General features: G+C 39.3%; 1 protein-coding gene across 4 annotated transcripts; it reads left to right on the forward strand.

Moving 5' to 3' along the window:
• The first annotated feature begins 3,477 nt into the window (after positions 1 to 3,477).
• WDR11 (WD repeat domain 11) lies at positions 3,478 to 52,284 on the forward strand. Of its 4 annotated transcripts, none has more exons than XM_075423843.1 (29): positions 3,478 to 3,660; positions 4,716 to 4,827; positions 10,680 to 10,833; positions 14,378 to 14,551; positions 15,664 to 15,850; positions 17,771 to 17,936; positions 18,814 to 18,928; positions 19,831 to 20,026; positions 24,129 to 24,232; positions 25,402 to 25,581; positions 27,156 to 27,240; positions 32,370 to 32,476; positions 34,610 to 34,685; positions 36,193 to 36,301; positions 36,616 to 36,740; positions 37,157 to 37,304; positions 38,149 to 38,255; positions 38,709 to 38,823; positions 40,557 to 40,728; positions 42,308 to 42,416; positions 43,201 to 43,263; positions 44,487 to 44,552; positions 45,320 to 45,491; positions 45,760 to 45,855; positions 47,237 to 47,402; positions 48,315 to 48,412; positions 49,396 to 49,541; positions 50,364 to 50,443; positions 51,492 to 52,284. In XM_075423843.1, the coding sequence occupies exons 1-29, from the start codon at positions 3,575 to 3,577 to the stop codon at positions 51,647 to 51,649; spliced, it is 3,672 nt and encodes a 1,223-aa protein (XP_075279958.1). In that variant the 5' UTR covers positions 3,478 to 3,574; the 3' UTR covers positions 51,650 to 52,284. The 4 variants fall into 4 exon arrangements, with proteins under 4 accessions (XP_075279958.1, XP_075279959.1, XP_075279960.1 ...); XM_075423844.1 differs by having other exon boundaries at positions 25,405 to 25,581; XM_075423845.1 differs by having other exon boundaries at positions 24,132 to 24,232.
• The last annotated feature ends 19,805 nt before the right edge of the window (positions 52,285 to 72,089 follow it).

Below are 72,089 nucleotides of genomic sequence, written 5' to 3' on the forward strand. Positions count from 1 at the left end.
CAGTGTCATGTCAGGTCAAGTGATGGGGCCAGTGTCTTCTCAAGGGAATTACCTTCCTGTATTGCCTTCTTGAACACAGAGCCTGCGATGTGGCATGGCTGTCCCGCATCTGCCTGCGCACTTGGCGATCTCAAAGTGCAGGTGCAGAGGGGCAGCTTCTTTCTGACGAGCTGTCTGCCACTTGAGGCTCCAGTCGTGGGGGCAGAGGACACGGCGCGGAACTAGGGATGTGTATGGTACGCACACAGCTGTGAGGCTGTACAAGGCAAAGGACTACTGTGCAATGCTCACACCCTGTGCATGAGTCCTGACAGAGAGAACGGCATCCATTCTGTGCATAGTTTTCACTGCCAGCCCCCATTCAACAAGGGACACTTAATTAGGAGACAACTTAAGAAGCCTGAAATGCATGGAGTAGAACTGGTAACATTAAGGCAATCACAATGTAATTTGTAAGGCAAATATATCTCTGCCCAATAGCATGCATGAATTAGTTACATATCCCGATTTCAGACTGGGTTTTGTATAATCGAATGCAGCAGCACACATTCTTGAATCGTGGAGGTTCACTGGTGGACCCCAGGAGCTCTACCTTAAGGCCATGGAAATTAAAGAAGTCCCAGAAGTTTTCACAGGATTATTTCTGCAGTAATTATCATATAAAAGACAAACCTAAAAGAGGGAGGCTGTGCACATATCTCTACCTTGGTCCCACTTTTTCTTGTTCAAACCCACAGAAAAATTATTTAGACTTGTGAGATGAAAGCTATGTAAAACCTTCATTATTAATGTGAAGTTTTTTGCTTTACTGTTTTTTACGATCACCTACAACCTCATTCTCCATATGTACTTTGTAAGGACAATTGGAGCTCAAGCTGTTTGGAATCAAGTCTCTCCCACTGAGTATCATATCTTGGACATTTGGTAGTCCCAGTGGTTTTAGTAGGTCTAATAGAACTACTGACTATGCAGTTAAACAGCTTAAAGTCTGATATTTATTGTTTGTATAGCAATCAAAAATGTATCACTGTATTGACAGATGAATGAGAAGACTAAGTGCCTTCATGTGAATATTTTGCATTCTTGCTTAGCAATGATTTAAATGAAAAATAAGATATCAAAGAGCAGATACTCTTAACCACCTCAAAGACAAAGTTAGCATCTCTGGTTTTAGTTCACCTCCATTCGCTGTGCATCTGCCTCTGTGTTGGTGAGTAGCTACATATGGGTCCCAGGAAGTTCATCCAGCACACATCCCATCTTTCCCTCTGACATCTCACAACATTCCTGTTCCTTTCAGCTCTTCCAGTAATCCTTATTATTGTTCACAAACCTCATCTCCATCTCCTCTCTATCCCTCTGACAAACCTTCAGTACGTATTCATCTGGCTGAAGCAGCCTGATTTTCACCCCGCTATCTGACCCTGAAAACCACTCTTAGAATCTTACTTTTTCATCTTATCATTTGGTGACGCAGCCCTCACTTCCTCCTTTTTTTCCCTTCTTCTGGTACGTTTGTCCTTATCTTCACCTACCCTGAAGCATCTATTTCTTTTACGCATTTAATTTATCCCTTGGCTTTCTGACATCAAGAAAATGGACGGAAAACTGTCAAGAAGAGCCACTGTCTCTGTTGTGCAAAAAAAATTCCAAAGCACCCTTCTCACAAAACCCCAATCCAACAAGCCAAACAACCAAAGCCCTCTGAAAACATGGGTAGCAGCACGATGTCCAAGGACACAGAGGAAAAAAAATGAACTGGGAAAAAATAATTAAAATTAATGAGGCTAGTGGCAGCTCAGACTCCCGCAAAATTTATCTCTGGAGGTGTAGATCATGCTGTCCCCAAATGGTAGCAACAAAAAAGGAACAAAAAACTCCTCTACTTCTTGAAAAAAAAAAAAATCAGTTTTTAAGGGTAACGGGAGAGATTTTGGGAGAAGGAGGTTTTGAGAAATAAATTCCAACATTAAAGTGACCTGAAAATGGTATTGAGCAACGTACTTTGATTCACAAGCAGATTTCTTTAGAAAAGAGTTGGAAAGACACCAGCTGCAGGTTGTTTCTTGAGTTCCCAGTCGCACAAACACAATTGTGATTTAAACAAAAAGAAAAGAAAATTAGAACAACTGCACTTCTTGCACCTTCTGTGACAAAGTCACACTGTGGCGCTGCAAAAACGGGTGGCTGGCATTACGATTTTGCTAAACCCGGCCATCTAGTGGCACCTCTTTCACTATGAACAGTAGCAAACAAACAATTGCCGGCCATCTCTATTCTGAAGAGGAACAAACCCCCAAACACTGCACGTGTGTCGAGAAATGTGCCAGGAGCTATGTGATCCTGGCCATCTTATTAATCACATAATCACAGCATGGTCGCGGTTGGAAGGGACCTCTGTGGGTCATCTTGTCCAACCCCCTTGCCGAAGCAGGGTCACCCACAGCAGGCTGCACAGGACCTTGTCCAGGCGGGTCTTGAATATCTCCAGAGGAGACTCCACAACCTCCCTGGGCAGCCTGTGCCAGTGCTCTGCCACCCTCAGAGGGAAGAAGTTCTTCCTCATGTTCAGACGGAACTTCCTCTGCTTCAGTTTGTGCCCATTGCCCCTTGTCCTGTTGCTGGGCACCACTGAAAAGAGTGTGGCCGCATCCTCCTGACACCCACCCTTCAGATATTTACAGGCATTTCTAAGGTCCCCCCTCAGCCTTCTCTTCTTCAGGCTGAACAAGCCCAGCTCCCTCAGCCTTTCCTCGTAGGAGAGATGTTCCAGTCCCCTCACCATCCTCGTAGCCCTCCGCTATCATTAAGGTTGGAAAAGACCTCTAAGATCATCAAGTTCCTGCACGCAGATGTGTCTGCCTGGGTGGCTTTGTCAAGCACAAGTGACAGCTTGGGGACGGGCCGGTGGACAGGCTGCGCTGCGCAGGGCTTGGTACTTCATGGCACAAGTGCTTTGTGCTGCTGTCGAGGGACGCCGCAGCGGCACGGCGGTCACCTCCAGCGGGCTGTCACCGTTGCGTTGCGCCATGTAAGTGGTAACTTTGGAGCAGAAATGACCATGGTGGAAGAAACTCGCCAGGCCCTGCAGCACTGAGCTCTGAGAGGGGGCCCTTCCCATGGCGAGGTGACCTCAGGCACCCCAGCCGCACGCTGGCAACAGGCACAAGTGTCCCTGCCTGGAGCTCCGAGGCCAGCGCGGCCTCCGGCACCCCCGGGGCGTGTTCTCTTTCCACGCTGAGTGATTTAAAGCCAGCGAGGCAGAACCCGTGTCCCCAGGCCCCGGGGGCTGTTCTGGGGTTGCCCGGAGGCACCCCGGGCCCGGGCCCGAGATGGCGTGCAGCCAGCGGCCTCCTCCCCGAGGGGCCCCGCCTGGGGCAGCGCGACCCAGCGCCGGCGGGCGGGGCCGGCCCCGGAACCGCCGTTCCCGAGCCGCGGGGCCCCGGCGGACCCCGGCGGCACGGACCGGCTGCACCGCCGAGGCGGCGCTTCCTGGGCAGGGCCGCGGAGCGCTCGGCTACCGGTTGCCGGGGCTCGGGCAGCCCCGCCGGGCCCGGCGCTCGCCAGCCTCGCCATGCAGCGCTTCACGGTGAACATTAAGCTGCCGGCGCGGACCCTGACGGGAGCCCTCAGCGCGCCGAACAGGGGGGCGGCGGACTGGTGAGGGGCCGGGCCGCGGGCGGGGGCATTCTGCCGGGCTCGGTCTGAGGGGAGAGGGGAGGAGAGGAGAGGGGCGGCTGAGGCGGCTGAGGCGGCAGGCATCCCCGTCCGCTCCCCTGCCCTCCAGGGCTGTGGAGCTGCTGCTGTCCGGCTCTTGAGCAAGAGCAAAGCCGCGGTCGTGAAAAAGCGCGGGGCAGTGGCTGATGGCGATGGCCTGTGCTCCGCTGGGCAGAGGTCTCGCTGGTGCCACGGGCCGCAGCGGTCACAGCAGCTTCTGCTGGTGGCTGTTTCTCTCGTTTTTGAGACCTGATGTACGAAGCCAGTACATATATTGGTTTTTGGTACTCGCTGCTCTGAACAATGAGTTCGCCCAGCTGAGCTGTAAAGCATTATGCTAATACCGCGGAGTCTTAGGGAGAGGAAATTAATGAGCTGGATCAAGTCATTTTTAAGAACTGTGGCCTTTATGTTTGCCAGCTTGCAAAGCAGTGAACACTGAAGTTCTCTGGAGTTCTTAGTCTGAAACCCTGTTTTTCTCCTGTGAGTGTTCCCACTTGCTGTGAACACCGTTGCTTTGTATCTGTTGTCAGCGGCTGCATCAGCCTCTCCTGAAGTCAGGAGATTTTCACTCCTCTAGCAGGCCTCAGCAGATTTTCACAGTTCCTTTAATCTTTATTCACATGCTCCTTTTTTGTCTCAAAAAAAAAGAGAGACACAATTAATTATATAATGGCAAATATATTGCTGGCCTGCATGCTTATATATAAAATTTGGGAATGCTCTTCGTTAATGTGATGTCTTAAATCTACAGAAGAGGATTTTTGTAGAGGGACCCGAAGAAATGCTTTGCGGTGGCCTGGAGTTCCATCAGCAGGCGGTGCAGCAAAGGCATTTTATAATGTTTTTGAGTTTTATGTTCCTAAATAATTTTTACTGTTTGATGTTTGTATCTAGTAGCATGCATTCAACTTACCAAAAAAAAAAAAGCCTCATTCCTGATGTGACGTGCTTATTGTACTTTTCTGCTTGTTTGATGATGATATGTGTTTTTCTAGGGGCTGGCAAGGTTTGATTGCGTATGGATGTCATTCTCTTGTGCTGATAGTTGATGCCAATACTGCTCAGACTTTACAGGTTTTGGAAAGACACAAAGCTAGTGTTGTCAAGGTGAGATGTACAGGTTTTAAAGTATATTACTTGATTCTGGTGTGTTATTTTTCTAAATCACTATAAATACTTGACATTATACTGCACGTGATTTTTACATAAAACCTGTGGTAAGATATCTGTATTTTACATGGTCTCTTTTACAGCTAAATCGAACCATACATGCTGAAATTTGAGCTGAGGTTGATGGTATGCTTTTATAGAAGGTACAGAATATGTAGGAGGTATAGAATGTATAGAAACAGAATCACAGAATCACAGAATAGTAGGGGTTGGAAGGGACCTCTGTGGGTCATCTAGTCCAACCCCCTGCCGAAGCAGGGTCACCCAGAGCAGGCTGCACAGGATCTTGTCCAGGCGGGTCTTGAATATCTCCAGAGAAGGAGACTCCACAACCTCCCTGGGCAGCCTGTTCCAGTGCTCCGTCACCCTCAGAGGGAAGAAGTTCTTCCTCATGTTCAGACGGAACTTCCTGTGCCTCAGTTTGTGCCCATTGCCCCTTGTCCTGTCACTGGGCACCACTGAAAAGAGCTTGGCCCCATCCTCCTGACACCCACCCTTCAGATATTTGTAGGCATTTATAAGGTCCCCTCGCAGCCTTCTCTTCTTCAGGCTGAACAAGCCCAGTTCCCTCAGCCTCTCCTCCTAGTGGAGATGCTCCAGTCCCCTCACCATCCTTGTAGCCCTCCGCTGGACTCTCTCCAGTAGCTCCTCATCTTTCTTGAACTGGGGAGCCCAGAACTGGACACAGTACTCCAGATGAGGCCTCACCAGGGCAGTGTAGAGGGGAAGGAGAACCTCCCTCGTCCTGCTGGCCACACTCTTCTTGATGCACCCCAGGATCCCATTGGCTTTCTTGGCAGCCAGGGCACACTGCTGGCTCATGGTTAACCTGTCGTCCACCAGGACGCCCAGGTCCCTCTCCGCAGAGCTGCTCTCCAGCAGGTCCACCCCAAGCCTGTACTGGTGCATGAGGTTGTTCCTCCCCAGGTGCAGGACCCTGCACTTGCCCTTGTTGAACCTCATCAGGTTCCTCTCTGCCCAGCTTTCCAGCCTATCCAGGTCACGCTGAATGGCAGCACAGCCTTCCGGTGTGTCTACCACACCTCCCAGTTTGGTGTCATCAGCAAACTTGCTGCGGGTACATTCTAACTCTTCATCCAGGTCGTTGATGAAGAAGTTAAACAAGACTGGGCCCAGTACTGACCCCTGAGGGACACCACTTGTCACCAGCCTCCAACTAGACTCAGCGCCGCTGATGACAACCCTCTGAGTTCTGCCATTCAGCCAGTTCTCTATCCACTTCACCGACCACTCATCCAGCCCACACTTCCTCAGCTTCCCTAGGAGGACATCATGGGAGACTGTGTCGAAAGCCTTGCTGAAGTCAAGGTAGACAACATCCACGGCTCTCCTTTTGTCTACCCAGCCAGTCATGTCATCGTAGAAAGCTATCAGATTGGTCAGGCATGATTTCCCCTTGGTGAATCCATGCTGACTACTCCTGATAACCTTCTTTTCTTCCACTTGCTTGATGATGGCCTCCAGGATAAGCTGCTCCATCACCTTACCCGGGATGGAGGTGAGGCTGACCAGCCTGTAGTTCCCTGGGTCCTCCTTCTTGCCCTTTTTGAAGATTGGAGTGACATTCGGTAGTGTTACAGAACAGCCAGGAATGTTTCTAAGCAAGCTCTTAATGTGACAGAATTTCATATGAACGTTACAAAATATTATATGAATCTCTTTGTTGATGCCGTTGCTGAGCTTTCCTGTTGTGGGGGTAACCAGTGCACCTTTCGACTAGAAAGTTACTTTTGAATTTTTACTTCTGTTCTTACCTATAGAAAAGGAACAATAGCAGACAAAACTGAGCATTTATTTTAGAGATAAAAGGTGGCTAGAATTTAAGCTTAAGTGTAGGGTAGTTGTACTTTCCTTTGAAGGTCCGTGACTTGAAATTGCAGAGCGTTTGACTTTGGGTTGGGTGTGGAACAGGATGTGTTTCTTTGATACATCATTGTTTTTACTGTGGAGAACGACATATTCAGTCAGGGATTAGAGGAGTGTTTGGCTCGCAGAAATGATATTTAGTAGCCCTTAGCCCAAATGCTACATTAAAAGGCAGTCAGTAAAAAGGCAGTTTTTTAAGGTAGGGGGATTTTAGTGGTTTTTTGTAGTAAAAGAAGAAATTTGAATGTGCCTTCTGGAAATTGCACACTGTTTTTTCCCATATGTAATTTTCTTTAAATAGACCATCTTCATATAGATACACTAATACTATATCACATAACACAATGGTTTTGCCTTTGGGTTTGATAATTTACTGAATTCTGAGCCATCCTGTTCTGATGTTGTCTTTCTGCAAACTAAAGAGCTTCAGTTTATTGGTGAGTGGTTTTGAAATTTCAGTACATTCAGTAGTTGCACAGGTGGTGGTGTCTGTGTATCTATATAGTATAATGTATCTTTATATAGTATAATGTATTTCTTTCCTACAGAGTCCAAGAAAGTGTACTTTTTTATAATAATAATAAATAAAGTGTTTAAATCCTGGGTGAAAATATTGGGTAGGGCAAAACTGATACAGATCCATACAAGATATTCGCCAAGAGCCTTAAAGATAATTGTAGCTCTTAAAAATGGTTGTAAGGTTTAGGAGTTAATTTTGTTTGATTAGAGAGAATTTTGAAACTGACTGCAGAAAGGAAGATAGAAGAGTTAGGGTTCAAAACAGGTACTTTTTGTCCTTCTTTGAGACTTGTGTGCTGTGACATCTGTGACATGTTTAAAAATAGTGCTCAAATGTCACAAAGGACCAGAACCTGATTTCTTCCAATGTGTTTGTGTACGTGTCCAAATCTTTCACTGAATTTTGAGGATTGTAAGGGTTGCCCAAACGTTGCTGTCAGCTTAGAGCTTGTGCCACTGATAGGAATAATCTTTCTGGTGACAAATGTGAGGCAATTTACTGACTCTCAGTAAGGAGAGGTTATTTCTCGGTTATCTTGGAGCAAAGGTATGTACATGACCGCAGTCGCAGAGTAAGTGACACTGTGGATCGATACCTTTGCGTGCCTTTTGGCAACTTGTTTGGGTAAGCGCACCCTTAGCCTTAGTTGTCTTTAGGCTACCCTTTAAAACAAACAAATAAATTCCAATGTCTATAACTGTGTGAAAAATAGAAAATGTAAGTGATATGGAGGTAGCAGCTGTAACAATGACTCTGCTTTATAATTCCTGCTTAGCTTAGATAATAGGTTGTAGCAAAATTAGTTTTTGATCTATGTAGTGGTAGGATTTTAATGTGCTTCAGTTACATTCCCTGGCTTTGAGAAGTAAGGTTATTTCAATAGGAAATTAGATGCTGAAGTCCAAATAGTTTTTATATAATTTATGAGATAATTTTTCAAAACCACTAGCTGGCGCTTTGTTAGTGAAATAGGGTGTAAACAAATGACTAATTTATGAGGAGGAAGAATGAAGAGAATTTCTATTCTGCCTTAAGAACTAGACGTTGTATGAGAAATTATTATAAAGCTGTGATCATTGAACATACTTTTACATGCATTTATAAGAGATTTTCTTAAATTCCTGACTTCTTTTTTTGTTTGTAAATGCTAAGAGCGTAAATAAACTGGAGAGGATCTGTAAGAAGTCTGTTGTGTATGTCTGACTTAAACTCTTTGTAGTAGAGGTTCACACTGGCGAACTCAGTCTACAGGGGGTCTTCTCCCCCAAAACCCAGGCTTCAGATGTGAAAAATTTCGAAACAGACCACTATCTGCTGTAAAAAAGCAAAGAGAAGAGCAATTGTTTCATAATCGTTCTGCAGTCTGTTTAACTGTTTTTCTTTAAATACTTGCTGGCCTTTGGCTGTCATAACTGTGTCTGGAATAGTAATGGTTTCAGTGAAAATGGATCCCTGTTAGTTGTCCGTGTGTGCATATGCTGTTTGTGGGATACTGGTAACTTTGTACCGAGTGGATTAGATCTGGCTTTGGGTTTTTTTGTACCTTCATGAACAGTACTTGAAAGATTACTTTACAAAAGAAAATGTAATTACAGGAATGATTTTTTTATTGAGGATTGAAATTTCATTTGTGCCTGTTCTGATATGTTAATAAAAAGTTATAGGAAGGCTCTTTAAATCAGATAGATCGTGAAAATTAAAAAAACTTCACCTCTGGTGCCTGTTTCTGACACGTGGTGCTGTGTTTTGAAGTCAAAGTACAGAAGCAGTGGCTGGTACAGTAAGAATACAATTTCTTTTAGCAGAGGGATCGGGTCATGTGTGGGGACTTTGTTGGAGCAGTGCAACTACGGTGAGAAACGAGGGCTTACGCTGTTAGAGCCACATTAGCTCTGGTTGAGACTGATCGCGTTAAAGGTCCCCTTTTTGTTGTTCATAACTTGGTGACAGCTCCTCCCTTGGGGAAGGATGCTTTCCAGACTTGGAATTTGCTTCAAAATAATACATACTTAACTGAGGAAGAAACAGCTTTGCAGGTTTCTATAATTACTTTTTTTAATAGATACACAGCTACATGCAGGTATCCTCGTGGGTAATTTTTTTTGAACAGTGGGGAAGCAGGAGTTGCAATGCTGAAATTTGGAGGTAGAGGAGAGTCTCCCAAGAATTCTTTGTTATTCTGGTAGAAGCACACTTTGGGTTTATAGCTAGACCTCTTTGAAGATTACGTGCTGTGCATGTGCAATGTTTGTTTAGTTTATTCAGCTAGTTTTTTGAGATTCATCCTGGTCACACCTCTGAGAGGGATAGCACAAAGGTGGCTACAGTCCTCTGAATGCTGTTAGAAATCAAATTCAAGTTGCAAAGTTAGTGGTGTCTAATGGTAATTCTATTTCTAATTTTTTAATGTCTTGCTTTCAATATCTGCAAGAAGTGTTGTGTTTGGCCTCACCCTTTCTCTGTCAAGTGTTGTGACAGGACACAGCTAGCTAGCTACAGCGTTGTTTTTGTGGTAGGTACATTCCGATTAGCTTAGCATTAAGGTTTCTTTATTCTGTTAGCGTCTTCAGTCTCTCTTAGGGAAAGAAGTTCACCTTTAATGCAGATAGCAAAACAAGTCCATATTGAATAGATAAGAAAGAAGTCAGTGTTACCTCCTTATAATATCAGGAGGCTTGTAGACAGAATCTTTCAAATTTCAAGACACATAGTTTTCATAAGTATTGCCAATGTGCAAGCCCATGCAGCTTGAAATCCTAGACCAGAAAGTGGTATGTGGAAATTGGTGGTGATGACGTGCTGAAAAGGACCAAAAAGATAGCAAATGTTAGCAACAGCTTGACATGAGGCAACATAGAGAGGAAAGACTAACCTTCCTTCCTCTCAATACCATAATATATTTGACAGATTTGGAAAATGACATGTTTTAGGATGTACATGAAAGTTGGATCGTAAATTTTCAACTTCGATTTCTTTGGAAGTCAGGGGGTATGGGTTTGTAGATGCCCACAGAACATTAAACATTGCCATTTAGTATCTTCTAAGTATTTAAAACTTTTTGTAGACATAGCATAGATTTATGGATTGTGGTAACATAGCATAGATTTATGGATTGTAGTAGTCACCTTCGGGAACAAGGGTTGTTGATCTATGTAATTTGAAAATACCAGCCATGCAGTCATGCATAACATTTGCAACATACCTTAAATTTGCACAACTGATGGTAGCTTAAAGGTATGCTAACACAGATGCTATTAACTGTTAATTATTACTATGCTTTTTTGTTAATTATTATTTGTTTATCCATCTGAACAATATGAAGTATGGTTTTTTTTATTATATGTATTTGCTTCCTTTGACCAATTTTCGTCTGTATCTTCAGGTTAAATGGGCTAAAGAAAATTACCATCACAATATTGGCTCTCCATATTCATTACGTTTAGCTTCTGCTGATGTTACTGGAAAAATAATTGTATGGGATGTGGCAACAGGAACAGCTCGTTGTGAAATACAAGAACATGCGAAACCAATTCAAGGTAATGATAGTGCATGATGTTTGTATGGAAGTTACTTTGTGGAGCATCATTACAAATCCATCACCTAGGTTTTGCAAACTGTGCTCAGTTCTGACATTGGATTTTACCGTTGGGGTTACTAGCCTTCTCTATGTTTGTCTGCTCATTTTCTGTGTAAACAGAAGACTTCCTATCTCCCAGAAGGATGCTGTGAGATTTAATTTGTTATGGTAATATCTTCCAAGATCTTCTGACAAAAAGTTACAATCTATTTTTATTAACGTTGACTGAAATAATAATATTTACAGTGTCAAGTACATCTTCCTGCTTTTGAATTGGGGATATAGTGCAGTTTGTGTTGCACCTTAACGATAACGTCATCTGATGCAGTGTTTTAACAGTATTACATTGCTATAAGTGAAGGGTTTTGATTGTGCACATATACTTTGACAAATATTTAGATAGTTCATTATATAGCTACTTCTGATCAAATATACTGGCATGATAACATACATTTGCAATGTAAATAGAGAAGGTTTTTTCTGAGTATCTGTGTGGTTGATTCATAGGAGCAGGGAGGCTTTTCTGTGCATAGCAATATTAAGATGTGAAAAGTTACTGTAAATTTTAGTGTAGAAGAGAGCTGTAAATAAGATAGGTTTTGCATTTCATTAGAGTTAGCAGTAGGAAGTCTTGAAACTGAGTATGCATGTTTGAATTAGGTTTCAAGTGTAATTAATTGGACATAAATGGTAAGGATTAACACAAACGGTCAAGAGAGAGGAAATTAAGATGTTATAAATAACTGGTTTTGGCTTTCATTTGAGAAGACAGTTTAGCAGTGGTATTTGCCTCTTTTGATTCTGTTCTGTGGGTGGTAGCCCAGGGAAGGTCTGAAAAATACCCAGTAAACTCTACTTGAACAGTTCTGGGCAGCTGGATGTTTGAAGATTCTTTATACCATTACCAGAAAAAACATCTTGCTCAGGGATTTCACAAGTCTTTGGGGGAAGTGAAAAATGAAAGCAAAACCCAAACAAAATCCTACAGAAAACCCCAAACAAACAAGAAAAAAAGAACCTGGAGAAAGAAGCTATGCATTTATGATGTTGTAAGCTATGGAAGATTTATTTTTGCATGTGTTAGAGGCAGATATGTCTAGAAGGCTGTCTAGACAGGCTGATTCTCATGTCTAGAATTACTATCTTAATTGGTCTGATGAAGGACAGAGAACGGAAAATGTAGCCACTGGCCAGGTATAACACAATGAAGAAAATATATTGGAAAGGAAGAATTAGTGTCTTTTTCCTTGCTTCTTTTTTGTGCTCATGTATTGGTAAAGAGTAATCAAATGGTCTCTTTCATTAGTTATCATCTTGTACTGCATCAATTAAAAAGTAAAGGTAGTGGTTAGACCTCAGAAAAGGGAATCAAAAGACTTCATTCCTTGTCGCATCACACACTCAATATTTTTAGTGTGGCTTTAATTGACGCAGTTTGTAGTTGATAGTAGTACTCTCCTACTATTGTAAAACTTGATTTTTTGATTCTTATTGCTTGTGGTAGGCACTTTTCTGTCTATTGGAACCACTCCTAACAGAGCTGACCAGGAGCTGGCTGGAGCACTGGAATTTGGTTACCTTTGTGGCTGCGCTACTGTGGGTGGTCTGCTTCCAGTACCTGAGCTGGTGCTGCCAGTGAACTGCTTCCAGCATCGGACTGGCTCTTTCAGAATTAGCTGGAAGGGATAACTCTGCAAGTACAGCAGCATCTACATGCTCTGCTGCGTGTTCTGGATTTCTTCTTATTACTACTACTGTCCATGCTAGCAAGATGTCTACAGATTATTTCTGAAGTAAAATTTAGAACACTTTTGTGGGTTCCCCCTGCCCCGCCCCCCTCCGCCCGAAACTACCTTAAGGAGTTTCTAAGAATAATTTAGAGTTTATTTGGACCATTTTAAAAACTTGTGATGGTGCTTTATAACTGTGTTTTATTTTGAATTCTGTTGTATGAAAGCCCACCTATGAAATTAGGTTGTTTGTCTTTTGTTATTATTCTGTTTTTATAAGTCCTGTGGAAGTAGATACAATATTGTGAGTCTCTAAGTCTGATAGTAAGACACTAAATTTTCATTTATTCTGGTCACTGCAGTTATTTTTATTAGTTTTATTTCTTTTTTCATGTGTGCTTATAAGCTGCTTTTTATTAACTTCTGACGCCTATTTACTGAATGTTTGGTGATGTTTTGACCGTCCCGTTTGAAGATTTCTCCAGGTTTTCAGAACAAATGAAGGCTTTCCAATCTGCTGGGTGAGAAAAAAATGTAATAAGCAACAGAATTAAATTTCTCTTTCCTCAGTCCTTGATTTGATTCAGCAATTACCTCTATCAGAAACAGCTTCTTTTCCTTTCCTTCCTTTTTAGAAGCCTGTAGAAAATGGTGCAAATAGAGAGATCGAGCACCAGAGTGATCTGCTGGTTCTCTGCGTGTTATCTGCAAGAGCTCTGCCCACTGTTTTAGTAAGGAGAAAAGTGGTGCATCAGTGTAAGGCACTCTGCTTTGTTTGATCCAAACTGCTTTCAGCTGAGGAGTTAACCGTTTGTTAACTTGCAGTGTAACTGATCAGGACATACATGGCTGGATTTTTTTTTTTTCCCCCCTCTGAAACCCAGTGAGAAGCACATACCAGCTCTGAAAAAAATGAATTGAACAGGAGAACAGCTGAGGAAGGACGTTTGATAGATATGCGCATGCTGTAGAGAAGCTGTGACTTGGTGAGGTCATGCAGTGAGTGGTAGGAGCTGGACTGGGGGGACTTCATCCATTGCCTGCCTGACCCATTCTGCTGTCTAAAACACTGCCCCATGGAGCATGGAGGTAGCTCTCACACAGCTCCTTTCAAATAACAGGGGTGTGTCTCTGTTCTTATTGACAGAAAACATAGTCTTTGAATGTTTAAATGATGCCCAGCCGTGATGACTGGCGACCATACCGCTTCAGAGTGACCCTAGCATTTAAGCACTGTGTTTGTATTCTTGATTGTGTGTTATGGCCGGTTTCATTTTACTCTTAAACTGAAGACTCTCTGTTTACAAAGTATTTGAAGTGAAGAAGACATTTTTTCTTTCCAGGTCCAATACTGATACCATCTCAAATATTAATTTGGGATGGTGTTATGGTTCATGATGTCATCCCAAATGTTAAATGGGATGGTGTATGGTTCTTTTCATTTTGACTCCACAGTGGTTCTACACGATGCGGTATGTTGTTTCAGGTAGGAATTCACTGGCTGAAAAGATCTGACTTCTTCAGATAAGATGTGGGTTGTGTGCATGTGTATGTAGACATGTGTAACCCAGTTTATTGCTGCATGTTAAAAACAGAAATTCAAGCCATAAAAGGAACTTATTTTTTAGAATTGTGAACAAGAAGCATTTTGTTACCAGCAAGTCACTATTCATTTCTTGAAAGGTGAGGTGATATAGAAGAAAAATAGTTTTAAAATAGAACAAGCTTTTTTGAAATTAATTTCACTGTTGTTGTTTTTTTTTTTTTTGACAGACATGCAGTGGTTGTGGAATCAAGATGCTTCTAGAGATTTACTGCTTGCAGTTCATCCGCCTAACTATATTGTGCTGTGGAATGCAGACACAGGCACCAAACTTTGGAAGAAAAGTTACGCTGAAAACATCTTGTCTTTTTCGTTTGACCCCTTTGATCCATCACACTTAGCTTGTAAGTTTATATGTATAAAATACTGTGACCTGAATATGTGTGACCGGGAAAAGTGTTAAACTAAAATGTTAATATTGAGGTTAAAAGTAGTAGAGAAAGTAATGTCAGAAATGCCAAGAAGAAGGCTCGAAAGAAAGATGGGGAGTCTTTGGCCAGTGTGGAACCTTCTAAAATAAGATGCCATTGTGTGAGGGGAGGGGAAAAGTAGGCATGAGTAGAGAAGTTAGAGATCTGAAATGTCTGAGACTTTACAAAAGAAGATGTAAAGCGCCTAGGGAGCTAGAGCAGACCAAATATGGAGAGCCCTGTGAAACTGACATAAAAAGCTAGAAAAGAATGGATGCTGAGGGAGAATCCAGTGGGACGACTAGACCCAGAATAAATGGTATTTTCATCAGAAAGGGTTTTGTTTAAAGGAATACAGTGTGAGCATCAGTTTCAGATGGAATTCAGACGTTAGGGGAGATGTAGTGCAGATTTATCCACATTTTAGCAGGAAGAAATTAAGAGAAATAAGAGTCACCCTTTTGTTCTTTAATTTAGCTTCATCACTCCTTATCTGTAATGAGACAGTGCAGTTTCCAGGCTTTGTAGTTGTTTCTTTCTTTTTTATGTGCCGTACCATTCAACATTCTATAAGCATGTAGTAAAATCTTAGCTACATCTTTCAACCTTAGTGGAATCTTTATGCTGCAGCATAAATAATGTGAGTTAATGATTCTTTGAGCCATGCTCTGCATGAGAAGAAAAAATGGGGATACAGTCAATGTGGGCAACCCTGCCTTCTGTTTGCATTGTGAAGCTTAAAAAGAGTAGTTGATGAGAAAGAATAACTGTTCCGGAAAACCATGAGTTTTGCTAGTAATCCTCACAGTATTTTTTTTAGCATAGGCTTAATTTTGAAAAATTGAATTTTGTGGATATTAATTTTAATGGACCATCTGCTGCTCTTTCAGTAGAAGCTGGTTGTCTAGAACTAAGAGTTTTCTACCTAATACAGTATTATTAAAGTTATTACCATTTCCCCCCACCAAAATTTTATTAAAATGGAATGCCACAATCAAATTGCAGTTTGTATTTTGCTATAATAAAAATTGTTTTTCTTGGTACAGTGCTCACCAGTGAAGGAATAGTGTTCATTTCTGACTTCTCTCCTTCCAAAGCTCCTGCCAGCTCAGGGAAAAAAGTTTACATCTCTAGTCCCCATTCCAGTCCTTCTCACAACAAGCTGGCTGCTGCTACGGGGGCCAAAAAGGCCCTTGATAAAGTAAAAATCTTAATCAGTAATGAAAAACCAAGGTAGGTTGCAAATATTGCTTCTCTGATAATGCTTTTTATACCTGTATATTTTATAGATATAATTAGATTAAAGCCTGTAAGATAATCAGTTTTACAAAAGAAATTTCATTAGGGTGGGCAGATGATTGGATGTCCTATATGAGGGCATTATATAAGGTTATAGCATTGACAGTCATCCATCCAGTTCTGTTCATAAAATCAGCCATATCATCCCTGCATGTTTTACATAAGTGACATGATGTTCTCCCTTCGCTAACAGATTTTCGTGCAGGTGTAAATTCAGAAATATCTTTCTTAGGGGAAAAATAAAATGGATACAAATGGGCTAACATAATTCATTTCAGTTGTGGAATGAGAAGGGATATAGTAAGAGAATAAAAATTCTGTAAGTACTGATACCTGAGAAGAGTTATCATTCTGATGTTGTACAAGATACTGCAGTAGGAGGCGTTTTTTAAGTTAATTCAAATTTGTGTGTGCCTATCTGTTTTCTGACCTTTTAAAACTAAAGTTGTTGCAATTTGAGTTTGTTTTTTTTGTCAGAAATTCTCTAGACCGCTTTTTTTTGTGTGGTGTAATTCTTTTCTTCCTCTTACACTTTCTCTTTGTGTAGTAAAAATATTTCTCAGATGTCTAGCGAAGTTGAGAACAAACTAATCAGGCTGTGTTATCAGTTAGCACTTGACACCAAAATTTAGTGCAGATACGAAATTTATACTCTGTTTTAATAGGTGTTTAAATTGTAAACTGGGAGCAGATTTGATGATACTTCCTCTGGTAATCACTTAAGAAATTGCAATTTTTATGTGAAGTTAAAGGGCATGATGTTGTTATTTTGTGTTCTATAATGCCTGATTTGCGCTGTATCGGACAGGACACCTGATTAGCAAATACTGAAGACAGTACATGTGCTGCTGCAGCCTTGTGTGTGCTCTGTAATAACTGCAGATTAGCAAAGATACTATTTTTTTGCATTCTCCTGATTGAATTTGAAGTTGTGTGTGAATATTGCCAAGGGTAATTCTTCACTTTTCTGCCTCCTTTTCCGTCTAGAATGCCTGAAAAGAGCAGAGTAGGAAAAGGGGAAGAAAAAATTGTGGCAGCAGTGGTTTATCTGGTTTTATATTCGCTTAGGGAAACTTTGGGGAAAGAGGAGCAGAAGATTGTCAGGAAAGTGACTGCAGAGAAAAGGTGAATACTACTTCCGAAGCAAGGAGTGAGATGCAAGAAGAGTGTAAGGCGGGTTTAGTGTGTGGTAGAAGGAGGAGATCAAAACCAAACAAAACCCCTTGTAGGGATGAGACATTAAATCAGTTCAGAGACCTGCAAACCTGAGCACAGCATGAACATGATTTTCTTCAGTGTGACTTAAATACAGTTCATCGGATTGCACGTTCCTAATGAAGCTCTTCATGATGCAGCCAATCTCCTGGTAACAACCAAGAAAACAATGAACGTTCCTGCTCTTTGCTACTTTCTTTGAGTTTGAAGAGTGGTATTCTAGATAGGCTAGTTGTATTCATGTCAAAATAAAGTAATATGCGTAATAATATAAAAATCGAAGTAAGCAGTGTGTTTAAGGGTAATTTCCCATGAATACCAGTAATTGTCATGGCAGCTAGCACTGTTCGTAATTGAATTGCTTTGTATTTGAGATGTGCAAGAACTGCACTTGTTCCATTTGAATTACATATTATTTAAAAAATTACTCTATAATCTTATTTAGACAAAAGTCAACAGACTGTGTGTCTTTTAAAGGTCAGTGATGCTTCGCACTTCATCTGCAGTTCCCTAGTGATGAAAATAGAGGATACTTGAAAAAATGCAGCTGTGGGAGAATTTATACTGTTAATTCTATTTTGTACTTGAAGTATTTGTTGATACTGAACATGATTAAAGTTTATGTCTGGTGTTTTGCAGTGCTGAATCTGTAACACTCAATGACTGTCTTCAGTTGTCATATTTGCCTTCCAAAAGAAACTACATGCTGTTATTGTATCCCAGAGAAATTTTGATTCTTGACTTGGAAGTGAATCAGACAGTGGGTGTGATTGCAATTGAAAGAACAGGTGTGCCTTTTCTACAGGTAATGAAAATTTGATTGCTTACTGTCATTGTAATAGTTTACTAACATCATATGTCAGTTCATGACCCACTAACAGTTCTGTTTTGATTAGCTCTGGAGGGTGAAGAGAAGTTAGCTCACCAGGGGGAGAAATGTCCTTTGAACCAAGCACTGTTTAATTTAGTTTTCTGAACTCTGGATCAAACCCATTTGATTTTGTGGCGTTACAAAAGTTACTGGTGTGGAAACAGTGCTGTGAGAAAAGGACATCTTCTGTGGCGATGAAGCTGCCTGCACACAAGTTAATACTAGTTCTCTGAGCATCTGCCTTTGCTTAATTAGACAGTTCAGTCTAGTCTGAGGTCTTATTGAAGCATCGTTGCTCTCTTGGAATCATGAATTCTGAAACCGAAAACGAAAGGGTAGTTTTAATTTTTAAATAGTGATAGCTAAAAGGAATGTATCAAAGCGATATATGAATTTTTGTGGCACACAAAGAGTGTGTCAATGTTTAAAAAAACTCCCAACGTCAAATCAGCAAACAGTTCTAACAAACTTTAAACGAATTTCTCAAATTAATTGGATTCCTTAGACACAATTACTGTAGCTAAATAAATTCATTGAAGTGTTGCACTAGTGGTAACATTTTTAGTGGCTTGCTTATACATCAGAAATTGTATGTTCATTTGTAAATGTACTTTGCAAAGGATAAAACTTTGGTCGAAACATTAAGGTTGAAAAAGACCTTTAAGATCATCGAGTCTGACCGTCAACCCATCACCATCATGTCTGCTAAACCACGTCCTGAAGTGCCACATCTACACATTTTTTGAACACCTTTTGGGGGGGGGGGGGGGCGTTTTGATAACCCAGTATAATGTCCTATCTCTTTACCTAGGTAATTCCTTGTTTTCAGCGTGATGGCTTATTTTGCCTACATGAAAATGGTTGTATAACTTTAAGAGTTCGTAGATCTAACTGCAGTATAACTGGAACTCCAAATGAAGAGCCAGGTAAGTTTTGTCTCAGAAATGAACTTTGTGGCATTTTAATTAACAAACGCAAGTATTACCCATCGTGCCTCATACAGGATGGTGAATTACAGCCCTTCTAGGATTTTTTTCTTATGCATTAAATTTAAGTTTATGCTGCATTCTCCCCAAATTGGTTTTGACTTCCCTGAAATTTAGTGCAAAATAAGATATTAATATCCTGAAAATCCTTTTATCACTAAATAATACTTAAATTATGAAGTGGCTTAATAGGCACATATACAAGAAAGTTTAGATAAAAGATGATTAGTTTGTTCTTTTTATCTTTAATAAAAACCGTATCTTTCAGGTAAACACAGGGTTTTGGAAGTCATTTGGTCATTTGGAAGAATTGATTTTAGAACTAAGACATGGGCTTAAATTTAGATTAAAATCTAAATTTAAACCTTCGTCTCTTTTATGAAATATTACTAAGAATGGCCTTTTAAATATAATGGAGAAGACTGGAAAATGAAGGGAAAATGTAGTTCTGTAACTGTAGCTAAGTTATTTTTTTGGATAGAGTTTGTTTGGTTTGGTTTTTGCAGTTTGGTAATTTCTAGTGAGCTACGTTACTTGCTTCCAGGTTTACCAGTAAACCAAATGAGTTTTGGATTGTGGGGAGCAGATGCACTTTCCGCACAGATACGAAACAGTAATTTTTTTAGATTTTGGTTACATTTTGGAGAATTCTTGAGAGTTGTGTTGTGTACAGCAAGGTCAACGGTATATAGTTTTTGATTATTTTTCCTAATCGTTGCACAGGAAGCATGTGGATTTCAACCAAACAGCTCAGTCATGCTGCAAATTTACCTCTGTTGATTGATCACATCGTATGTTTTCCATTCTAATTGTTTGTCCTCTGTGGGACATTGATGTTACAGATCCAGACCCAGTTCAGGAGCTGATTTATGATTTAAGAAGTCAGTGTGATGCAATCAGGGTAACAAAAACAGTTCGACCCTTCAGTATGGTGTGTTGCCCAGTGAATGAGAATTCTGCAGCTCTCATAGTCAGTGATGGCAGGGTAATGATCTGGGAATTAAAATCCAGTATTTCTGGCAGAAATATGCGTAACAGGTAATGGAATTTATTTTTCTTATCAAAGCTTCCATCTGTTACATTTACAAGTGGTGTGTAGTATTTAGTTATATTCTAAAAGCAACAGTGATGTCCTGTGTGTATGGTAGTATGACAGGTGCTATATGTGTGTATATATGAAAGGAAGAGGAGCAAAATATATCATCCACATAGATTAGTTCTCTTGCTTTGGGAAAGTGAAGGAACTGTATTTACTCTTCTTTCTTTAAAAAATAATTCCATACTAAGTGGTTGGAATAAGGAAACAAAAGATAGGATTGAATATTCACATTATTTTGAAGGAACTTTTTATTCTCATTTGGCTTTTTTCAGACTACATATTTTTCCTCAGGAACGAATCCCTTACTTTCAATCACATGAGAGGATTGCGAAGTGAGTCGGGAAAGGACTACATTTCATAAAATCATAGAACGGTTTGTGTTGGAAGGGACCTTATAGATCATCTTGTTCAAACCCCCTGCCATGGGCAGGGACACCTGGCCTTGAACACTGCCAGGGAGGGGGCAGCCACAGCTTCTCTGGGCAACCTGTGCCAGTACCTCACCACCCTCAGAGTAAAGAATTTCTTCCTTATATCTAGTCTAAATCTCCCCTCTTTCAGTGTAAAGCGCTTACTCCTTATCCTGTCACTCCATGCCCTTGTAAAAAGTCCCTCTCCAGCTTTCTTGTAGGTCCTTTCAGTTATTGGCAGGCTGCTGTAAGGTCTCCCTGGAGCCTTCTCTTCTCCAGGCTGAACAGCCCCAATTCTTGCAGCCTTTCCTCACAGCAGAGGGGTTCCAGCCCTCGGATCATGGCTGTGGCCTCCTCTGGCCCCTCAAACAGGTCCATGTCTGCCCTGTGCTGAGGGCTCCAGAGCTGGATGCAGGACTCCAGGGGGGGTCGCAGCAAAGTGGGGCAGAGGGGCAGAATCCCCTCCCTTGCTCTGCTGGCCACGCTGCTGGGGATGCAGCCCAGGGCATCATTATCCTTCTGGGCTGCCAGCACACACTGCCGGGTTGTGTTGAGCTTCTCATCAGCTCGCATCCCCAAGTCCTTTTCAGCAGGGCTGCTCTCAATCCCTTCATTCTCGGGCCTGTATTGATACTGGGGATTGCCCTGACCCAGGTGCAGGACCTTGCACTTGGCCTTGTTGTCATGAACTTCACACAGGCCCACCTCTCAGGCCTGTGAATGTCCCTCTGGATGGCATCCCGTCCCTCCAGCGTGTCAGCTGCACCACACAGCTTAATGTCATTGGCAAACTTGCTGAGGGTGCACTTAATCCCACTGTCTGTGTTGCTAACAAAGGTATTAAACAGTGCCGGTCCCAATACCGACCCCTGAGGAACGCCACTTGTCACTGGTCTCTGCTTGGACATCGAGCTGTTGACTGCAACTCTTCCAGTGTGACCATACAGCCAATTCCTTATCCCCACTGAGTGGTCCGTCTGTCAAGTCCACGTCTCTGCAATTTAGAGACAAGGATGTCAAGTGGGACAGTGTCAAATGCTTTGCTCAAGTCCAGGTAGATGACATCAGTTGCTCTTCGTTATCCACCAATGCAGTAACCCTGTCATAGAAGGCCGCCAAATTTGCCAGGCACAGTTTGCCCTTAGTGAAGCCATGTTGGCTGTAACCAATCTCCTCCTTATTTTCCATGTGCCTTAGCATAGTTTCCAGGAGGATCTGCTCTGTGATCTTGTTAGGCACAGAGGTGAAGCTGACTGGTCTGTGGTTCCCTGGGTCTTTCTTCCCTTTTTAAAAATGAGGATTATGTTTCCTCTGTTCTAGTCAGTGGGAACTTCGCCAGACTGCCACGATTTCTCAAATGTGATGGATAGTGGCCTAGCAACCACCTAGCATCCACCAGTTCCCTCAGGACCTGCGAATACATCTCATCAGGTCCTGTGGACTTGTGCACCTTCAGGTTGCTTAGATGGTCTGGAACCTGATCTTTTACAGTGGGTGGTTCTTCATTTTCCCAGTCCCTGCCTTTGCCTGCTGTGACTTGGGCAGTGTGGCTGGAGCACTTGCCAGTGAGGACCGATGCAAAAGATTTATAGAGTACATCAACCTTTTCCATATCCTGGGTAACCAGGTCTCCCGTTTACTTCCAGAGAGGGCCCACATTTTCCATACTCTTCCTTTTATCACCGTTATACCCGTAGAAGCTTTTCTTGTTGCCCTGGCCAGACTTAATTCCATCAGAGCTTTAGCTTTCCAAATCTGATCTGTGGCTGTTTGGGCAATTTCTCTGTATTCCTCCCAGGCTACCTGTCCTTGCTTCCACCTGCTGTAGGCTTCATTTTTGTGTTTGAGTTTGTCCAGGAGCTCCTTGTCCATCCATGCAGGCCTCCTGGTGTTTTTGCCTGACTTCCTTTGTTGGAATGCATCGCTCCTGAGCTTGGAGGATGTGATCCTTGAATATTAACCAGCTTTCTTGGGCCCCTCTTCCCTCCAGGGCTTTATCCCATGGCATTCTACTGAGCAGAGCAGGGGCAAGGTTTTATGGTAGATTTGTGAGAATTTGACACAGAGCAGTATAAGCCTGTGCAGCTGGTGACTGGAATACGGTGGTGTAAACAATATTTTTATATACAAAGCCTTTAGAGTTTGAGATCTTGAGCAGTCTCTAAAAGCACTGTATGAAGTAGTATAGTTCTTTAAACATGCAGCGTATTATCGTCATTCTGCTGCAATAAACCTTTCAGGTACTATTGAATAAAATAAACAACTTACTGCTATAAAAGAAATGCAGAATTCTTAGTAGACTTTTAAGTGTCAGAAATAGCAGATTTTCAACATAGATCCTTTTGTTTTTCATCAGAGATTTAATGTTTTTATTCTTGGTGTTCCCAAAAATACTGTTAGATGGATTGTTTGTGATGCACATCCGAGACAGCTGTTTAGGATCCATGTGTTGCTGGGTTTTACATCTTGGATTCCTAGGCTTATTTCTAAAACACTGTTTTTTGTCATCATTATATAACCGGGAAAAAATGTAGTAGTAATAGAAGAACCACTGAGCCTAGAGGATTCTGAGTATGGTTGGATTGTACTGAAAAGTAAAGCATATTTCTAGTTGGTGCAGTCTTTAATGGATTTTGAAGGAGTCTTCCTCCATTAGCTCTGGTTCCTGCTGGATTTGATGACCTTAATTAAAATTTGAACTTAAAGTCTGTTAAAGTGAGATTTTAAAGAAAAAGGCTTTGTATGTGCCTGAAACCGCATTTTTGCGTACAGCTGGGTGCAGTCAGTAGCCTTTGGTCTTTGCTGATGACGTAGACCTGTCCTCAGCCCAGCATGGTATGATTGCCAAGGCTGCAGGGGCTGGTTGAGTCCCTTTTAGATGGAGATTGCACTGGAACCCAGTCACAGTCATTGGGGGGAAAAAAATAACACAAAACCTGATGCATAGATATCTCACAAGACATTAAGCATAGGTAATACTGTAAGTTTCTGCTGTAGATTGTATATGCAGAGGCAAGGCATTGCTTTTGGTTACAGGTTTCATCATCTGGAACCTATATAAGAAGTTTATGTGGTTTAACAAAAACTATTATCCAGGTTTGGGAATCTGTTCTTAAATGTCGAAGTATTTATGATTGCTCCTTAGCTGTATCATGAACATAACTCTACATATTAATACACAATATATTTAATATTTACTAATCTAGTAATTGTTATAATATGATATATATTTTATAAGATAATATATTTTATATTGTATAATTTATATTATATAAGTTAATATTTAATAATTTAATTAGTGGTTTAATAATTAATACACAATATATGTAAAAGCTTCCATTCAGTGCTTAGGTAGACTTCAGAACAAGGGATACATCTGTCTGTTTTTCTCTTGTAAATATCTCTGTAAGGAAGATGAAAGTTACCGTAAAATTTGTACATTTTTGTGTCCATTATCTGCTGGTAGAGTTATTCATGCAGGTTGATGTTGGGAATAATCTTCTCAATATGCTCTGCAACTAGTAAGTGGTAGGAATAGTGATAGAACAACATAGGGAAAAAACAAAATCGAGGACCTACGATACCAGGTGATCCAGTTTGCATTTGGAACTTGTTTTCATTTCTTTTCCAGCAGCTCAAGTGCATCACCTTTGTATTCCCCAGTCTCATTTTGTGGAATTCCTGTAGGAGCATTCCAAAATAAACTTCCAGACCTCTCATTAGACAACATGATTGGTAAGAATTTCTTTCACTAGTATTACTACTACTCATTTCTAGGATTATTGAATCGTTGTACATCTTAGCTTACTTAAGAAGTATGTATGTTAGAATTTTTTTCTATGCAATTTAAGTAGTAATTCTGAAAGAAAAGAGTTCCTGTTTTCTAAAGGAACTATCAAATTAATCTTTTTGAGGATTTTAATGTTGAGGACCAATGTTCAAATTTCATTTTCTCTGAGGGAAAAAAAAGTAATGTAAAATGGAATTTGGCATAAACTCCTTCATTTTTAAAAGAAATTGTCGTCTTCTGTTTAAGATTAATCTGACACATTCATCCATCTTCATGAATTCTAGATAGCAGCTAACACTTCAGTAGTGAGAAATGTTCCGTAAAGATGGTTATCTTTATGTTTTAAAACCAATTTTTATTGGAAAACTGACTAGTGCTGCTCAGATACAAAGGCACTGATTTGTATTTGGTTTGGTAAAAGTTTTCTGTAGTGCTAGGTGCAGGCAGCTTACCACTGTGGGAGGTTCTTTTGCACTTTCTCTCATGTGTTCAAAGATGGTATTTGGGACGTGATTTTCCTCTTATCTGCATTTTCTGTAGTCGTTGACATCATAGCTGTTGTTATTTAGTACCTTATGTCGCTCAGACTAGTACAGCTGACTGCAGAAGCTATACAACAGTGTAATTACATCTGTTTTGTGGCCATCTTTATTGTTGTATCTGAGCAAATTCACTGTATTTCTAGCAGTGGATTGCACTTAGTTTTTACTGTTCAGAATTATACCTCTATAAGTCTTTGAATTGGTCTGATAATTTTAAAATATTTGTAACTAACTGTAAAGAAAAACAAAAGGAGGAAAAAGAAGTAGGAATTAATTGCGAAGACTGAAATGGTTGCACTTGCCTCTTTTCCTCCTTTTCTCGCCCCCCCCCCCCCCCCCCCCCATCCTTATTGTTAGGAAAAAAAGCTGATATTGGAGAAATTAGCTGAAGTGCAGTCTTCCAAAAAGTTTTACCATACGGAGTTCAACAGGAAGGAATGCATCTTTAAAAAAACATTGCTAACATGTATGTTGGGTTATTTGTAATTTCCATATTGTAAATTCCTGTGTCTGCTACTTTCTGTAACATCTCAGATTAAAATTTAATACTAACAAGAGCTTTCATTTTTAAGCAGGGCAAGGCACAATTGCTGGAGAAGAACAGTTAAAAAGTTCGTTTCTGCAAGAAGTGCACCTCAAATTTCTGCTGACTGGACTTCTTTCAGGACTTCCTTTGCCTCCATTTGCTATCCGCATGTGCCCACCTCTTACGACAAAAAATATTAAACAATATGAGCCAATCCTTGCTGTTGGTAAGTGCCTTGAATTGTTTATTTGTTGCTCTGAAAATATTGAATTCTAGATTAAATATAATTATAGTTACTAATCCAGAAAAAAATCTGGTTTTTTATCCTGTGTAACTCAACACAAATAGCGACTCTTGTATTAATTTGCATCCATGATAGTCTTTGGATTCTTTTTTTTACTACCTTGGGTTTAATTATTGCAACCTGAAAAACTGCAATATATTAGTAAGTTTCATTTACTATGATATTAGTCTGTTCATGTGCTCAGCGTTTTACATGCTGCTCTCACTTCATTCTAAGTATCACTAAATACGCACTTCTGCAGCACTCATTCCTGGAATAACTAAATTAACTTAACAGAGACTGTACTTCTGTTATGATGCAAGTACCTAAAAATATACTTCAAGGACATTATTTTTCCTGAATTCATCTATTCTGTCTTATTTCAAATGTAATTAACTCGTCTAGATATTACAGTAGTTTCTAGTGAGCACGTGATTTATTGACTCTGAGTTTTTCCTATTTAAATCTGATTTTTATGGCTTGCTCTTTCTGCCCACATCAGGTAGCATGGTGACACCTGTGCTATAGAGCCTTAGGTTTTTGGACAGGGCTGGGGGGGATAAATGTGAAGGTGGCTGTTAAGGAGGAACTCACAAAGAGGATCTCACTCCAGTAATGAAAATGCTATAATAATGCATGTATGTGTGTGTGCAGTTCTTGTAGTACATCTATTAATACTGAGCTAAAAGTACCATCGATAGTTGTGCTCTGAAGTGTAGGCAAACTTTCATTACGTGATGTGATGCTACTAAAATGTAACTTTTGATTTTTATATAAGCTGTAGCTGTTAAAACAGGTGAAATATAAAGATTAGGAAACTAATAGGTAGATATAAAGGTCCTAGGTAGGTAGAGCAAGATCTGCAGCATTCTGGACTTAAGGTACCTGAATGGGTCTTTAGGTATCCATTGTTCTATTTAATGAAGTTGATATATGAGTATGAAGAAAAAGGAGAAGTCTTCCCCGTGTCTAATAGGAAAATTGTAACTTTAGGTGTTTCAGAAGTTATTTGATCTAATTGAAGCTAATAGCTACTAAGTTATTGATTTGTAATTTGAAAGAGGTCATTATTTCAGGGGTGAGAAAGCAGAATTGCTTTAATGATTTGGTAAAATCTTAGCCATGATTCTCCTCTGAGATTATTGGTGGATAACAGTTAGTACTCATCTTGAGTAATCAAAACAAAAAGAAACAGTTGTTTACCCAGTTGCAGGATATGTTGTGAAAATGCAAGAAGAACAAACAGATTTTCTATGGGCTCTATGAGTAGGTTCAGGAAATGTTATGATCCAAGTGAATTTCACTGACTGCAGAGAACTTTGGAAGGTTTAATATTTGGGGTTTAGAGCACTAGAAATCGAAATAGCTTTTCTAAAATTGTTAAAGATAAGTCACAGGTATTAAAAATAATAAAGAAAGAAGAGAGAAATAACTGTAAATCCTGCATTTTGAGTAAAGTATGGAAGACAAGAGTTAAATGAGTCTGTGTATTTATTTTTTTAAATCACTCTTTATAGGTACAAGTAATGGATCTGTCCTGGTGTTTCATCTTACAAGTGGACTTCTGCACAAGGAGTTAAGCATCCATTCCTGTGAAGTCAAGTAAGATTTTAATTTTCATAGAACCATAGAGTAGTTTGGGTTGGCAGGGACCTTTAAAGGCCATCTAGCACAATCCCCTCTGCGGTGAGCAGAGACATCTTCAACTGGATCAGATTGCTCAGAGCCCCGTCCAACCTGGCCCGGAATGTTCTCAGGAATGGGCATCGACCACCTCTCTGGGCAACCAGTGCCAGGGTTTCACCACCCTAATTTTAATCCCTACTATAATCCTTCTGGGAGACAAAGCTTAAAACACCTAACGTTGTACCAGTGATGTGGATGTCTTGTTTCGTTGTTAATGATGCTTAAGAAAATAATCTGTTAAGTAGTCTGCCCTAACAGTATCTTTGTTATATATAAGCAGTAATGAGCTGACGAAATTAGAGTGAAAATTACATTGAACTAAATATTTGAATTCTATCTCTGCCTGCTGATCTATGATGCATATCAACTACTTCCAGTTTCTTTGGTGCACTGTAGTACAAAGAAGTCTTTTTAGGACAAAAAATTTTATTACAGTGTCTTATATAAATAACTGTCGTGACTCACAGATTGTGTCCTTTGAAATAATTCTGTTTTGTACGCCAAGGTTTATTTACTTTGCCCCCTTGAAGCTGAAATTGCTATTGAGGCAGTTCTAGTCCTAACTGAAGTAAAAATAGTTTTATTGTTAGAAGATTTTAAAGACCTAATATAGGATTCGGTATTTATCCATCCTAAGTAAGGAGCAGAGTTAGTTTTAAAGCTGTTGGAATGTGTGTTGTGTGTACACAGTGGCATAACTTTTTGGATAACTAATGGCAAAGATATTCAAGGTGGTGCTTGCTGGATACATATTTCTAGGCAGATTTAAGCATGGAAAATAAAATATTTATTTTTAGTAGTAATATTAGTAAAAATTTGTACCAGAGTTGTGGTGTGAAGCCTTCATCAGGGTAAGGTCTTCGTTTTACTGTTCATTCTACAAAAAAGATAAGAAAAGTAGAGATGTCTTGAGAATATAGAACTCTTGTAAACCTGCTTTGAATCTACCACCAAAGTCACGTAAGTGTATTTACATTTGTGGTGTGATTAGTGGTCACTATAAGAATAGAATTTCCTTTTCTGTTCTAAACCATTTCAGGTTTTTTGTTTCATACCATTAACTACTTACAAAATTATTTTCATTTTATGTTCTGTTATACAGCACAAGAAGATAATGCTTTTTTTCTCATTAAGGTGGTTACAGAATTCAATGGTATTTTTAGAACAAAATTAAATGATTGTGAATTTTGTGTAGTCATAAACTGTTACCTGGGTAAGTCCTTTAAATATTGGTTTTAATTTCCTCAGTCCCGCTCTTAATGGTCAGAGTGACTTTCTGCATAATTTTTACAAGTTCGAGGGAGTACTTTTAAGCAGTGTAGAATAAGGCAGAGAAATTTTTTTTCTTTTTAATTAATATTCATGGAGTGTAACAGTTTTTCTTTCAGTGGGAATTCTTACTTTACTTCTAAAATCCAGATAGATTGGATGATGCCTCTATTTCAGTTTTAACTGAAAATACACCTTCAGGGAACACTGATATTTTAGTGTATATAACTGAGAATACCCTGAAATTGTAAGTCAAGGCCAGCAGAGTTTTCAGTGCCTTCCAAGTTGAAAAAGAGAATGTAATAAAACTAAAGTCTTTGGAATGGCAACTCTCCTTTACATATCAGCTCTGCTAAAATAATGGCCACTGAGTTGTCTAGGTGCTAGCAATTGACATTTTTTTTGAGCTTAAAGTGTTCTTTTTTAGAGGCTACACAGGTAGGCACATGCTGGTTTGTTTTTTTTCCTCATTATTTTTAAACTTTGTGATTCTGTATTGTGATTAGGAGTAGGCAGAATTGTTTTTCTGTCGTCCATTTAAGGTAGTTCATACTCGTGAGTAACCTTGAATATTCATTTTTTCCGTGATCATTACTTAGCTATTTCACTTTTTGTTTATAATTGTGTGAGTGCATACTTTTCCATTGAGTTTAATTTGGTTTTTATTAGGCGACCGAGACAAGAAGCAGCAGAAATGCTGCAGAGCACACAGAGGAAGAGTCAGTCAGGCTGTGGCTAGGAGCAGAAGCGAGGGGGAGGAAAAGAGGGAGACTGTAGCATGTGTGCTGGCGGGAAGAAGCGGTGAGCAGGTTGGTCTGTCTTCCCTCAGAACACAGCGAAATGCGATTAATTCTTACTACGAAGAGGAATTGGAAGAACCATGGAATAGCTAAGTCCGATTCCTGTTCTGTCTTTTCAGTAGAACAATCTAAGCTATTGTGGTGAAGTAGGAAATGGTAGTGCGTCTTCAGTGCTGAGGAGAATGTGTTTGAGACATCGAAATCAAAGGCCTCCAATGTAGCTTCTAGTCGAGTGAAAGTGGTGTGCCTCTCACTGCTGCTTTTGCTTATTCTGATAGATAACTATGACTAGAGCAGTGTTTCTCATTCTTTTTGCTGAAGCTCAGCAAGTTCAAGTTTGCAACAGTGTTAATTTTTAAAATTAAGATCTCACTGACTGTAACAAGAATATGTATGGCCTACAGGCAAAACTTGAAAATGACTGTGTTACACCCATGTTTTAACAGCTGAGTTTAAGCCGACTCCCCTTTGCGAGACTGCTCTGCAAACATTCATCACCTCCTTAACAAAAACTTTCCTCTTGAGGAGAAAGCTGAGTGAAAAATACCTATCGCTTCTGTCATGCCGGTGTTGGAGTGCTAGATTTATTGCTGTGCGTTAGTAAATACGCGTTGCCTGACAAGCACAAGCAGCATTGCAATGAAATCCTGCATATTCGGAATTGAATTCTGAAGTCGCCATTACAGGATGTACCATTAGCTCAGATGTACCATGCTCAGCACTTAATTGGAATTTCTTTTTCTTAACCGTCCGCTTAAAAAGAAAAACCTTACTCCACTACTGATGTTGGCTTTTGGACACGTAGACCATACAGATACTTTTCAAGTGCATGGAAAATTCTTTTTAAATAATAGCATTTGAGGCTGGGAGTATTTTCTGATAATACGACTGAGATTTTAATACAGTTTTCTTTAAGATAAGGGGTTTTTTCCAGTTTTACCTTTCTCCTTTTCTTATAATTTTTATAATTAATTTGAGTAGCAGCTGCCTTGTCATAAAGTCACAACAATCCATTCCCAAGTAGAAAAGTCATCTGTGTTTTTATCCACTTCAGTACACTCTGTAATATGTTTACATTGGAAACGTTAATCAAAACAACTGAATCTTACACCTGAAGTGACTGAGACAAGTTGAATATATAAAAATCCCTGAATTTCATATTTTAGAAGAGTGGATCCAGTCTGAGAAATAGTTTACAGCTGAATGTAACCTTTAATTCTAGCAGACAAAGATGTCTTTTATTAGGAAATTTTGCAAATGGAGATATTTCAGTAGGGAAGGCATTATGTATATCCTGCATTAAAACTTGAACCACTCTCTTCAGATTCCGAATTTGTATGTATGACAAAAACAAAAATTATATTATTTCAGGTGCAAGCAGTTATCTAAGCTAAGGTTTCCTTTTGATTATGAATGTCTTGGGTTTCTGTAGATATTTTTTGGTATTGACAAATGGCCAGCCGGCAGCGAAAAAAAAAGACTTGTCCTGTTAAATCTGAGCTGATGAAAGCAGTGCAGAAAATGCCTCAGGTCTTTGAATGGGAATGGTGAATAACTGTTGGTGATAGCAATACATTATGAGTATCCTGTGCTTTTTCCAAATAACATAGTAAAATAAAACATAAAAATTAGAAAGGTGTCGGAATTTATATTTCTTCCATTTCAGAAAGCTCCCTGTATTTATGACTCTTCAGAGACCTGCTGTCACACATTATTGCAGTTGTAGATTTCTGTTCAATCATTCCTGTAATGTTTCAATTAATAATTGACTACTTCTCATTTTGATTGAAATTATTGGTTGAACTTTCATAGGTCCCTGTGGGACAAGGACTGAGTCCTAAATTTTTAACTTTATTTGAAGACTTAAGAATAAAACTTCCTGTATTTTTGAAGCTTGAACTAAGGAAATAAAGACAAATATGACTGTAACTTGTAACTTCTACTTAATACGATGTGGGTTGGTTTTACTGACAGTGACTCATAAATACTGTTATTTTTCTTTCTCATATTTTGTCTATATTCTTACGAAAAATAGACCATGATTTTCCAACTGATGTAGGAGAAGACTTAGAACTGGAAATAGTTCTAAAGTAATCTGCATTTGAAGGATTTGAGGAAAATTTAAATCCTTTTAACCAACTTAAAATGAACTTGGGCATGTGTATGTATTAGAACAGTCTCAATTTTCTTTTAGATTAATTCCATGATTTATTTCACAGATATAACACTCGGCAGTTCATGCTGGCACAAAGTATATGTGGGAAATGGGTACGGAGAGGACTAGCTCGTTTTGGAACGGTACTGCCTAGGGCTGCTTTCTGTCCTTTTGTGGCCTGTGGTATAGCTCCAGAATTTGCTAAGAATCCACATGTGCTGACGATATGTTACATACAGTGTAACTTTAGGTCCTTGCAAGACTTCGAGGTAATTAGGTTTGTGGCTGCCTTGGCGTGGTCTAAAAGATAAAAAAAAAAAAAATCAAGTTTTCAAGTTCCTTTGTGATAGCCTTTGAAATCTCTACAGGGCCTCTCTTATTTTATCATCTTTGTTTCTCCTCTCTCTGGACCGAAAGAATCACGTCTCCCCACCCTGCTATCCATATGAATATTTTTCTGTATGCTGGCAAATTTGAGTTACTTGATAGTTCTTCCCATCTGGTAAATAACTGATTTAGTGAGAGCAGTGATTTTAGTCCGCTCTAGTGCGGAGTGTGTGGGAGGGATTTTTGCAAAAGTTACCAGTGTTTCTAACTGAAATTTTGGTTTTGTTAACTGTATATTTACATCATAGTTGTAAATGCATAGCTGCTTCTTATGCTTAAATATAGTTTTACCATAAGATGTAGAAAATTATTTCTGTGCTGTTTTCAAATGGAAGAATATACATGAAAAAAAAATATTGTACTTCAGTCCAGGCCATTTTCTAGCCATTTGAATATTTAGGCTAATATGCTCCCTCTACTCTGTTCTGTGCCAGGGGAATCGAGTGGATAAGCTTGACTGGGTTCATTTCCTTTGCCACATCAACACCTAACAACCTGGGGCTAGTAAGGAATGAACTGCAGCTGGTGGACCTACCAACAGGTTAGTATTTCCTGAGAAATCTGTATGAGAGTCTAACAGATTTGCTGGGGACTGACAAACAGGAGTTCTTAGTACTTTTTCCTTCTGTTCTCACGACAAAGCAAAATAATAAAGAGGAGTTTTAACTGGTTCTGCTCTTCTGTCCTTGTGAAGCCGCAAAATGTGTTCTGTCTCATGCTCTAAAGCAACACCTTTGTAGAGGTGTCTGTGGCTTGGGCTTTAAAGGCTGAGTAGGTGTCACCAGGAGGTGTAGGAGCATTCACACAGAAGGGGTATTAGTGGTGCATTTTGTTCCGAAATGCGTATCTTTCCAAATGAGTTTTGACACAGTCTGCACCCATTGTATCGTGTGCACCTGGAATAGTACTGAAACGTTTGTTGTGGTTTGTATCAGCAACAGATTATTTTTCAAGGTAGGCCAGGTGTGTGGCCAGAATTTGAGTGTGGGTATGAACGTAAAATGGGTATTTTTATAAAATTATCCAATTTAATTATTAAGAATTGAAAAGTTACAAAATAAAGAACTTTTTTGAAGACACAGTTGATAGCAAAGCTAATGGTCAGATTACGTGTGTTTTTCAACTACTCTGGCCTGATAATGGATGTGAGTTCAGTATTTGCACAATGCTAGGTATAATTTGGAAGATTAGACAGCCCAAAATAGGAAGCACTTCAATAATTTGAAATTATTTTTGAATGAGAAAACCTGGAGCCATTTAATTTCTAATGAAGAGCCTGAATCTTTTAACACATGCTGATTCTGAATTGCTTTATGTAGCATAAAGTGTGGGGTTTTTTAAATTTTTTTAAGCTTATGGAAATGACTCAATTTTTGTATTTACAGGCTGCTGCACAAAGAGGCTGTGCTTTTAACATAACAATTTTGTAATTTTTTCCTTGATAATGTCTTGGTCATTTGTTTAAAATCGAAACAAAAGCTAGGTGTTTTGTAAAATTCATTTAATGTAAAACGGGATTTTAATTTTTTTCTCTCAGTTTATAAATGTTTCAATACTGATTTACAAAATATGTGAGAAAAGGCTGAGTATTTCTGCAGGCAACCAAGCTCCAAGTAAATGTGAATACTTGACACCTTAGCATACATTTTGCTTTGATAATACTACTTTTCCACTTTTAAAACTTACAACAAAGACATAGCTACTTAACTGTTTCACCATTGGGTTTTCCATCGCTAATTAGCCCAGCTTTCCGTTTTAGTTCTAGGAAGGCCGTGCTGATTTGTGTTTACTTCATAAACACTTTTACAAAATTTTCATTTACATTTCTGAATAACAACAAGGAAGAAAATTCCTCAGGTGTCTGATCACTAATGAAGAAAATAGAGCTGGAAGGTTTTCCCGTAGCCTGGCCTCTGACATGAGCTCTAACTATCTAGTTGATAACTAGATTTATTCACATAATTGGCAAAAGATAAGTCATTTTGCTACGAGTGGTCACAAGAGTAGGTAAAGCTTGAAAACAAGAATTTTTCTGGAAAGCTAAGGAGAATGAAACTTGCACAGGAGATGCTGTGATACCCTGGCATTTGTAGTTCATTATTTATTTTAGTGATACATGTAACACCTTTAATTCTGCAATGCTTTGTGCAGGTGGGTGAAAATTTTGTTGAGGATAAGATTATAAGTTACTAGGATTTATTCTTTTAGCTGGAAAGAAAGAGAGAATCATTCTGCTAAGTGTGGAATGAATTAGTACTTCACCATGAAAGTACTTTCAGATTTAGTTTATGGCAGAGTTAATTTCTTTTACAAAACTTGAAATCTACTCGTAAATTTCCTACTTTGGGAGTTGAGAGTGTATCTCATTGACTTTAAGTGTTAAATAAGAACTCTTTCAACTCTTTATGTAATGCTGATGTTGCCTCAATTTCAGTAGTTGTGCTCTAGAAGCAAGTCAGGTGCGACACTAGACAGTAGAATTTACATTATATTTAGTCCTCTGAAACACAGTAAAACTTCAACAGCAACAAGAGTAGTGCAAGATAGGGCAGGTTACTCAGAGATGTTCTAGTTTAGTTTGTGAACTATTTCTTTTTGCAAGCAGAATATTTCCATATTTATATTTAGTTTAGTAACTGTTTCTGTTTTCCCCCATGTTGTTTCTGTGTTGCAGGCAGGAGCATCGCCTTTCGTGGGGAGCGAGGCAATGATGAGCCAGCGATTGAAATGATAAAGGTGTCTCATTTGAAGTAGGTACATGAGCCTCGTGAAGTTTATAGAAGTTACTGTACTGCATGAAGTTCCTCATGATTTAATAGAAATAATAGAAATTCCAGGAAAAAACACTCCAGAGAGTATAGCAAAATGTGCAACAGCATCTAGAGAAAAATACTTTAGAATATTTATTAGTTCAAAGTGCAAATGCTGTGAATGTTTCTGTGGTTGACTTTGTCACTTCAGGATCCAATCACATTGCAAGATCAGCCATTAATATTTTAGTTATTTTAAGAATTGTGCTCATAGAACGGATGTTTTGACAAAATTAGGGAAAATAGACGTGCTGAATAATTTTTGTCAGCTTGATTATGTTATGAGTTAATTCCCTTTTCTGTAATTTAGGCCTTACTTAAAACTAGAAGATTAGCATTGAAGGTGGGATGATTTTTTCACATGTTTAATAGTTTTTCCTAAGAATGTATTTCACACCTTTATAATAACTGTCTGTTGGAAAGCCAGATGTGAGGTATAGTTGTTTGAAAAGTCAGCTGATAAACGACCATGTTGTTTACCATTATTTTGAGATCAGGCGTGTGACAGGAGGCCCTGAGCTTGGTAGTATCAAAAATACTAACAGTAGTACTGTTTGAGATTACTTGCTTTCCTGTGTAAGTGAAATTAAAGCAGTGTTGAATCAGATGAGGCATTGTCTCTAAATTTTGAAAGTTTTTTTCTTTATAGTGGAGGAAAAAAATTGATGTTCTTTAGCTTGCATAGGAATATTTTCCAAAGTGTGTGTGTGCTCCAGAGAATATGCACGAGTTCAACCATACGATGGTCTTATTAATATATTAAAAATTAAGAACAGCTGTGGGCTTAGATGAAGAGACTAGAATGTTAAGTGAGAACAAGAAAGGATAGTTCATATGAGTAGAGGTTAATGCAGTTGAGAAGAGTACATACAGCTGCAGAGCCTCTCTGTATTTTCAAGTTCGATGTGAAAAGTGGTGGACTGAAGGTGTTTTACTCTTCTAGCTCCACAGGTGAAAGGTCTGAAGAGGTGACTGACAAGTGGTTTAGTGTAAGAGGATTTTATGTTCATTTGTCACCAGATTAGAGAAGTGGCAGGTGTCTGGAGGAGAGAAAAAAAATCAGTCCAACCTACAGTCTTGGTGTGTTTTTCAGATATTTTGGGCAGTCATCAATGCGGGCTGAATATGTGTTAAATTAGAGCTGCTGCTGCCTTCTCTGAATTCTGTCCCTCATCTCCTTTACAGTAATTGAACAGTACCTCCTGACAGAAATTTCTAATTCTTTTAGCTTTGAAGGAGGACTCGTTTTTCAGACACTCTTTTGCACCTCAGTTACTTGAGGAACTCACAAACTTCAGAGTGGGATTTGAGCCAAATTAATTTACTCTGCTTCCTCTTAGTTTTCGAGGGTTTCCAGAGTGCTGATATGAACAGTGCATGTGAAGTAAAATCGTGAAATTAAAATGGAATGATTACTTTTGATGTAGTAAATTCTTATTTGTTTCAGGCAGTATCTAGCTGTAGTATTTAAAGACAAGCCACTGGAGATCTGGGATGTCAGAACATGCACTCTGCTCAGAGAAATGTCCAAGAACTTCCCTACAGTAACCGCTTTGGTAAGGAATAAAATCTGTTACTTACTGTTTATTAAATGTAATATGTTGACACAATATAAAAATCTGTGAAGGATTTTGCAGCAGAATTTTACTGTATCTGCAGCATACAGAGAAGTGTTTTCACTTTTCTGGTTTTATCTGTCATCAAATAGAGGCAAAAAAAAGGAGGTACTGATGGAAAAATCTGGTCTGTTCGTTAGGTGATGGGAGGAGGTATCACAGAAGGCAATCTTCGTTGAAATCACTATAATTAACAGAGAAGTCCCCAATAAATTCAGAGATTAAACGTTTATCTCTTCCATTTTTTTTCACAGGAGTGGTCACCTTCTCATAACTTGAAAAGCCTGAGGAAGAAGCAGTTAGCAGCCCGTGAGGCCATGGCCCGACAGACGGTTGCATCAGATACTGAAGTCAGCAGCGTAGAATCTTCTGTTATCAGGTATTTCCGATTTGGATTTAGTGCTCTTCTGCATTAATTGGTTTTCCACCCTGTGTCGTTGTTCTGCAGAACAGAATGTTTCGGAACTGAATCTTGAGTACATACCAGGCGAACAAGTGTAGGAGCCTCCCTTTAGCTTTTAGATGTCAAAGGTTACTGCTGACTGAGAAAAACAGGGTACCCGTTTCTCAGGTGTGTCTGTAGCAGTCCATTGGTTAGCTGGATCTTGCAAGTAAAACTCTTATTTGTCCCCTGGACATTGCTGCAAATGTATAAGTGGGTTAACTGTGACTTCTGGTAAATTGTTCTGAAGGAAACATGCGTTTTTGTGCTGCTTGTGTGCGTTAGGGAGAAATTGCCTTGCAGTTCTAATTTCAAGAAAGAAATGCTTGTGTCTCATTGTGTTCTCTTTAAAGCTTGTTACAGGAAGCTGAAAGCAAATCGGAGCTGAGCCAGAACATTTCTGCCAGAGAGCACTTTGTGTTTACAGGTGCCGATGGGCAGGTTTATCATCTCACAGTAGAAGGAAACTCAGTAAAAGACAGTGCAAGAATTCCTCCTGATGTGAGTTCCAATTTTCTATAGTATTGATGCTTTAATTTTTTTTCTTAGCTATGATTGCCAGAAAAAAAAACAGAGATATGCTTTGCAGTGGCAAGTGGTCATTAATGCAGTAGTTTGAAATATGAAATTAAAGTTCCAGCTTCAAAAATGGTAGCAGTTCTCTTTGCACATTCTTATAGTTTTTCTGCCAAAACTGATGTTGAAATAAATGATTTTTTTACAAGTTAGAATCTTCATAGACCCTGACTTGCTTTGTGAGTAAATTACATGACATGTTTTCAAAAATTTCACTAAAGCATGTACAAAAAGCTTGAATAACAAAGAGGGTGTTACTGAAACATGTTTATGCACTGTTAATGGATTTTTATCTTACATCGTAAAGAGGACTTGAGTGGGCCAGAGCACTCTTTTGTGAGTTTGAAGTTTGGGTGTTTTCCAGTAATCTGAAGAAGATTCTTTTTTTATTTGTTCTTGAAGAGTTTGATACATTGAACTTAAAAGTAAGAATTTTTTATTTTTGTTTCCTGCTTTAGTATATGCTAGTACTGTGTTTAATGAGGTCTGTCATGTTGGTGTTTCCTTGCAACAAAAGGCAGAGAACTGAATTCAATTGCTTTAAACCCAAAATTTCTTACAAGGAAATGTCTTTTGAAGCACATTGAAGCAAATGTGGCTGACTTGATAAATGCTTATATTCATAGAATTGTTTCTGTTTTAACTGAGCAGAATTTGGTCTATCATGTCATATAATATTTCAAAAAAATGAAATACTAATGTTGAAATGTTTGTTCCTGTTTAGCTCTGTTAATCACAAGTCTTTATTCTGTTTCTTAAATATTTCCAGGGAAGTATGGGTAGCATTACATGTATTGCCTGGAAAGGAGATATTCTGGTTCTTGGAGACGTTGATGGAAACTTAAACTTCTGGGATTTGAAAGCTAGAGTATCCAGGTATGAATGCAAATTAACTCTGATAAACATGACATAATGAGTGTTAGCATGTTTTTTCCTCCTTCACTTTTGTTCTTTGCTGTAGCATGTCGTCTGTGGTGTTTGAGGGGAAAAATGCAAGTATTTTGAAATAAAATCTCAGAAAATGCCTACTGTGTTACAATTCTCTTTTATCTTTTATCAGATGGAATAACATTTTGTCAAAGTTTTCAAGAGCTAGATATCTTTCTTATGTTAATTCTGCAGTGGCTTCTGATAAAACATTAATTATTGTAGTATTTATTTCAAGCATTTCATCTTTTCGGTTTTCGTGATAATTTAGATAGCCGTGTGTGTATATATATAAAGTTCTCCTTCTCAGTCTGTACAATACAGTCTGCAATGTTCATGGAAAGAATTTTACCTGCACTATTAGATATAGATTGATCTAATCTTGTGCTTTTCTTTTCTTAGGGGGATTCCTACACACCGAAGCTGGGTGAAAAAGATACGCTTTGCCCCAGGGAAAGGAAATCAAAAACTTCTTGCAATGTACAATGATGGAGCAGAAATTTGGGATTCAAAAGAGGTAAGCGTCTGTTGTTTTCATATGTCCTTCTTTGCAAAATACACGTATTACTTCTAAAAATCAAGACAAATCGGGCATTAAGTTTTACTTTGTCAAGATTTCTTGCTGACAGTTGTATAATAAAGTTACCTCACTTTTCTCAGAAGACTTTTAGTTCCTATAAAGCATTTTTAAGCTGTCATCAGAGAAAAGTACCTTTCACTTATAAAGCTGACAATGTCTATGAGATGCTCTTTGTCATTCTCTTGTAATGTTTTTGAGGCAGATGTTGAAAATGTAAGGGGAGTCCTCAGTCTGAGAATTTAATCTGTGGATAAGAGAGTGTTTTTACTACAGGTTTCTTAAATTCTGTGCATATTCAAGAGTATCTGTTCTTCAGTGCATGGATTTAATTTGTTAGGGAATACCAGAAAGCTAGACAATTGTTAATTAATATTGTCTAGCTTCTCATCTAGTTCAAAAATTCTGTAGTAATGTTCAGAAATCGTCTGGGGTTTGCTTCATAGATCTTTCAGGGGATTATGGTACCATGGGGAAGGAAAGATGATTGTGCTCTTTTAACTTAGCCCCCTGGAGTAAGTTCAGGTTATGAGAGTGTGAAATGTTCGTTTTGTAGTGAGTACCAGTAGGTCTGAAATCGGACACTGAATTTGAGCAATATGTAACTCTCTGTTGATGATAGGAGTTGGACAGCAGATATGACCAACAACTGTGAATTACGTAGGCAGAGTAGGATATTATCCCCTGAGTCTCTCCTTGAAGAACAGTTGAATAGTTTTGATGTCTTGGGATACTCCTTCTGTAGCTGTTCCCTCTGTTTCTCTGGGGCAAGGGAAAGAGTTTCCTACATGAAAGCATTTAAAATTACTTCACATTTTCAGATTAAAATGTTTCAGAATACCTGTAGAAATATTTTATAGTCACAGTCCTATTTTCCATATAATCCTTTCCTTAGAACTTCACCTTTGCATACAACTGGTTATCCGATATTTCCACACTTTTCTCTAATTCTCTTAGTGCTACGAGTAATCAAGTTCTCGAGCTGTTGTACCTTACATCTCTCTAACTTCATGCTTTGCTCTAGAAAAAGTGAAAGGAAACAGTGGAATGTTGATTGCAGCAGAGGCTTTGTTAATATTTCCTTATATTAACAGTTGTCATGTTCTGTGATGCTACGGAAGGATTATAAAATGTGTAATTACCGACCTGTGGTTGAAAATGCCATTTAGAAGTTTTATTTGTAGACAATAAATCATCCTGTTCCCATAATATTATGTTAATAGTATGTCTAATTGTATTTCTAGACAAGTTCAGTATTTATCAAGAAAGTATGTGTTTAAGAGGGGCATGAGTTAGTTAATGAGAACCTCACTTCCCCTTGATGCACGCGTGCTAGATCCATACTGGAATTAAAGAGGGATTGTACATTTCCAACAGTTTACGGTGGAAATTTTGTATCAGAAAAGATAACAAAAAGGCAGCTGTATAGCTGTGCTCAAAAGGATCTTTTCTCAGCTCTCAGTTGGGAAGAAGTATTGTTTCAGGGCAACCATGTGCCTTAGTTCAAGGTTTCTTAATTCCCTACTCTCCGGAAGAGACCATCATTAAAATGATGTATTACTAACTTCACCTTTTATTGCACATTTTGTGGTATGCCTCATGGGCATGTGACAGAGTCTTACACTGTGTGATGGAGAGACTACTAAAAATGAAAAATAACTCAACTTCTCAAGGTACAAATGGTAAGCAGTTTAAGAAGTGGAAGAAACGTGAATTTCCGAATCCTGGATGTGGACTGGTGCACTTCGGACAAGGTGGTCTTGGCATCAGATGATGGGTGCATTAGAGTTCTAGACTTGTCTATGAAACCATCGTGTTTTAGAATGGATGAACAGGACTTAATAGGTATGTTGGCTTCCTTTTTGCTGTTGACTGCTGGATATTTCATTTGGAAAGCGAACCATAAAAACATTCATCACTTCTATCAGAACGGAGATTTGTCATGTGTGGAGCATTAGGTGTCCCTATAGTGGTTTTCATAGATGCAGATAAATTTTCTAGGCTTATGGCATATGGGTGGGTTTTTTGTACAGGTTTAGCCTCCTAAATAAACTATACTTTTTAATATCTTAATCGAAATATAAGATAACAAAATAAGAGCTTTTTATACAGATATCTAGCAAGTTGGCCTAAAAAGCATCAGTACATGAATTGTGTATAAGTACCTATATCGCTGAAATTCATCACGTGATTTTGAAACATTTGTTAATGTGTGAAAATATCTTTTCTGGTATTTCCAGATAGAAAAGGCAGTTTGTAACTGATTCATTTCTTTTCAAAGTAGATTTTCCCACTGAACTCTGAAATAGCACTGTTAGGGCTGTTTGACTATTTTTGCCATGTGTTTAGGAAGGGAATTTAGACATTTAGCTGTTTACAAAGTTAGCTAAGCTACATTTTTCTTTTTTTGTTATTACTGGTGTCCCAAATAACTGCTTTTGTTTTGGTCTTTTTGGTCAATCCTGCCTTTGCTCATACAATTTCCTTAAAAAATGTACTTTCTGACGAAGACGTACATAACAAACAAAATTGTGATGTAGGCAGCTGTTGTGTGGGATGTTTGAGGAAAAACATAATTTATCACAGCTCTTTTTACTATCAAATGAATGTTCTGTAATATTAAACTATAAAAATCAACGTTCTGAAACCAAGCACGCTGACATTAGGATACACCAGGGTTAAGGTGCCTGTGATTTAGCTGTCCTTCTGCCTCTACACTGTGATAATCTTATAATTACAAAATCACATTTAGAAGATTCCTACATCATTCAGTGTGTATGAAGTACAGGGAATTGCTGAATATTTAATACGTAGCTGGTTGGTATTTGTTTTACTCCCAAGTCGCTGGGTAGCATTTACTGCATATCATTCAAAACTTGTACTGAATACAGACTTGCTAACTTCTAAATTTGGATGACGACAGATAGTACTATAATTTTCATCTTATTTCTTTACGAATATAGACATGTATTAAACTTCACAACATCCTTTTGGGATGACGGTGTTAATCCTTGTTTTATACTGTAGAAACTGCAACCGCAAAGTAAAACTAAAACGTACAGTGTGGTACATTTTGGCATAGCTGTACTTATTTTCCAGCATGTCCTTGTAGTAGCAATAATCATGTACAGCTCTACTTAATGCCAATATAACACATTCCAGGAGTCTATGACTAAATTCAATACGGAGTGTCCTGAAATTCTCATTTGAGCGTGGTTGATAACCCTGTACCTTCTATGAAATGTTTTTGCTTGAGTGTAAAGATAAGCTTTTATGTCTAGTAACCCATGCTGTGTATGTGAAAAGACTGTGATTTATGATTTTCTTCTGGTGCTTGCAAACAAGGTGATACATTTTATGGTCACTGAACACAATGTTATTGCACATCAGCCACTCAACAATGGATCTTTTCCTTTTGTTTCAGAACCTGCATGGTGTCCCTATCTGCTGGTTCCAAGGGCTTCATTAGCTTTAAAAGCATTCCTGTTGCATCAGCCGTGGGATGAGAGATATTCTCTAGATATTATAAACATGTAAGGAGAAATATATATATATATATAAATTTTTTTTAAATCCTACATATTTTATTATTCTGTGCAAATAACTGTTAGACGTGTAAGTTTCCTCACTCTATGGGACAGTCAGAAAGATAATAGTTTCACTGTTCATTACTAAAAGTAATAAATAGAAAAGTCTTTTAGGTCAGATATTTCTTTTGGCTTTCAGTAGCCCTTGGCTATTGAAAACTGCTGTTTGCCTTAAGGTACTGGCAATATTATTGTGTCATTACAGGTTATGTTACTTCAGAGAACAACTGTGTGTTCTCTTTGTTCAAGAATTTAATGTAAGAATAGTCAGAGTTGGTTCCTAAAATGTAACTGAAAGTGATATTCTAGCAAATAGTCTAGTAAGCATTTCTTTGCTTTGAGCGAGCCATGCTTCACTTCATAGAGGAGCACCTTTCTGTATCCTTCGTTGTGTATGTGTACCGTTGGTGGTCACGTAATAATGGGCAAGCTGTTGTTTTCATTAATTTCAAGGTTAGTGAATAAAAGAGAAGTGGAAAAAGAAAGATTGGTGGCACTGACTCTGAGGTTGAGAGAAAGCAAAACCAGTCTTTCATTTTGGAACTAGTAACTAGACAAAGAATCTTGCGTGAATGGCTTACCATACGATATGAAAGATTGTTTCCTTATATGTTCTTGTGGTTTTCTACTATCAGTTCAGTAATGCTCTTTCATTTCAGAGAATTCTGTCATTTTGGTAATACAAGAAGCCTTTTACTTTTTTTTTTAATTTTTGTTTTTTTTTACCTAGTGATTATCCAGAGAATGAAAATATTAAAAACCTTCTTCAAGAGCAGTTGAATTCATTGTCCAAGTAAGAATTTTCCTATGAATATTTGAGTAAGCTAGTCAATTCAGAGGAGGCAAAAACCCTGAAAATTGTGGCAATTCACAACTTACTGAAGAAAGAATGCTTTTTGCCTCTCTGAAGATAAGCTTGAGTAATGACAGCTTTTATTTTAAACACAATTAACTTTTATTTTTATGTCATTTTAAGGGTGATGCTTTATTAATTTTATTGAAGGTTTTACATTTTTCTATTTTCTCTAATGAAAAATAAGCTGTAATACAATCTCAAAAAAATTTTTTTAAAGAAGCAAACAATCTCAAATTAGTTTATTAAATATTGACTCGACAGCCAAAATGTATTGTTTTGAGTATGTGAAGTGTGATGGAAGTCAGTATTTAATTTTGAGCATTGACTTGTATTAGTGGCTGACAATCAGAGATTTAAAGATACTAATTAGTGTTAGTATCTAGTTTGTAATTGTAATTGACCATTGAGTATTCATAATTTTGTAGGCTTGGTGATGTATGGTTCTTTGATGTTGGTCCAGACTGTATTGGACACTGCTACTTAAATACTCCAAGGTTTGTTAAGATATTTAAGCTCTGAGGAAGACAAGACAAACAATTCTAAAAATCTTTTATTGAAGATCTACTTCCAGAGTAATGTTCATGCACTTTGCTTACACAGAAAACTGATTTTTACATTCCATTTAAACTATGAAAATTATATTTGAAGCTACTAAACAGTTTTTCGATATTCCTTTTGTTCTTTCATTTAGTAGGATGAAAAAGATGACTTGGCATATGTTTATCCAGTATGAAACATATGTAGAATGCATGTGGATATCTCTCTTATGCTATGGCTATACATAGATGCAAAATTATTTGTGGTGGAATTAAACTTGTAATTTGTAGAATCACTGCAGACTGATTTATAGCTTCGTCTACACCCTTGTGGTTGTTCCCTTTATTACAAGACTAAGGGGTTCCTGACAGACTCACTATTTTTATTGAAACTTGTAGAGTAACTTGCTCCTTCAGATCAATTATATTTCAAATTATGGATACTTCCTGTTGTAATTGTTTTGATAGATGCATTTTTTCAGTTCGGAACAGAAAATGTGTATTTTTTGTTTTGATTTTTTCTTCAGTTTGTAGGTGACATATCCGATTTGTGTTGAAAAAACAACCAAACAAAAAAACTTGCACAGCATTTTACAGATTATTCATGTCTTTCTCTTTTTGCAGTGACATAAAGAAACTTTTGCTTGATCCGAATTTTACTCTCTTGCAAAGATGTCTCCTAGTTGCCAGGTAGTAAAGATTCGGATAACTGTATCAAATGCTTCCTAATAAAAGCTTGATCCTATTAATGCGTATGAATGTGCTGATTTTGAAGTACTCACCTAATTCTCCTCTAACTCAGGGCAATTCCTAAAGTATTTCGTTACCTATGTATTAGAGTGTTTTCAGGACCGAGAATGGAAATGTTACCTTACTGAAACACTTAGTTTTATTTGCTTGCTGGGTGTAGAGAACTGCCTTCAGTCTTGGTGGTGCTTTAAAAAATGCAGTTCTGCTGCCTTTAATTGTACAATGCCCAAAAATGTAATTCGGAATTCAGAACACACAATAGATTATACGCAAACAAGGGAAGGTGTATTTTTTATTTCAAATGTACTTGTCCTATGTTGTTCTTCTACCTAAACTGTAGCTAATTTTAGTCTGTCTATATTCAGAGATATTTTTCAAACTTGGTAACTTTCCTGTAGTTGAAAGGCGATATTAGTGATTAGGTGTGAAATGCTAATAAAATATCAATTTCCACGTATTTGTATGCTGAACATTCACTGAGTTTAACTGTTGTTGTAACAGTTTTCTTGCGAACCTCTTATTTATCTAGCTTGCTGAATGTCATTTCTTAATCTTTTCTCGTAGTTTGTCCCACTGATAATGTAAAGTACTTGTGATGCCACAATAATGCGTGGTCTTTGTAAAAATATATTTTCAGTATGTAATATTTTTATGTGACACGTGAAAAAATACAAACATATTTAACGTCCTAATTTGTATCTTCTCAGACTGTATGGGGATGAATCTGAACTGCATTTCTGGACCATTGCTGCCCACTATTTGCACAGCTTATCGCAGGAAAAGCCTGCAAAAGCAACAGGCACAGCTATCCTACAAGAAGAGCTGGTTAATCCATTGGATATATGCTATGACATACTGTGTGAAAATTATTACTTCCAGGTATTTCAAGGAGTTCAAAAACATGTTTAATCAGAATGTGATCAGAACATTAAAAGCTCAGCATTGTAACCTTCTTATTGTTTTAGAGTTTTTTACCATACGTGTTTCACTTTTACTAGTAACATGCAACTCTGGATTAAATGACTGCCTATTATTTAAAAATAGGGAGATTTTTGGAACTCCTAAAATACTTCCATGTTTTTTTAAATGCTTATTTTTATTTCTTATGGTAGACTTATGTTTACAAGATTTTTCCTTCTTCATGCAGAAATTCCAACTTGAAAGGGTAAATCTTCAGGAGGTGAAGAGATCAACATATGATCATACCAGGAAATGTGCTGATCAGCTGCTTCTCTTGGGCCAGGTTTGTGGGTAATATTTTAATTTTTTTGTTCTTCCTCCTTGTCCATTTTATGTACTTATCCTATCCAATTAAAGGTTTGTCTAACTCATGTGTTGTTTCATACTTTCAATCACCCAGTGGATAGTTTTTGCTGTCTTAATATGTTACTACACTGCAGACTCAGTGTGATGGTATGGCATATGGTAATGTTTGGTATTATCTGCTTCAGAATGTATAGTTTTTCTGGGAACACTATAAAAATCTTCCTTTCCACATGGTGACTAGAAAAGAAAAATTACATTTTGAGTTTCCCAGAAATGACTTAAAAACAACATCTTTGGGACAACTCAGTCTGCACTTAGTACTCTCAGTTTAGGTAACAAAGGACATGTCGAAGTTTTTGGCAGATCTGTACTGAGCAGTGAAACACTGCACAGAGCTGCTCACTGACACCCTGGTAAGAATATTACTGCATTTGTACAGAGTACATCATGAGCTGTTCCCTACTAAGGCAGTTGTGCCTCATCCATTTCCAGAAATAGCTTTGGTGTTACGAGCTTGAACTTAAATGATGTCTGTGCCACTGTACATTTGATCATGTCAACAAATGTTACCAGTAGAAGATGCCAGAAATATTTAGTCTGTAGACAATCTGTTTAAAAATGTCAGTTTATAGAAGTTTAAAAATACCAGTTTATTGAATCACTCTATTTTAATATATATTTAATGTGGCTTTTCATTATTTCTGTAATTATCTAAGGCATCATCTTGACTGACCTCACCAAATTGACCTCTCTGGAAGTTAGGCATCGCATTTTAATAACAGGCAGAGATGACATGCCTGCAGTAATTCGTTTGAATCAGAGACAGGTGTTTGCAGCCAGTGTAATGACACCCAACTCCACACCCCACACCCCCCCCAATGAGGTGCTCAGCTGTAACTAACATTTTAAATGGATGAATTCTACCTTTGTTTTAAATTATCAGGTTTTTAATCAGTCCTTGAGATCCTGGCCGGTTTCTACATCCTTACAATTTTATTTCTTCTCTGCTTATTTTGAATGCTTCTCTTCCTTTTATAACTCTGCAGAAGATTATGTAAACAAGGAAATGATTGTTCTGAATTAAAATTTTCTTTGGCTTCTTCTAGAAATTTTAGACTGTGATTAAACATTATATTCATGACAGATGTTTAAATGCTATCCTTACTAAGGATACTTCATCGAAATAGAACCTTAATTATTACTATGCTGGTAGATATTTTTGTAGTCTGTTTTAGGATAACTTGCGTTGTTGTTTGTTCCATGCCTTAAAAAGGGTAAAAATATAAAGACTTTTGTTTAAAAGTGAACAACTTGTGGTCAGATTTGTTTGTTTGTTTGTTTGTTTTTTCTTTTGCTAGACTGACAGAGCAGTACAACTATTGTTAGAAACAAGTTCAGAGAATGCACATTATTACTGCGATTCACTCAAAGCTTGCTTGGTCACAACTGTCACCTCCTCAGGTCCATCTCAAAGTACCATTAAACTGGTAGCAACCAACATGATAGCCAATGGAAAGCTCGCAGGTGAAATGTGACTTTAATTTTGTGTTTGCTTATAAACTGTAATTCTGTTCTTAAGGCTGCTGATGGAGATGGGAGATCAAAAATTGTAATAGATCTTATGTGTTGCATGTGTTATGGTATGCACTATCTACAGTATTTAACACAACAGTGACTGAGTTATGACTGAGTAACTGAGTTATAAAGAGCAACTTTTTTTGATTAATTTTCACTGGAGAACGTATTTTTGGATTAATTCAGCAATAATTGCACTAAAAGAGGCTGAGCACTTAAAGCTACATATTTTCCACTTTACTAATCAAAGAGTTAATAAAGAAATGGTTTCTTGTTGAAATAGTTGAAATACAGACTTAATTTCCTTTCCAGTTCAGAAATGGTTTCAGAAAGTGTGTTTTCTTACATGTACAGGTTAGTTTTGCTTAATGGAAGAGATGTTCACAATATGGTGATTGACTGAAATATTCAAAGGCATGAAGAGAAAGTACAAGTGTCTGTACTTGCCTGGAAAAAATACTTTCCACTCTGTGAACATTTAACGCTTCACTGTTAATAATTACACTATGGACGTCATTAAAATAAAGGATTATTTATGAAATGTGTTTACTTGACTTACAAAGATCATTGTCTCTTTACGATGAGAAGTCCAGTGAACTCCTTGTCATTTGTATTTAGGACAAAGATAAATGAGAGCTTTGTGAGGTCCTTCTAAACTCTGTAGCTGAGGAAAAATATATGATAACTGACACCCAGGTTGTATGGAGAGCCAGGTGGTAGAAATCAGGGTTTTTCAAAATCTTCATATGCTAAGAAGTATATAAGAGAGTTCACTTTCCTGGGGATGGATGATCTGCTCACACTTATATAGCAACTCTTCTTTCCCTTAACTTATTATACAATGTGCTTTCTGTTTTCCAGAGGGTGTACAGTTACTTTGTCTGATCGATAAGGCTGCTGATGCCTGTCGCTACTTGCAAACTTACGGCGAATGGAATCGTGCAGCATGGCTTGCAAAGGTACGTAATTTCTCAGTTTTCAGTTTGCTAACATAAATGGCCTACTAGTACATGTAGGTGTGAAGGCTAATGAGGGTGCTAAAGTTCTTCAAAAATTAAAAGCTGAAACATCAGTTTAAACTATCATCATGGGTTCTTTCCATGTGTTAAGCTATAACAAATTAGTCAGTGTTGACAGGTTCTTCTTCAGTCATTTGACTACAAAGATCTTCCTTGGTCATCCAAATGACATGACTGGGGCCTAAAAATGGTTAGAATACTCAATTTTCTAATTTTTGAGCAATGATTTGTGAAGTTGCATATAGCTACAGCAGTACAGAGTTCATAATAAACTACAAAAATGTGCTCCTGGAAGTGGGTGAGTTATCAGGCGATGAAGTGGCTTTGTGCTGAGCTCCGTGTAGCATGTATGCTGATTTTAAAGTTAGCACCAACCACAGAAATTTGCACCAACTTCTGTTTTGGTATGCAGATGTTATTATAGTAGAAGTACCTAGACACAGCATTAATTCTCCATGTTGTAATGGCCAGGAGTCAGTAAGGATGATCTTTCAGTGTTGCCAAGTAAAGTTTCTGTTACGTTCTCTGCAGAAAGTATGGAAAAAGTCTTACTCGGATTTTCTAAATGGATGAATCCCACTCGTAAGAAAAATAAAGATGTTTGTCCTTAAGTTTTTAGCAAAGGATAAAGATTTCTATCTTCTAGATACTTGAGGTTTTAGTAAAGCCTTATGGTAAAAATAATGTCAATCACCTGTAAATCTGGAGTGACCAGAGTGGAGGTGTTTCATAGCTATGTATTTATTCTTTTTCTTTATGTTGTATTTGTTACAGGGATTAGTGTACTTTTTATAATAAAATTGGTAATTTCGGATGCTTTTACTTTTGCTCAAGGTTTCTTACTGAAAAAAGTGAAGCACAAGCAGAATGCTGTCTTGAGGTAGTAGCTGAGAATCCATAACTGGCTTTCCCATCTCTTAAAGGTTCGTTTGAACTCTGAGGAGTGTGCTGATGTGTTAAAGCGCTGGGTAGATCACCTTTGCTCTCCCCAAGTCAACCAGAAGTCCAAAGCCATTCTTGTCCTCTTGTCACTTGGATGCTTTACAAAAGTTGCAGAGATGTTGCACAGGTAAAGCTGAAACAGCGCAATCTGTGTTTTGCCTTGTTCAAAATTGTTATTTAAGCATTTGTGGCTCAGATGTCAAGGGAGAGGGAGGAGGTCTGCAGTTTGATTTCTGACGTTTTTTCTATTTTAGCACGTTTTTCTCTAAGTAACTTTTAACCTCAGCAGTACATCATTTCTCTGTGCTGGAACTGATGTTTTTGTTGCCATTTCAGGAAATATACTGCCACTTAAATTTACTTCAGGCTTTAAGATTGCTAGCACCCGTTGACCAAGCAGTAAAAATTTATAGTAGCTAGGATCATTTCTGAGTAAGTTGAGCCTTAATATTTCAAAAATTTTGTGTCAAATACCAGTTTCTTGAGTGGAAGGGGAGATGTAAGAAGCTTGGGGAGGGGGCAGTGCCAGCCTAGCGGGTGCAAGGGGAGCACGAGGCAGTACGTGGGGTTGATATGGCCTGGTCCTGCTTACTGCCTGGGAGCAGGGTAGCAGCATTCACACCATAAGGAAAGCACTGGATGGACTGAACGCTCAAGGCCTACGAAGCCTGAAGGCGCAGAGAGCAACATGGAGCAACCTTGGGAGCCGAGAGCAGTGTGTGATGGGGGACTGTGAATAAGTGCTGTAGTGATAGCTAAACAGTGATACTGCTGAACCTTGGCGATGATCGGAAGCCTTGTTTGCCCTCAGTGCAGAGGAGATTCGCAACTCCAGACCTAGGCGCAAAGTTTTAGAAAGCCTGTGTGCAAGTGTTCTAATGCCATGTCCTGGAATACTTTTCTGTTTTCCTGTCCTGACAAATTATTCTCTTTTTTTATCATTTAACAGTATGAGGTACTTCGATAGAGCAGCTTTATTTGTTGAAGCTTGTCTGCAGTATGGGGCATTTGAACTTAATGATGATACAAATATCCTTTTTCTGAAATCCTGCTTTTGCATCTGTGTACTCCTACAGTGAGTATGTATGAGCCAGTGTTGCATGAACTAGTCAGCACAGGAACAGGAGTTCCTATTTTTTCAGGTTGTGTAGTTTGAAAGAAGCATGAGGAAATAAGTGAAAAGGAGTAATTTGCATAAATCCATAATATTACCTCCTCCTGATGCTCTGTGAGGCCAGTGGGACTGGAAAACAAACTAAAATTGAAAAAAATAAAATGTAGGAGAGAAAAGAACAGATGATAAAATGTTCTTTGCAGAACTTGGCAATTATTGCTGCAGACTGTACTGAAATCAGTGGTTCAGTTATCTTTTAAACACTGTATCTCAGGAAAAAAAATCCCTGCATTGAACTGCTCTATACACCAACATACCGTTTTAGTGATTGAAGTCTTTTATGAAGAAAACTGTTCCGAGACAGTGGAAACAAAGAAAATTAAAGGTCAAGATCAGATGAGCTGAAAATGTAGTGAGTATTTTAAAAGGTATCAAAAGTATGGCTCGGTAGTCTGCACATTGAACACGGTGTTCTGGAAACTGAAGTTTCTCTAACTTATTTAGGTACGTGCAATAAAGAATGCATATGTAAATAATACCTGATTGTGTTTTAAGGAGTCATCACTGTTGTCAGCTTGTAAATAAAAAAAAGCCACTAGTAAGTCATACAGATAACTCCAGATACATCTCATTAACAAACAGATCTTGTAGTATGACCTTAGAATTTCTGAATTTCTTTTGTAAGTTATGAGGTGGTGTTATGATAGGTACTTATGCTTATCTGAAATGTATCTGGTTTAGTTTACAGCACTCTGCACATAGCTTGATAAACGCTAATACGCATTCAGTAGTAGAATTTAAAGCAACTTTTTTGTCTTTCTTTGTGCTGAAAAATACTGGATTAGCACAAGTGGCAGCCATGTTCAGCATTTTCAGTTTGGGAGAGCTAGAGTGAGGAGAAGAAAAAAGATTGTGAGTTTTCATTTTGCTATTAATTTGTGTTTCCCTTAATGCTTCATTTACAGAAATTGATCCATGCTGTATACGCAGATTATGCCAGAAGCTTGAAGCTCCTGTGCTTTAAACAGGGAGCTATTCTCTTTGCCTCAAAAGCAGGAGAAACTGGTAAAGAGTTACTGACTGAGCTCAAACAGCCTAAAGAGGAAGTGGCACAAGAGTAAGGACTGTATGTTTATGAGGAGATTGGGGTTGTCTGTCAGACTGAGATTCCACTGTGTGAAAATACATTTCTCTCTTGAATCACTGTAATGGCTGATATGTGTGATTTGAGCAAATATTGTTAAATGTGTGTGGAGGCAAGATTAAGAACTGTTTGATGTTTATTTTTGTGTTAAAATTGTCTTCACTTTCACAACAGGGGAAAGAAGTCTATGATAAAATTATACAAGAATATTTCCTACTTTGTCAACTATAGCAGAAAGCAAATTTAAAAATGTGCTGAAAGCGTTCTATACCTGTGTAAAAAAAAATCTACTGCATTTACTTCTAAAAATCAAATCTTTATAGTTCTTCACTACTGTTGTATTTATATGTATAAATGATTCAATCTGTACTATAGAAGTATAAATATATTTAAAGAATAAATGTAGATCACAAAACACAGTTCTTTCCTGGAAGATTTCTCAATCCAATATTTCTGTTTAAAATTACTGTTATTTCGAATCAGTTCTCTGTATTGTCTTTTTTCCTTGCTGTCTGGAATGGAATCTTTGACAGGTTTACTTACAGAAGCCTCCTAACATTTCAAAAATCCATGAAATGTCATTTTTTTTCAATGAAGGTATTGTTATATTCAGTGTTATTCTTCAGTGGACACTCCCTGCACACCTTAGGGACTAAATTCTGCTTTATATTGACTGGCTTGTGGGATCAAAGGATGGGAGAAGATCCTACCTCAAAAGCAGCCAGGTGGGCTTCTGCAGAATGTTCAGGAGACTGCTAATGCTGTCTCCACAGTTCTTGGTTTGTTTGTTATTCGATTGTGTGATTAACAATAGGTAGAAAAAGCATCGTGCAAAGCCAAAATGTTGGCTTTTAATTAGATGCTTTTTATGCTAACACATCTTATGGTCCACATACTTAAGGATGCCACCAATAACATCTTTTCTCATTGTTGTGCCAGTATTTCAGTACTTAAGTACTTCTTTTCATTATTGTTTCTTATGTCAGATATATCATTTCTATTTATTACTGATTGACTGGGAAATTTTACAGCTGAGGAGTGGATGCTGATGTTAAATTGCCCTTGCAAATGAAGACTGTGGCATGTGAAAATTAGTCTTGGCTAAAAAATAAATTTGTTCTTTATACCAAGTTGTTGGAGCTACTGAAGTTTAGTACGCAACAGTGAAAAGAATCACACCACGTGAAAGGACTCTCATTTGAATGTAATTCATGGCTTGTCTGCTTAAAGTAATAGTGCATTGGATTCTCCTTTTGTTTGAATATTCGTGGCTATGTATTCTACACGCCTTCCTAGAGGAGCACCAGCTTCGGGACATTCTTTAACTCCATAAACCTTTTAACTGAAATCTAAAAAATTAAAATTTGAAAGGTTAGGCTTTTCAATAATGACTTTTTTTATACAAATTGAAAATATGAGTTTCATTGCTCTAAATAGAAAAGGGTGTGTTTTAACTGCATTGTCTTATTTCTTGTTGCCACTTCTTACATACACCATAAAATACTTTCTGTTCAAAATGTTACGAACAACGCTTATACAGTTACTTTAGCTTGGGAAAACAAGTATACAGTGAAATCTGCCTTAAGTATTAACTGGTGGGCAACAGCATTTAGCAAAATTAATCGTCGTTAACAAGGGCCTAAATTCTGGCTCACGTTGACTACTACAACATTCCTCAATTACTACTCTTGTATTTGGTAGAGTACTTGTGGGCAAGGTTACTACGGAGTTAATGTAAGCCCATGCAAACTTGTTCTTTGATAGACCATGTAGAATTGTTTGTCAGTGGGTCTCTTGAAAAAATCTGCTTTAATACACACTTGGGTTTATAAGTGCAGTGTTTTTAAAACACATTGCAAAGGCCTTTTAATGCTGAGTGTTTCTATAAACTAAGTGTGAAGGTTGCAGAATACTCTGTGACATTCCAACTGAAATCTTTATGATGAAAATGGAGTGTAGAAGTGATAGAAAAGTTTATTTAGATAACTACACTACAATAATAAAAACAAACTTTTAAAATCTCTGTATGTCGTTGTTTAATGCAAAAACGTCATCTGTTGCGCTGGGATTGAACTCTGTGTAATTGTCGTTTTGCCTTCTGGAATGGAACAGTGCTCGGGGCTGGTTTTAGTAGAGAAAGTGATGATCCTTGTAGATATTGGTCACTTTTTCCATATTAGTACTAATGAAACGTTGGGTTTGGGTAGTGTTAATTCCCAAGCTTTACTAGCAAACATAATATTCGTTTAGGTTAAATTAGAGCAGGACATTGCAATTTCTGATTTTTTTTAAAGCACGAAAATAAGTGATGGAAGAAAAATGCTTCCTTTCTGTTTTTGTGCCACCCTGCAGACAATAATCCAAGACTTCTCCTTGCTTCTCAGCTGATGTCACTGAGTATTGCACAACCTGGTTTTGTCTAGGAGGCAGGTATGATTACATCAGTGTAGATAATCAACTTCTCAAAAATATGAAATGCGTTCAGCAATGCTGAGATCCATGTCAGTGAGGTCCTGTTTTTCTCCTTCCTAGTTCACATAACTTTCCTCTTGGCTCTTATGCTTTTATCACTTTGGCTTAGAAGCTGTTTAAAAAAATACAGATAACTGTCTGATATATAATTGGCTTGTACAGAATGAGATGTGAGAAGCTTCTCACTTGTATGTTTGAAGGACAAGCCACACAGTTGGGAACATACAAAGTGAACAGAAGTTTTTAACTCCTTTAACTCCATTTGAGAATTCATTCTTCAAACCACTGTGAACAGTTCAGGTAGCAGCTGAAGTTTATAATCTGTGTTTTCCAGGTTTTGCATTTTGAAGGTTCTCTCAACAGTGAAGTCTAAAGCTGCTGTAATTCTGGAACCTGTGTTTGACCGTGCTTGGCAATAAAGAAGCGGTAGAGGAGCTGGGTTTGCAAGCGGATGTATAGAGATTCTTTATTCATCTGTCTTTGAACAAAAGTCTTATGTTAATTGTGATATTTGATTATCAGAGCAGATTATTTGGTAGCTATTTTAAGATTCATTTGCAAAAGGCCAAGACCTTTGTCCTTACATAAGGATTTTTTGGACATTAGTGTTGTCTAGATGGAGAACTTCTAGATGGAGAACATCTGACAGTGTAACTAGTGATGGTTACCCCTTTCATCATATTATATGAATAATTTTGGACTCATATGACCAACAAAAAAACATGCATATGGTTGAGTCTACAGGGATGCATAAGTTCTCTTCATTTCAGTGAAGTGTTCTGAAATTTGTACATCTGTGTGAAGTTCACTCCATCCTGCAGACGTTTTCTAGGATCTGTGTGCTCACAGTCAACTAGTGGTTTTACAACTTGAGAGAAGCTTATGGTGAATATTATCACGGGACTCTTGTGGTAGTACTTAATTATAAAAATGGGGTTATTTTTTTCAGTTCCTGATGTGATTCTTAAAGTAAGTCCAATTAATAGATTTACATGTTTTAGCTGTAAATAAAAAGTCTGGAAAATAGTCTAGCAGCTTACTTTCACTATAAGTGTCCCCTCATTAGAGTTTTAATTGGAGCATGGTGTGCCTCACATTAGAGGCACTCTCTGTGTATTAATCATATTGATCAACAGTGTCTAAAATTGTCTAACTTTGATCAGTTTCTGAAGTACTTCTCCAGAAATCTAGTCTTATATAGTGTGTGTATGTATATATATACACACACACATATACATATGTTTGATTCAGGGGGACTAATCTATGGAAAATGACAAAAAGAACTATTTTATTGCGGTATAAAAATGATTAGTATCATATTGCAAATTACTTCCATGAAAATTAAAACAGTCTGCTAACTCAGAGACTTTGCAGCCAGATAGAGGTAAATATTATACGTCAGGGAAACCTGGTCCAGAATGTTGATGTGTTCAGCATCTGAGTAAATAATCGGAGAGATGATGTTTTGCAGCAGTTGGCCTTAGAGACAGAAAACAAGGACAGTCATATATTCTTTAATGGGAAATGGGTTTGGTCTGGGTGATCACTAGCTGCCCAAAATTCTAATCTAAATGCTCAACTAAAAATTTAATTGCTGGTGAGCAGTAAAATAATAAGAGCTTTGCAAGGAGTAACGGCTTTTTAAATTATTATTTTATTTATTACTTTCTGAGAAGAATTCAGCTCAACTTTGATGTCAATGTGAGCCTGATAAGAGAATTCACTAATGAGTTCAGGGTAAACATTTTGTATCTGTAGATGTAGGCAGTGGCATAAAATTCATTTATGAGGCTGTCCCGTTAGTATTTTTGAATTGGGACTTCTTGACAGTAAGTTTTTCACTTTCTACTTAAACACTGAAGACAGGAGCCACAGCTGTGCTGCTTTCCAAGTATGTCGCCTGGTTCTGCTGGAAGGCAGCGATGTTAAGCAGAATTAAAAGGAAGGAGCTGAGATGAGAAAAGTGTTGGCATGTAACGTCATTTCCTTAGGATGGCATGTTTCCTCATTCCCTGTATGAGGGCGAGCGAAAACTGGCACCGAAAATCCCTATATTAAGTCAGAAAATTCACAGAGGAGAAAAACAAATAAATAGGCTTGAATGGGTTATGCTTACGCCTTATCAAGATTTTTCACTCTGAGCTGTATTCAAAAGTGAGAGAATATTGCAGCAATTTACTGTGAAGAGATGACAGCGCAGTCCCTGCCTCCTTGTTCAGTAAAGGCAGATAGTGACAGATGTCAAAGCTCAGCAGAAGTTTCCAAGAATGAGAAAAACTAACAAAAATTGAGAAGGGAGAACTTGACAATTCTTACATTGAACTGGAGAAGAAAAGTCTTTGAATGTCCTTTTTTTTTTTTAATGGCAGGGGAAAAGTGTTTGAAAAGGGTTCTGTTCATGTAGGAATAGGAGAATGCAAAATAAAATCGGGGTGGATGCTGATGATGTGTTTGCAGATGCTCGAGGCATAAACATTTTGCTTGTAAGTGACAGCTTTCATACAGGATTATTCATAAAGAGATTCAGCGGAACTGTGTTCTCACCTCCCCAGAGGTTGTAGTACTGAAAAATTAAGTAGCAAAGTCAGTATGTGTTCATTTCCCAAAAAGAAGCTACAAAAGTGATTCAGAGCCTTTTCCAACTTCATACCTACTAGCATGAGTTGCCGACGTGTCATGTGTTGCTTTGTGTAGGTGAGATCTCATAGTAATAGCAAGTTTCACAAGCAAAATATTGTTTTATCCACACCTATTGATTCAAAGGGAAAAGAGGGATCATGATAAGATCTGAAATTAGTTTTTTTTTTTTCATTCAGACTGGTGGGTTTGGACACACTGAAGTTATTTTCTGTAGAACCAGTGTACAAACGCTCTTTGCAAGTCTGAAACCTAGCTCCCCTAAAGGATGGGCAGATGTTGGCGATATCCACAGCTAAACTTTGCTTTCCATGGGAAAAGTATTCTGGCTTTCTCCTTTGATCAAAAGACAAGGTCTGCCTTTTAAAAAACTTGTGGCTTCTGACAAGTATTTACTATGCGTAGTGAATTCTGAGATCCTACAGAAGTATATGGCGACTATTTAAATGGAAGACACTAATTTACTTCCTGCAGATTTTAACAATAACAAACAACGAGGAGAGACTGGGGTTGCGTAGGTACGGTCTGCTTGAAAGAATTGGCTACCAGAAGGCTTCCAACCTCCTGTAATAAAGAACAGTGACCTTTTCAGAGCGCTCTGTTATTTTGCTGGCTCCTCAGTCCCTCTGAACAAATTAAGTTGTAATGAGTTGGTAATGGAAAGACCAGATGACTAAAATATGAAATATTGAAAAAGGTAAATGTGACGTGTTGGCGTGGGTTGCAGGTACACCTTCTGAGGGATTCCAGCTCATCTGTCCGATTCCATCTGCTCTGGCAGCAAAAGAATAGAAAACATGCAAATGTATCTGAATTACAGCAGCTGGACTTGTTTTAATTTGTAAAAAATTCTCGAATTTCTTTCTGTTTTATTTGCTGTTGACTTGTTTGTTGGTTTTGAGATTTAAATGGCTTTCAAGCTTGAACATAACAATTGTGGAAGAAAAGGAAAAACGCGGATCCTCAGAGAAAGGAACCAACTCAGAGACACAAAATGCAGTTGCAGAAGGTAAGTGGTGCCCCCATGTGCCTGCTGGAGGAAGGGGAGTTTGAGTTTAGTTTCAGGCTTGAAAGTCACAGGTAAGCGAGTACATGATACCAGATTTATTTTCATAATATTCATTGATATTGTCTGTCCCCTTTCACAGGTTAAACTTCCCCCTCCACCTTCCTGATTTCTCCTCCCTACCTATTAGTGCAGCAGCAGAAGGAGGAATCGTGGATGACAGGAGGGGGCTGCAATCACCGGCGTTACGGAATGGCTGGTAGCAGCGCAGCAGATGCTCGAGGTACAGCGAGGGCTGTCTGTTAGGCTCCAAACTCAGCAGGGGGTGAAGGCATGGGCTTCTTCAGAGTTACTTTATCAGCCCAGCTGAATGGTTTTCTTTCTGGGAAACAGATCCATAAATCGAAAACACTTCCCCCCCCCCATGATATTGTCACTGCGACTTCATTTAGCAAATGCTGACGGTAGTTCAGTGCGGTTCCCGCTGACAAACTCCATTTCAGTGACTGCTTTCCAGAGGGTTATTGAGTGATAGTCCTATATTGCTCAAGCCAGATGCCAACAGGTGCTTTCAAAAAAAGGCAGGGTTTTGTCATTACTTTTCACCCTACACTAACAGGAGATAATAGAGTTATATTAGACTTGTCTGGCTCCTATTTCACTCACTGTAACTAATAAAAAGCTGTAGGCAACATATTTCAGTTGCAAAAAGAAGGTTATCTTTGTGCTTCTTTTTATGAGTGATCATTTTTTCCAGACCCTTTTTTTCATGGTTACGGCCCGAGCGAGTCCATTGCTGTGAGGCCTGAGTTTTGAATCCATAGACTCATGAATAATATTGTTTTGATGTCCCTTCAACAATATTTTTCCCGGTGTTGTTTGTGAATGAAATTTTGCAGTAGCCTGTAACAAGCAGTCGCAGATCTTGACTCAAAAAAAAAAAAAAAAATGTGCGCAATGTAAGCCTTCACGTTCCTTGGTAGTATAATGCACAATATTTATCATCCCCTCCTGGTGAAGCTGCTCACCTTTCCACGGCGATGCTCGCTCGTCGCTGGTGACTGCAGGATCTCCAGGCTCACTGACACAAAGGCAAAGCTTACCACGGTTCTACATACCCGTCTCTTCCGAGTATGTTTTCCAGTTGTTGTCTCCAAGGTTGTTCCAGTGCGCTGGGCTATCGAGACTTTTGGCTTCTCGTCTTCATTCTGGTGTGGCATCTTGAATCTCGGTCTGCACAGAAGGAGTGAGATGTCTCTCCAGCGCATCGACTGGATCTCCTGGAGAATCTGCATAACGTGGTCGCGGCATCACCTGGGAGTTAGAGCAAGTTTTCAAACGTATTTTCACTGCAAAGTGCAGTGCAACACATGCAGGTTTGGAGGCATAATACTTTAACAGAAGTAAAATATTAACTCATTTTAGCACATTTCCAAATACTTGGGGTATTCTACAACTGAGATTTTTGTACTTATTTTTTTCCATATGCCAGAAAACAGCGATTGTCACACACCCATGTTCTCTTTTCCTAAGTTTCTACATCTGCCACTTACTTAGACATATCTCATTTTACCCTTTTTGGTTTCTGTCTGTAGTACTGCTTGATATAAGCAGTAAATTAATCTGGAGATTTGTGTTACGTGCAGGACTAGTATCTAGTCTTTATATCCAAGCTATGTCAGAAGGTTTTGTTGATGGTTTCTGTGTAATGCATCTCCTGCAGGCCCTGTATCTCTTGGCTGGATTTGCTGTGTAGTTCTTTTCTCTTGTTTCAGCCCTAGTATTATCTCGTGTTCTGGAAAACTAGCAAGGTGTCGTTTTCCAAGACCATGAATTTGATCACATCACCGCGCTCGTGTACTCATTCACCATGTCACAAACTTGGTCTTCTCGTCTAGTCTCGGTTCTCAGGACTCCACCTCTGAACTCTTGTTTTGATTTTTGTGGGTTTTGATGTTGTTTTCCTATGTTGGGGAGAAAGCCTTTTTTTCTGTCTTTTTTTTTCACCCCACCTTATTTTGCAAAGAAACTGTTTTCCAACGAAGAGCAAAATACAAAGTTATGGGCAGATGAAGGGCAGCAAAATGACCCTGGGAACAGGCTGTTCTGTTTTAGCTCTGCTTCTGTGCTACCCTCTCGTTTTTGCTTTCTTTCCTACTACTAAGCCATGGTACAGAAGCACAGAAATGGCAGCAGTAAATGAAACAAAGCAACCACCTCCTAAGCCAAGGTGGAGCTATGGCAGGGTGCTACGACAATAAAAGCTCCAGTCTTATGCTGGGGAAGTGAAGGGGAGGGAGAGGAGGAGGAGAATCAAACCTGGCTCTGTGCAGGAGCGTCACTGGCTGCTTTGTCTTCCTCCCCGCCTCAGATTGCTCTGTTTCTGCTGAGGAAGCTGCTCTGCCATTATCACAGTGTTTAACTTTGTACCTGCAACATAGGGTGGTTCAGGACTCCAGCTATAAAACACAAGACTCCTTAAAACATATTGACTCACTCCTTCCGTCAAGTTCCACATTGTCCGTCGCACTGTAGATTTGCAAGTTTTCATAAAACTCATAATCTTGGCCGAAAGAAACTATTTTCATCCTTTTTTTCTTTTTTTTTTTTATCAGAACAGATTTTATGCAATCATCTTGATCCAGTTTCTTCTCCTGTGACTCCTAGATGAACTTTTTGCCCTGCGTACTACTTGGTGGTTTGGTAGCCAGCCACCTTTCTGTTGCAGAAGAAAATGGCTCTGGGAACAGGAGGACGCATATTAAAGCAGTGAATGTATCATTTGGAGAACAACTAGGGATGGAGAGTATGGTTTGTTTAAATAAAAAGTCATTTGTCCACTTTAACAGAGTTCCATTTGCCTGAGAAAATACTTCGGAGGAAGCTCTTTCAAGTTCCCTCCTGGGTGATAAGGGCATCCTGAGCACTGGCATGCAGCTATGAATACAGCAGCTCTACGCTGCCTTCTGCACAGAATTTCCACTCCTTGTCCTGCCAGAGGAAGCAGCTTTGAAACCAGACACTTATGCATATCAAGAATCATATGAGCATAAGTTTATACTTTAAGAATAACTTGATTTTTCCTCATAATCAGAAGCACCCTTATCACCTCTGAATTATTTTTGGCCTTTACTGACTGAAAACAAAATCAGAGAATCTTTTCTTGGCCTCTCAGGACCAGCACAAGGCAAGATTTTTCTAATTGTAAGAGGTTAGTGGCTTTTGATGCTTCTCCTGCTACGTATCTGTTGCTCTGCTCCCTGGTTTGGGACCACAGACGGAGAGGGCTGAGCTGTGAGCTGTGCTGTGAGCACACGCTGCTCGGCTGGAGAGAGGAGGCTTGTCAAATCCACCCTGCTCGGAAGGGTTTCAACCCAAAGCCAGAGCCACGTGCTGAAGAAAGGTTTGCCTGAGCATCCACATCCCCACTGAGCCAAGAAATGCCCATTATTACTCTGCAGTTTCTCCTGAACAAGTCAAGATAAGCCAGTTGCTCTTGAATATGAATAGTATTAATTATTCTTTTCCCTTTGACTGATAGAATTCCTCCAACTGCCTTTTCTGTTCTGTTCTTAATTCTTTGAATGGTCTGGCATATCTTGACAGCGTTTTGGCTATATCTGTTTTTCAGGAATAAAGGAGCGTGCACCGTCCATCCCCTCAGCTAGGCCCGATGTGGTTACGCAAGCTCAGGGCTGAGTTAGTCCCAGGTGAGCTGGATCAGTAAGTGCTGTGCCCTGGTGCCCATCTTTGCTTCCTTCACCCCCACGCTCCTCTTCGTGTGTTCTCACTCATGTCGCGCTGGTGCTTGTGTGGCAGAGTCACAAGAGGTTTCTGGAGGCTGAACTGGCTGGCAAACAATGGGGGTTTGTTTGTTTGAAGGTCTTTGTGGGTTTTTTAGGTTAACATTTCTCTGGATCCGTTCCCTGGCCTGGTTCACAGGGAGGCACAGAGAGGTGAAGGCAGATGTGAGGTTTTGGGGTTAGGGTAGTCTGGCTCCAGGTTGCCTGTGCAGACATGAAACTGTGCTCTTGATTGAAACCTCTGGGGAGAGAGAAATAAGCGAGGGGGTTGTTTTTATTTTTAATTACAATATCTGACTTGCAACAGCTGTATTTGAAGTTACCAACACAATCATTTGCACTGGAGGTAGCATACATCAGCTGTTCACGGTGTGTACCATCAATAGCTGGAAATCATTAAAAGGAAAAAAAGGGCCAAAACACAAAGGAAAAAAAACAAGCTCTGGAGTTGCAAATATCGGAGTGTCTTTTACCCTACCCTGTTCTTATTTCTGTTGTTTCCTGCGTCTGAAGTTTTAACTGGTATCTACAGTAATTGAAGTGGTGTGTCCTGACTCTGGTTGCTTGCATACAGTCCCTCTCTGGTACATAGGACAACTGGTTGGTTTGGAGTACTTGTTTGCTTGGTTTGTAATTCTTGACACCCCAAAAATTTGATTTCCACAATCTGAGAGGACTGTTTTGCAGATTATCAGCATTGGTTTTTTGCTTTTTGTATATTACTCAACTCAATAGGAGTTGCTGCATGCAGAATACTGCACAAACCATCTCATTCTTCCTACATTTGGGAAATGAAGGCAGGCATCGCCATTTTTCCAAACTGGAACAAAACACTGTATTTTTTTTCTCCCTTCTCTCTAGAAAAATAGTTCTTAAATACTTATCAAGCCAAAGAGACTTTTCTTTCTGACTGTTTCTTCCAGTTCTATTCTGTGGTTTACCTCAGCATCTGCTTTCTTTTTCCACTCTCCAAAGTCAAGGCTGGTTTTGATTAAAAGCAAGCTGAAAGGCAGATTAATGCATTGCAAGAAAAAGCAGCCTTACAAATCAGAAGAGAGAGCAGGAAAGTTATTTGTCAGTGATCGCCTGGTCCTCGATGTGATGTTTTCTGGTAGCGGTTTTTTCTCCCAGTGGGACTAAGCCAATGTGTAGAGGGTTCTATTATTATTTCATACCGCAACCATCTCATCCAAAAGCCAAGACACATTCTTTGAACTGAAATGAAATAATCTGTTTGTCCTTTCTGACTGCTTTGCAAGCGAATTCTTCAGCCACAAAATTATTTGCGAAGCACATTTTTCTCTTTCCCATTCCACCACATTTTCATTTTTGATGAACTTTTAAAATGTCCATGTTTCTGTGAAATTCCAGTGCTTTGTGATAATATCATACGTGACTCCCGCTTTCAAACCCAAAAGGTGGTGTGAAATCAGTCTTAAGAATTGTTATCCCAAGCAGATCCCATAGGCAGTCTAGTTCTTGGTATTTCTCATCTTTTATTCAAAGAAATGTTGAATGAGTTAAATAATAACAGAAAAGGTAGACAGAATGAAAAAAAACCAAACCCACAGTGTAAGTAGAGTGCAAGTCAGTGAAAGATGAAATGCTGAGACTGGAGGGGAGAAATAAAGGAGAACATCAGAACTCTGCAGGAGAGGAGAAAGATGTACGCAGGTTCTGTATGCAGAATAAAATGCACATTTTATCTGTAAACTGAAGGAGCCACAGAACTAATGTTCTACTGCCTGAAGGCAGCGTGAAGTCTGGGCCACTGCACTTCTGAGCCGCCGCTGGAGAATCTTTGAGGTGGTGGCTGCCCAACGGGGAGCACAGCAGAGCGGAGCATCCTGCTCCCAGAGCACCAGGCTGTCTTGGCAGGCCAGGGAACGGCCATGGTCTCTGCTTCAGCCTCGCTCTGTGGCTACAGTAGAAAGTCAAAGCAGAAAAGCAGTTACTCTGCTTCTTATGGAGTGTTTACCTCCTTATAGACAGATAGTAGACAAGTTTACCACTAAATGTTTCTGTTCTTTTGCTGGATATCTCCCTAGCACAGCCTTAAAATACACATCCATATCTGGATATATGTCACAGAATCACAGAATCACAGAATAGTAGGGGTTGGAAGGGACCTCTGTGGGTCATCTAGTCCAACCCTCCTGCCGAAGCAGGGTCACCCACAGCAGGCTGTAGAGGACCTTGTCCAGGCGGGTCTTGAATATCTCCAGAGAAGGAGACGCCACAGCCTCCCTGGGCAGCCTGTTCCAGTGCTCCATCACCCTCAGAGTGAAGAAATTCTTCCTCATGTTCAGACGGAACTTCCTGTGCCTCAGTTTGTGCCCATTGCCCCTTGTCCTGTCGCTGGGCACCACTGAAAAGAGCTTGGCCCCATCCTCCTGACACCCACCCTTCTAATTATCATCATTGGTCAGACAGTGGAACAGGCTGTCCAGGGAGGTGCTGGAGTCCCCGTCCCTGGAGGTGTTTAAAAAATGTGTAGACGTGGCACTTCGGGATATGGTTTAGTAGGCATGGTGGTGTTGGGTGGATGGCTGGACTCGATGATCTTGGAGGTCTTTTCCAACCTACGATTCTATGATCACTATTATTACCATCATTATTATTTATTATTATTTTTTCCCTTACTCCATTCAGCAAGCTGCCATGAGCACTGCCCCTTTTCTGCTTCGGTTTTCCCCAGCCCTAAAACCACTGCCCCTTCCGCTCGGGGTTTGTCCAAGTCGCCGTTAAGGGCTTGAACCAGGTGGGAGCTGGCTGGAAGCCTGGCAGGGGAGCCTGCAGCTGCTGCAGGAGAGGGCAGCAGAGCTCAGCAGATGCGGAGGCCGGCGGGCTGCTTGCTCGTCCAGCGAAGGAATGCGAACCAAAGCGTGGCCTGGGGGTTTTTCGTTCCTTAGAGTCGGTCCTTACAGAGCAGCAGCTCCAGGAGACATTAGCTCCACCAGCCAAGCAGGAGCAATGGCAGTTCTGGGTTTTATTGCCGTTTATAAATAGCCGCAGGCTGTTTGGAAAGACAGGAGGACATTGAGAGCATCCAGTTTTCTTATAAGGGAAGAAGGAGTAGGAGCTAGGGTTGTTATTAAACACAAGGCCACAACTCACTTGAAATCTGTGTTGATTTGGGAAGCAAACAGTACTTGAAAATGCATTAATAAATACAATTTAAACCATTATTTTGCATCTTACCCAGGCAGGGTAGAGTTTGCTTTAAAACTTGGTGGCTGGTTGTGGTCAAGTCTAGTTCCGTTCATTCCTCTGTTGAAGGATTGCCTCTTGATTATTTACGATAAAGGGGAGATTTATTTCCTAGAAAACAGTGGCAGCAGATCTGATGCACACAGAAATTGCAGCAAGTGTATCCTATGTTCAGGTGATGAAAGTAAAGTGCTTCTGCATTTACCCGGAGGATCAGCGGATGCCAATAATCCGCAGTAAATTCCTGGCAGCATTCCTGTGTGCCAGCACAGATCACAGTAGCTGATTTTTTGTGGGTATGTGTAGGAAGAAGAAAGCGGAGAAAACTTACAACAGGAAAAGTTCTCTCTGATGGTTTCTAAAGTTGTACACCTCAGCGCTTGCTGGTAGGGGTGTTTCTGGTGAGCAGCGAACTGTTGTCTGTGAATTTTGGTATGATTTTAACATATTTAGGTAAACTAAAAAGTACTGGGAGCACAAGTGACCAGAGGCACTGCTGTGTTTTGGACGACAGATACGCTGGAATAATCTTTTATTGTTGTTGTTAAAGCTTATTAACTCTTGCATCAGGCACCGAATGCTGCTGTCGGCTGCATGGCATCCCCTTTGAAGGGAAACCAAACTGAACGATTTCTCTTTCAACGTGCAGACTTGTAATGGTGTTCAAAGCCCTGCATGAGATAATTCTGAGCCCAGAGCAGTTTTAGATCAGCAGGAAGAAATATTTCATTTTCAGCTGGAAAACCAACCCAGAAATGGGTTTATTTTTTTTGGTAGAAGCATCTAATATTTGTAACTAGTGACGAGAGTCCATAGTGGTGCAGATTCTTGAGGCTGAGCTCCGCAAACGACATGGTCTTGTTCGAACGGTGTGCGTATCCATGTGGAGCTCTGGGTGGATGACGGATATGGGGAGGTTTACTCTTGGGCTTAAAGTCAAGCATCTCCCTTGCTAGTTGCAGCTAATGTGGTCAGAAAACAAAGGGAACAAGGAACCTGAGATTGAAAGGACTCTCACCTTTACCCCAACAGCATCTCTGAGGAGCTTGTGCCATCGTCCGACCTCTCCAGACCCCTTTCGTTTCCTTACCCTTTTTGTATTGCAGGCTGATGAATTATATAGGTTTGGGTACCAAGGAAGATACAGTTGTACGTTGCATGCCATTGACACCATTTCTCAGAAAAGAGCAAAACTTACCAGGAACAAAAGGCACCAAAACACCTGAAGACAAGTACTGTGAAATGTCTGTACAGAAGAAGGGTTAGTGGCTAATGCTTTCTTCAGACACAGATGATTTGTTCTATGAAAGAAGTAATTCTGTTTTAAAGCGCAGACCTGCTCATGCTCACACCCTGCATACGGAGATTTAAGAAATGATTATATATATGGAGCTTGTAGTCCTTACTGAATTGACATCCCGCCAGGTTTTAATTTGTTGTGGGGTCCTGTTTGGTGTCTGCCCGAGGGACTGGGTATGGCAGTGCATAAGAGCATCTCTTGTCCGCGGGAGGCTGGTTACTGCAGCGGTGGGCTGGATCTGGGAGAAAAGGGGTCCCCTTGCCCCACGGGTTTGGGGCCTGCTTTGTCTCGACTCTCGGGAGCTTGGGACTTGTTCACCCAGGAGTTTCAGGAGGTGGTAAGATGCGCTGAGTAATGAGCGTTACTGAGTCTTTCACTTGCAGGTCTAGCTGGAAGACGGCTCAGACTGACAGCAGTTGCACCCCAGGAGAATGATAAATTGCTTACTTAAATAAAGATGATGTAAACCCTGGTGAAGTCAGGATGACTGCCTCCCAAAAGCAATTCTGGGTCCACTGATGCAGTCTGTGCTTCGCTCTCCTGTATAAGAGATCTGAGAAATTTATTTCCCCCTCTCAGCCCAGCAGTAAATCTGGGAGGGTGACATCGTGCACTTGATCTGTGCTTACAGGTCTGGCTGTTTCTGGGTTCTTGTCATTTATCCTCATAGGAATCAGGAATATCTGCTCTGAAAAGTCCATTTCAGTTTCTTTTTAAAATGTGCATTTCTGAAGACTTCTTGGTCTGTTGGTGAGAACTTCCAAAGAGGCCCTTCAGCAAATTTGTTCACAGGTAAGTATAAACATCACAGTTCATCCTTGACTGCTGGAAAGGCCAGGATGCTCATGAAGACAAGCAGCCCGAGGCAAAAAACAGTTTACTGAGACTACCACAAAATTAATGAAACCAGGCTTGAACATCATATGTACTGCTCGGTGCATGGACACTTGAACACTGTGTTTAACACGGGTGCACGTTGCATGGGATGGCAACTTGCATCTCTGCAAGACAGCCCGGGCAGTGAAACACTTGGTGTGCGGTGGTTAGCAGAAGCAGGACTGCCCACAGGTAGGGAATGAGGGCAATTCCCCAGCACCAGCAGCTGTAAGTAATGAAAGCTAGGGAACGGTTTTGCCACCTGATGTTGCCTGCTCAGTCTCTGCATCTCTGAGCCTGGGAAGTTGAAGCAATTTTCTGTAGGACTTGATGTAACTTTTGTCTTTGTTCTCCAGCTCTCATCCTGATGGATGTTCAGAGCAATGCTGGTAGCTGAACATCTTGTCTCTAGTTAGGCTTTGGAAAGGGCACGTAAGATATATGCAATTTTTTGTTATAATGAGCAGTGCAGCAATGTGGTGCTTTGCATTAAATTTGTGGGAATGACTACAAATTCTGGACCCGCCCATATACCTTGGCACAATATTAAGAATACTGAGAATCAGCAAAATGAAAAAAAAAAACCACCAAAACCCCCAAATATCTGCTAATATATTCTATATCTTATGTATTTTCAACCTTACTAGCGTAAGAATATTTTTCACATTAACTAAATGTGACTTTTAGAGGGCTACCTCTCTGTATGTTAAGTATATATCTGTATTCCAAAGTAGAAAAGAAGACTTGGTAAGAGAAAAAGGTAAAAAAGCCCAAATTGTTTTGTTTTGAAATTTCAACAAATAGATTTGTTTCTAGAGGCGTTTGACTAGCTATGCAACCGTTAAAGACATTTCAAATTATAGCAACAGAATAACCCATGATGAATATATCCTTTCACCATATCGAATTTCCAGTAAAAAATTATGTCAAAAGCATCTTTATCTGAACATACATGGGAGTAAGTAATTTGTACGAAAGAAGCACAGGGCACGGGCTGGAGAGTTTTCCAGGGACAGCTGTTGGCACAACATACAGTACCAATGGACACCGCTCTTCGGGGGCTTGTAGCAATATTGTTACTGAGGAGAAGAGCACTTTGGAGACCTTCGCAAGTGTATTTGTTGGTCTAAAGCTTCTTAGCCAGGGCACAGAGAGTGAGAAAGTGATTTAAGATATTGGCCAACCTTGTTTATATTAAAAAGCACGTGTCATTTCCCCACTAATACAAACCAAACCCAACGTTTATGAAGCATGGCTTCGGCAGGGACTGAAGATTGCTTGGCTCCAGGAGTTTCTATCATCCTTGGGTGAGGGCCAAAACAAGCTTGACTGGAACAAAGTACAGTGACTGCTTTAATGCTGTGCGTCTCAGAAACTGTTATAGCTGGAAAGAATGGAGGAATCCCAACAGCAGAAAACCTTCCTTTCTTTTTTTTTTTCTTTTTATTATAGCACCTCATGTGTCCTGAGTAAGAAATTGTATCATTCCAGTTTTAATCACCTGTATTGTTGACAGTTGACTCAACTGTTTTTCAAGATCCAGTTTGTTGCTATTCATTTTTTTTTTCTTACCCACTGGTTTCTTATTTATAGGAGCTTTCTGCTAGCACATCTTCCCCCCTCCTTCTCCTGTTTCAGAGTCTTCTAAATGATAACGTGCTTTCACAGAGGAATGACTTCTGCTGAAAGGCTCAATTCCCTCCCAAATCTTTCCTTCTTTTCACGTCTCTGTAGGGTTGCATCCTTGCCAAATACTTTCTCAAGCTTCATGCTGCTTACGTATGTAACCTTTGAAGATGATTTGCTTGTCAGTGTCTCTGTGACAGAGGATTTTATGGCAGTAATTATCTCAGAAGAAATACTTTGTTGGGATTAAAGGTTTCAGTTAATGTCCTTTCGGTTTTCTGTTTTTAAAAATTGTTCCATGTGCAAATCGTGGGCTGCTGTTTAATTTTGTCTTCCAGACTTTTAATTATTTAAAATTTTGCTCTGTTTTCTTTGACTAACAGTGTTAGAGGTTCTCTGTGGGAGTCCAGTTCAGGATTCAGTAATAAAACTGAGTGAAGAGTTAATTACTTGGGCTCAGTCCCATACTTTTGTCTGTCCTCTGACTCAATAGCTGAAATCCTGAAAATGAGATAGCTGATGGGAACAGTTGCATTCACATGAGGTGAATAATCTCCAAGAGAGCTTTTCAATTTCACTGTGATGCATCTTCAGGATGTAACCGAGCATAACTTTTCTGAAGCCAATTTTATACCAGCTGAGGATCTGCCCAGAGGTTTCTTATGTACCACGCGTTCACTAAATTCATTCATGGTAAGATATTCAAGGAGAACAAAATGACAGTGCATGTAAAAAAAAAAAAAAAAAAAACAAAAAAACCCCAAAAAAACCAGCAAAGCAAATTCATATTTGCTTTGAAAGTTTGTAGAAAAGGGCTGGATTCTTTTCTGCAGCTTTGGCAGGTTCTGATTCAGCTCTGGCAGCAATTATTCAGAGGAAAGATGGATTCTGTGTGAGAGAGAGAAAATACACATAATTCCCAGGGAGTCTTGACAGTCTAAGCAATTAAACTGATTTCTGACATCTCTGGACAGTGGGAAAGGATAAAAATGAAGTTCGTATTTGATATACATGAATTCTTTTGGTAGAAAAGCTGGCTTATCTTCCAAGACGCCACGTAATTCTGTGTCTGCCCCACGGTTGCTGGTTAGGCATGAGGTCATCTCTTAGATGCCCTCTCCAGATTTAGAGTCTCGTTTAAAATTACAGCTTCTGCTAAAAAACCCCCCGTGTGCTGTGTTTCCAGATTGAATTAGTCTAGCTACAGCTTCTAGCCATTCATCACAAAGTCCTGCTGTATGTGAAAGCTGGAGAGCTGCTGGGTGCCAGCCGTCTGACCCCCTCAGCGAGGCCGATTGCTTTGGACGTGGGGCTGCGCTATCGGGGTCGCCCAGCTCCCGGCTCGCCTTCTGCCGGTGTGTCGTGTGGGCATAGCGGGATGTCCCCAAGGACTTCGCTGCTGTCTCCCCCTGGTCACGCAGTTTAATCATTGTCCACTGCGGTTCTTTTCAAAGTACAAAGGGCTGTTTTCTAAGACAATGCACGCAGTGAAATTCAGCATTTCTGGTGCATTTGTGTAGCAGAATTATTCTGTTCCTCTCTCAGACCCCTGCTGAAGCACTGCGTTTGGGTTTTGCCAAACGGCTTGCTGATCTCCTTCCCACTTAGAAGCACTTTCACGAAGGCATCATTTCACCGCGGCCTAAGAGCTGAACGCAGATTTTGTTATGATCAGATTTCAGTTTCTGAAAATCATTTCTGAACTTCCCAGTGGTAGTGATTCCTGCCAGAAAGACTTTCATCAAGCAGTCTGCTGTAATATCAGGCAAGTCACCCACTGAAAGCAGAAAAATCGCAACATGGATGCATTCAAAACATTGCCATTCTGCTAACTGGTAGAAAGTGATCGCTTTAATGTGCCCTTAGTTGCACATTCTGGTGACATTTCTAGACATAAACAATAGCTTAATCTGTTATTTTTTTAAAGAGGGTCTGTGGTTGAAATGAAAGCTAAATTCATGTCTATAACGTTGTTCTCCGTTTCCGAATGGTCTCCTGGCATGACTTTCAGAAGCAGGCAACCTTCACTGCTCCCCTTCTATGAGGCAGCAAATGACTTGCGTGTTCCAGGAACTCACTTTATTCCATGCTATCAAGTGAAATACAGAGCCCGAATTCAAATTGAATGGAAACATTGTGGAATCATTAGTGTTTGTCAATGGATTTTGTTATTTGTTTTGGGTTTTCTTTGGTTTTTTTTAAGCAGAAGCTGTCATCTCTTCTTCCTGGTAAATTAGCATCTTTTATTGGCTATCGTATTTTCACATTATGTACCCAGCAGAATCCTTTTACCATGACCATCTTCCAAATTAAACTTTGAGATTCCAGGAAAACTGTAACAAATATTTTAAGTCAGATGTGGAGCTAACCGAAGTCGCTGGAGGAGTGGTCCCTGGTGCGGTGCTTGGTATCTGCCTACAGCACAACATAGTTTCATCTGAAAGGCTGGGCTAACTTATCTAGGTTATATATAACAGCACAGGAGTTTAAGTTAAAACTGAGCAAATATCAATAAAAAATTAATTGTAGGAAGGTTTCTCGTTACGACTGTTGACTGCATAATCTCAAAAGCAACACCCCAGCCTTTCCTGGCAGAAGGAGGAGGAGGCAGGAGGTTTGGATTTTACACCTTGCTCGGCCCCTGAGCTGCCATGTGGGCAAATCATTCGCTTTTTTTCTCCTGTGCTTACTTGTCTGTAAAGTGAGGGTGATTTCTGTCTTCATATAGCAAGTTCTCTGAGCACTGTAGGTTAAAAAAATGCTACGTAACAAGCTACAGGTTTACAGGACCCTGGTGGCAGATTCAGCACTGAAAAGACAAAGTAGGTGGAAAACCATATAAGGTACTTCATTGTATAATTGGTTGTTACTAATACAAAATCAGGAGATGATTAAATACTGCAGTGGTCATATTTACTGAACCTATTCTCTGTCCTGCAGTGGACACCTCTAGTGAACGCATCGTGTTTGCCGCCATTGATTCATACACATGTTACAACGCAGGAGCCTAAATGCTACCAAAAACATCACAGGGTGAAGAAATCAAGGTTCCATAACAGATTAGTAACATAAGAAAGCAATGTCAACAGCCTCCAAACATACAAGCTCTTTCTGATCCATTCGTGGCAGAGAAGCATTCCTGTGACTGAACCACCCAAAGCTGCTAAAATGAGTTTTCCGAAGCGGGACAGACCTTCTGAGAAGACTTGTCAGGTTCTTCCAAACAGGCATAAAGTAAGTTGGCTTCCAGAAAAACAGGAAAATTTCACTAAACATAAGCAACTGGGATCATCTTAGGGTAAGAGAAACTAAGTAGTTGGAAGAACTTGTACACGTAAAACTGTCCTTGCCGTGACTCTTCCAGCGTTGTCTGGCTCAACTTTGGTGAAACAAAATACACAAAATCCACCCAAATTGACTGTGCAGGAAAAGCAGCAAGACACTTTTCCAGTAAAAATTTTCAGGTGGACCTGTTAGTGGAGCCTGG

The sequence above is a fragment of the Opisthocomus hoazin genome, chromosome 6 (genome assembly GCF_030867145.1).
Source record: "Opisthocomus hoazin isolate bOpiHoa1 chromosome 6, bOpiHoa1.hap1, whole genome shotgun sequence".
NCBI classification, from domain to species: domain Eukaryota; kingdom Metazoa; phylum Chordata; class Aves; order Opisthocomiformes; family Opisthocomidae; genus Opisthocomus; species Opisthocomus hoazin.

Bases quoted from the DNA above. Each gene is read 5' to 3' on its own strand.
- WDR11 (XM_075423843.1), top strand. From the start codon at position 3,575: ATGCAGCGCTTCACGGTGAACATTAAGCTGCCGGCGCGGACCCTGACG. The intron at 10,834-14,377 runs GTAATGATAGTG...TTTTTTTGACAG, and splicing joins ACATGCGAAACCAATTCAAG to ACATGCAGTGGTTGTGGAAT. The intron at 37,305-38,148 runs GTGAGTTCCAAT...AAATATTTCCAG, and splicing joins GTGCAAGAATTCCTCCTGAT to GGAAGTATGGGTAGCATTAC.